Source organism: Salvia hispanica, chromosome 4 (assembly GCF_023119035.1).
Source record: "Salvia hispanica cultivar TCC Black 2014 chromosome 4, UniMelb_Shisp_WGS_1.0, whole genome shotgun sequence".
NCBI classification, from domain to species: domain Eukaryota; kingdom Viridiplantae; phylum Streptophyta; class Magnoliopsida; order Lamiales; family Lamiaceae; genus Salvia; species Salvia hispanica.
Genome location: NC_062968.1, coordinates 13,526,397 through 13,590,484, shown reverse-complemented (window position 1 = coordinate 13,590,484; position 64,088 = coordinate 13,526,397). Strand labels below are relative to the sequence as shown.

Sequence of the window (64,088 nt, the reverse complement as noted above, 5' to 3'; positions counted from 1 at the left end):
CTTAATCTACATATGTTAGCATTGAGCATACGGTATTGATTATGCACTACTTTGACTTATCAAATGGTGCGGGTTTTTCGCAACCCAATAATCCTGATATATTGGGTAGTGGTGATTAATATCTAGCGGTGCTAGGATTGCTATTATGTTGAAACGTGCGCGAGGTGAGTCTCGTTTGATAATGTCCTCAAGAGGAGCTCGAACAAGGTTTTATTATTCGGAAAACTGGCCAGTTGGAGTTTTATTACTCTATGAATAATAAATAAATGTTTCTTGCTAAGTCCACTCTTGGAATTAATAAGATATTAATTAATTAAGTCCATAGCGCAGACATTAATTAATTAATGGACATTTATATCTTAAGCGCGAGAAATAAATAATAAATAACGGAAACCCGGATTACTTGTAATTTCGGATTTGGATGGGGAGAGTTCAATATTACTTCTGTAGTGGATGCTCGTAATATTCCAATATAAGCTTGTATTAAATTGTGGGTTCAATTTAATTAGTAAAAGCTAATTGGGTGAGCCCATATCCAAAACCTTCCATAGATCTCTGTCTGGGCCCAAAAGGAACTTAATATAAATAGGAGAATAAAGGAGACATAAATTATTATTATTCATGATGAAATTTTCGATCCTTTCTCTCTATAGAAGGAGACGATTTTTTTCTTGTTATTTTCTCCTCCGTGAAAATTTCAGCTCCTCCTCCGTGAGGAATTTTCTGTCTTCTTTATTCGAGTCCTAGTATTTTGATAAGATCAGCCCCACCCCGATATCGAGATACAGTTCGGGAACCAGAGAGAAGATCCGTGGTCTAGTATTGAAGATCATCACGTGGAGAAGGCGCAAGCAATCGACGATTCTTTGGAGAATCAAAATCGGTAACTCTAAACCGTAGAATTCATGTTTAGGATTTACTTTCTTTGAGCATGAATTATTTGCGTTCTAGCTTGCAATTATCTGTTTAACATGTGAATTGATTAATATCATAATCGGTCAAATAGATCCGTGTCTGATTTATTTGTTTTGTACAAGTCTTTCGATGTGCAAGGGGCACCAAACCCTATCAATTGGTATCAGAGCCAATTTTTTGGCTCTGATTATGTGGATTAATTTCATGTTGTGTGTGAGTTGCTTGAATGCATGATTTTCTTCGTGGCTTGTTTGCAATGTGCTTTGTTGATGATGAACACGTAAAGAACGAAGAATAGAAAAGCATGCGTTGCATATTTAGGGAATTAAAATTCTTTTTTTTTTTAATTGCTTCACTCAATACATGTTATCATTGCAATATTCTTTTATAGTCACAAGGGCGTGATTATTAGTTTAAATATGTGATTACATGTATATATGCAATTTGAATCAACTGATTCCAATTGCCGCAAGAATTCATTACGTTTGGACTTACGTGAATTGGAGACTTGATGATTCAAATCGAGTCGGAGTTCTTCAACTACCGCGATGATGATTCAGCTGCACCAGCAGCGGCGCTGTTGGACGGGCAGCAGCGGTGGTCCGGCTCGGGGGCGATGACGCAGCAGCCGTGACAAGAACGACGCAGTGGCAGCAGCGACGTTGTCACATTTGCAGCAGCGGCAGGTGCGTCCTCACGAGCAGACGGACAGCAACGTGGAGGCTAGGTGTCTTCGCGGAGCAGTGCAGGCGAGGCACGGGCTGCTGGAAACGCGGCAGCGGCTGTGGATTTCAGTGGGAGCGACGTCACAACGCTTCATTCCGTGACTTCGCTTTCCAAAAATAATTAGGGTTCTTAACCCTGGGATTAATTTTGGAAAGAATTCAAGATTAATTTAGAATTAAGATTTGAATATATCTCGTGGATTTTATATATTATATAAGATTTGATTTTGTATTAAATCATGGATTAATTATAGATTTTATCCTTATTTTATGGATTTATAGGGATCTAATTCCTATATGAATCCTAGTTAAATTTGGATAATGACAATCTAATTTTTTTATCAATATCCTAGTTGGATTTAGATAATAATATTATTATTTTATTCTTATCTTGTGAGTTTATATAAATTTATTCATAGATAAATTCTAGAAGGATTTGGATAGTGATAATATAATATTTTATTCTTATCATATCGATTTATATGGATTTGTTCCTAAATAAATCTTGGATAGATTTGAATGATTATAATATAATATTATCTTATTCTATGGATTTGTATGGATTTGTTCCAAGATAAATCCTAGATGAATTAGGATAAACATTTATATTAATTTGTTTTATCCTATAGATTTGAATATATTTAATTCTATTAAGACAAATCCTAGATGGATTAAAATAAGTATTAATCCAATTTATTCTTATCTTTTGGATTTATATCCTATATCCTAAATAGATTAGGATAAAGATGATATATAAGAAATCCTTATTTAATTTGATTTAGAAAAATTCATTTATCTAAGAAATCCTAAGAAATGTTTGTTATATTCTGGATGTCTATTCTAAATAGAATTAAGATTTGTATAAATCTTGGTTGATAGAATTTTATTTTTATCTTATGGATAATGGTGGAATTGTTTCTATCTAGTAATATCCTAGTACGATTTAAATAATGATAATCATAGATCAAGGTTATTTTGAATTGTAGGATTTGATTTTATCGAAATAAAATCTAGAATAATCCTAAATGGGTTTAGATAGTCAATACTATCTTGATAAATCCTAAATGAATTGGATAAACATTATCCAAGATAAAACTTAATTATTTAATTGATTCTCCCTTGACTATATTAAATAATTGTAGTTAATTATCCTGTGCGTTTAAATCACCGACTGGCTCCTTTCTACTAAGCTTCTTTTACTATTTGGAGAACCAGAGAATTTTTGAAAACTTTTGAAAACAAATAAACTGAAAGCAGTAAATCACTATTGCAACAAGACTAGAGAGAAAATATATGAGATAAGAGAATTCCGGGGAGGGTAGTGATAAAATGCAAACTTATATATTGTACAAACTCAAAACTTCTCAACACAGCTTCAACACAGTTTCAATACAATATCAACACAGTGTAAAATTTCAAGATTTTAATGTCAACACAAGTATCAACACAATATCAACACAAACATCAATCATTGACTACCGTTGAAATTCTGTTGACATTTTTCTGTTGATGTTTTTTTGTGATCTGTTGACATTTTTCAATGGTCCAGATCATAATTTTGAGTTTGTAGAATATTTAGAGTTTTCATTTAATCACATCCCATTCCGGGGATGTGCGTTCACAGTTATGGTTATACAAATTCCAACTACAATACCCTAGCACAGTTTATACTTCGATAGAACGAGTCACACTAGTTATGCCCATGCGGTACAACCGTAGATTACTAGGGGTGTCAATCCTAGATTCGTAACTCCTAAAATCTCCTAAGACCCTTGAAAAGTCCTCACTCTCAATTAACAATGCGGTTTAAAGGAAAGCTAATTGTACTGTCTATTAAGTGATCTAACTCGCCAACCTCCTCTCACGATTATGTAGCAAGTTATATTAAATCTGCATCGGATGTGTCACTCAAACATGCAGTATTACGGAACAACTTAAGGAAGAAACGAAGTAAAAACAAAATGGATATTAAATAGAAAAAGGAATTGTATAAACCAATAAAAGTTACTAACACATCCCTAAAATCCTATGAATTTAGTTACACATTATAGAATAATCTAAAAACATAGTTTGAAGGGAAATCACCGTAAAAATAAGAACTAAAGCGATAAAACCCAAAGGTAGAATCCTGTAGCCTTGATCTTCACTTGAATCCGTATTCAACCTCTTGCACAGCGAAGATCTCTCAAATATTATGCTCTAGAATTGTGAGGCAAAGAGTGTGTAAAAGTGTCTCTGAATGAAGAGGTTTGAGGGGGTATATATAGGGAGAAATTCGAATCCTATGGATATAAGGAAAAGGTTGGCTAATTTTTGGTAAAATCTGGAGAAAATCTAGGTCAAAATGTGCGCCGCTTTTTCGCAGCAAACCGCTGCACCTTGGCCAGCGGTCGCTGTGCGTTGCCTGTAGCTTCTGCCCATTTGTGTAGCGGTCACTGCATGAGTTGTAGCGGTCGCTGCAAATTAGTTTAGTGGCTTCGAGACCTTCTCGAGCGGTCGCTGCGCACTCCCCAGCGGTTGCTGGGCGTCTTCAGATTCTTAGCACAACTTTATCCGGAGTGGACCGCTACAGACGTAGCGGTCGCTATGGGCCATCGGCCCGCTGGGCGTCTTGAACGCTCCAGACTTCCATCTTCGACTCTTCCTATCTTTTTAGCTTAAATATGCACAATTCTCACAAAACATGTCAAAATACCAAAATAGATAAAACATGTAAAAGACGGACATGAATTGCGATCTAAACATTAAAAACAGACCAAATAAGGACCCTAAAATCCGAGCGTATCAGGCATGCACGTGAACCGCTACAACTCATGCGATACAAACGTTGATTACAAGATTAGGGTTGTCAATCCTAACACGTAACTCCAAAAAGCTCCTAAGACCCTTGAAAAGTCCTCACTCTCAATTAACGGTGCCGTTTTAAGGGAAGCTAACTGTAGCGTCTACTAAGTGAACCTAACTTGCTAGAACTATCTCACAGTTATGAAGCAGGTTATATTAAATCATACAAGATTGTGTCACTCAATCATGCAGCATCAGAATTACTTAGGGAAGAAACAAAGTAAAAACAAAACCGATATTAAATAGAAAACTGGAATTGTATAACCTAAGTCGTTACTAACACATCCCTAGAATCCTATGAATTTAGTTACACATAATGGAATAAGCTAAATACATAGATTGAATGGAAGACAATTTGAACATAAAACTAAAGCAAATAGAACCCGTAGGTTGAATCCTTGTAGTTCTTGATGTTCTTGAAATCCTTCTAAAACTCCTTGCGCGATTGAAGTAATCTAGATTTTGATCTCTATGAATTATTTTGCAAAAAGAAGCTCTAGGATTAGGGTTGGAGGAGGAGTCTTGGGGACTCCCCTTTTGGGGGCTAAGGAAGGGTTGGATTCTATGAATGAGGTTATGGGGTATATATAGGCTTGAGAAGGATTTAAATTTGAAAATAAGTTTCCTCCAAGCATTAGGAAAGATATAATTTTCGTTCCTCATAGTAGAAGGAAAAGATTTGGCTTCACAAGGTAATATCTTCCTTCCTTCTTTAAATTTCCGCCTAGACTGCAGCTGGCAGCTTTGCGCGACTTTGGTAGAACGACCATAACTCTATCCACAAAACCCCGACTGAGGTAATCTTGTTACCAACTTGAAGCTCTTTTCAAGAAGAAGAGAATGGTGTGTAGAACGCTCCGATCGGAATTCAGGATCGCCGAAAAATTGAGTTTGAAGACAGCTGTCGCGCGCCTCGTTTTTGTGGCGGACCGCCGCACCTTGGCCGGCGGTCGCCGCGCATTGTCCAGAAGCTTTTGACTCCTTGTGGCGGTCGCCACGCACTTCCCGGCAGTCGCCGGGCGTGTCTTTGTCTTCTCTAAGCACCGGCGGTCGCCGGACGCTACCTGAAGCTCTCTAGATTTCCTGCTTCGCGTTTTAACTCTCTTTTTAGGCTCAAATATGCACATTTATCACAAAACATGTCAAAAATACCAAAATAGATAAAATATGCAAATCATGGACATGTAATGCAACTTTGACATTAAAAATGGACCAAATAATGGCCTTAAAACAGTGCAAAATCCGAGCGTATCAATCCCGCGCGGGAATGTCTGCCCTGACGAAGGTCCTGTCCGGTAACTTGATGCTTAGGCAACGAGGTCTGTGGACGTTTGACCAACGAGACCAACCCGAGGATCAGGCGGACGTGGGGCTCTCATAAATCAGATGAAGGGCCAGCTGGGGTTGCCCATCTCTGATGACGAGGCCGATTCTGTTGGGATGCAAGTGTTGCGGCGGATTCTGGGGATGACACCGAGTGAGCCGCCGATGTTTTTTATGTCATTCTCGTTGTATAATTTTCCAAAATTTATAATAGAACGAAGTTTTGGTTTAATTTTTTATGAATTATGTTTTTTTATTTGTTTTTGTACAATTAATTTTGTTCTAGTCCAATTAAAATATACCAACAATTAAAAAAATGTGAGGCGTGGCTGCACAAGTTTTATGTGACTAATGCATGGCTGTGACGGACAATTTGTTTTGTGTGGCTAAAGCGTGGCTGTTCCACTATAGTGGACACTCTAATTAAGGTAGTTATATCGTCCCAAGCTATTTCTTTTTTTGGATTGTTCAAAGGTAGTTCTGTTGTTTTTTTCTGGCAAAAACATTTATCATCTCTCATATTTTATTTTCTTTTCATCTATCTTACTTTATTATCACCACTTTAATCTTTAAAACATCAATTTCTTAAATTTTGTGCTTAAAAAATGTCACAACTAGCTTAAAATGGATAGAATCCACGAGAGAGCGAGAGAAAATAGGGGTAAAAGTGAAATAAAATGTAAAAATAAAAATATTTGTAAATATAAAAAAGTGATAAAAAGGTAAATTTGTTGAAAAAGTATCTCGAATTAGGGTTTACTCCAGGTATTTTTTGTAGCTCAGTCTATCGCAATATGTATTTTTCTCCCAAAATGATAGCAATTAAATTACCAACCACTGTAGTAGGAGTATTATTTAATACAGTCTGACTTAAAAAATAAAGAAAGAAAGAAAAAAACATAGAACGAAATCAGCTTAGCTATTGCATGTCAAGGAGTAACACAGAATCCATGGATATTTTCTGAAATGGGGTGCAGTGGCTCGAAGACGGACGATCTGCCGCTTGTGTCCCGCTGCCGCGAGCGCCGGGATCTCATACGCGCCGCCGCCAACCATCGCTACGCCCTCGCCGCCGCCCACGTTTCCTATTTTCGCTCACTCAAACACGTCGGCGATGCTCTGCGGAGTTTCATCGACGACGAATTGGTAGCCACGTCACCTTCTCCTTCCCCGTCTCCGTTGTCAAAGCTCGATAGTGAGAGTCATGGTTGTGAATCAGTGCATTTGCATGATTATGACGATGACGAAGAGGAGGAGGGCTCGCATTTGTGTATAACGGATTCTTCTACCGACGACGGTAGCGATCCAGAAGATCACCGCCATCACGATAATCATGTGGAGAAATCACCGTCTAATTATTCAGGCAATGTTTACTACATGAAGAAGTCATCTCCGCCGCCTCTGCCTACGAAAACTCCGGTTGCACCACAACCGCACTGTGGCTTGTCAGATCCATACTGGAATCCCACATCTGGTTATGTAGGCGATGGTGCGTCTTTCACCACCATCCCTCCGGCGAAAAAGACTCCGCCTCCGCCGTCACCAAATTCGTCGGCAATGGAGTTTCTAAACCGGTTTGATGCCTTTGATGTGTTTGGTGGTGAATATGTAGGCTTAATTTCGACTGGAGATCATGAAAATACTTTGAATTCAATTAGCCCTAATTCGATCAAGGTGAGGGAGAAAGGGGGCATTTCTAAATTGGGGGGAGAAACAGAGCATATAGCGTGTAGAGAGCCTTTCAAGGGAAAGAGAGGCACTAAATGTATTTCAAAATCTGTGCCATTGCGCAACGGTGAAGGTAGTTCTAGATCAGTGCTTTTACGGGGTAGGGAGAAGAGAAAGAAATCACCACTGGCACTGCAGCGTAGTGTAGAGTATGTAAATCAATCCAGTTCAATGAAGAAGAAGAAGAAAGGGGCATGTTGTGAGCTGGAGAGGAAGTCTAGTGGAAATGCTGGTTCTTCAAGGCTGAGTAGTGAAACTGTGTTGCCAACTGGTGAGGCAAGAGACTTGAGGGATGTGGTGGCTGAAATTAGAGACAGCTTTGAGATTGCGTCTGGCTATGGAAAAGAAGTAGCCATGATGCTGGAGGCAGGAAAGGTGCCGTATCGGCCTAGCTTCCTCAAAGGTGTGGCTCTTGCTCTTTACATTTCTAGTTTGTTCAGTTTGTGTTGGAAGTTGTTTTCTTATGCTGTTTCCCATTTTCAGTTGATGAATATCGCATTAATGAATGGATTCTACTTACTTTCTAGACAAGGAGTAGAATGGCCAAGTTAATAGAATGCGATTTCAGGATATCTGTAACTGTAAGAGGCTAATGGTTCTGAATTCATAGTTGATATGATGGCATTCAATCATTTTACTTGTTTGATTGCACTAAAAAAAACAGTACATTTGATTATGGACATGAATTCATAGATTTCTATAGCTTTTGTTCTGCTTGTAGTTCATTCATTCTTTCCATAGTTGTCATTAAATATTTTGTGAGGCTTGGTTTCATTCATTTCTTTATATTTCAAACTGGTTTGCATTAAGAGTCGTACCTACTATTTTCCTTCTAATTTCCATTTTGTATATATATTTTGTGCTGGAATGCTGACTAGTCCTTCGGCAGTGATTCTGTCACGGATATTGTACCTTACAGTACCATGGCTGACGTTTGTGGATTCTTCGTCAATATCGTCCTTGACATTTGCTTCTAGATCGGTGAAGATGGCAAAGTTGTACTTTGAAAACGTTGGAAAGGAATTTGGTGCCAAGTTCGGTAGCCTTTCTTCCACTCTGGACAAGATATATGCTTGGGAGAAGAAGCTTTACAAAAAAGTAAAGGCAAGTTGATACAGCTTATGCAATTTTGTTTATTCTGTTTCATTGCAATTAGATCAGACTCGCACAAAATCAAAAAGACAAAAATCAAGAAAAAGGGTCATGAATGTATTTTGTTGATGTTTGCGGGATATTTGCGTTAGTTTGCTGTTCAAACTTTACATGCTATGGATATAAACAGATACCCACTTGTGTATTTACTGAAAGACTGACTCAAATCGTTGTAATTTGTATAAAGATTTGTAATGTGTATGTTGCAATTCAGTCTTGCTCAGTTATTCTGGATATGTGACCCTTTGTTTAGGATGAAGAAAACCTTCGGATCATGTATGAGAAGCAAAGAATGAAGCTAAATGTCGATGATGAGGTTGGAGCTGAACCCACCAAGGATGATGCTGCTGAAGTTTCTGCTCTAAGATTACTAATGGAGCTCGATGTTTGTGTCAAAGAAATTGATGTCATATCAAGTAGGATACAGAAATTGAGGGATGAAGAATTACAACCAAAGACCATTGCATTGATTCGAGGGTATGCATATCTATTTCCTCATACCTAATAAAATTCACTACACAAACCTTTGTTTCACCCTCATTTCTTATTCTCAAAATTTGCTTATTTCTGTTGAACCTGTACAAATGCAGTGAAGAATTATTATGAATATTCTACAGTTCACTTTCTTATTGTGTGTATCAATATTCCATAGGATGACCGGAATGTGGAACACGATGCTCGGATGCCATCAAAAGCAGTGTGAAGCCATCTCGAAGAGTAAAATGCAAAATCTGAGAGTGAAAACTGGTTCCCAAAAGAGTACCATCACCAATCTTGAAAAGGAGCTTCGTGCATGGCGTCGCCATTTCAATGATTGGATTTTCTTCCAAAAGTTGTTTGTCGAATCCCTGAATGGATGGCTTCAGCAGTTTCATCAGCACGAACTAGAAGCAACTCCTTACATCCCCACTCCTTATTCACCGGGCCAGCTTGGAGCTCCTCCTGTTTTTGTGATCTGCAACGACTGGCACAAGGCAATGGAGGCCATCTCTGATAGAAGGATGTCAAATGCTATGAACGCCTTCACAGATGGCTTGCAGAAACTACGGGGAAAAAAGGATGAGGAGGTGCATCAACGGCTTAAAGCAGAACTTGTTTCGAAGAACTATCAGAAACTGATGAGAACTCATCGCATGGAGATGCAGAGAATGAAGCATGGCCTTGATGGGTCAAAGCTGGATGATGTGAAGTTGAATTTGGATTGTTTGAAGCAGAGATTGGCAGAGGAGAGAACGAAGCACAACAATGCGAAGAATTTGGCGCAGACTGCAGCTTGTGGTAGCTTACAAGGAGGACTAGTTCCTATTTTCAAAGAATTGGAGAACTTCACAATGAAAGCTCTGAAATCACATCAACATATTAGGCTGCAACATCCAATTTTGCAGCAGAGATGAGATGAGGACTCTGCAACATAATCTTAGTGTGACACTTGAATTCTCTCTCTATATATCTCAGTTGAGAGAAGTGAAGGATGAAAGACATATTTCATCTAAGTTTTGGCCTATCATGAAAAAAGTAGCGTGATTGGTAGAAGATGTTGCATCTAATTTTGCAAGATGTACGAAATATCCAAAGAACAGAGAAACATCCGAAGATGTTCCACAAACATGAAATATACATTTAAGATAGAAACACAAGTGATTGAAATATGTTCTACTACTTACTAACAAAACACTAGACACAAGAGTTGTTATTCAGACTTGGTATATAAACATTTAATCATCTTCTTCGTCGGTGACAAACTTTCCCGTTCCAGGGTTAATTGCAGCAACAAAGAAGAAGACTATGTTGAACAACAAAAGCGGTTCGAGTTCGCCAATAGGGACTCCAGTCTCAATGTTCAACTGTGCAAGAGCTCCTTTTCCAGTTATAATTTCTCCAATTAAAGAGAAAGCAATTCCAAGTTGAGCCAATCTTCCAACAAATAGTTCATTGGCCTTGGTGAATCCGAATAAAGGACCTGTTCTTTCACATATAAATCACATATACATATATAGGGAGAGAGAGAGAATAAAAGAGTGTATTGAAAAGTGGTAGTGACATTACCTTCTCCAAGTCCAAGAGCAGCCCTGAAGCCCTTGCCGGGGGCTATAATTGGACCAGGGGCAGGGACGTCGTCGTCGACGAACCGACCACGGTCTCCCAAGGCACCAATAGCTCCAAGAAGGGTGAAAAGGATGAAGAAAAGAAGAAGAGGCTCTGCCTCATAGATTGGAATCCCAGTTTCCAAGTTTAGTTGTTGAAGGATTCCTTTCCCAGTTATAGCCTCTCCCAATAGGGAAGCCTACATCACATCCAATTTCTCATTTAATACGCTATAAACATCGATATCGGTTTCATTCTGATACCATGATAGAAATCTATAGAATAATGCTTCCTAAAACCAATTCGAGATAGGAAAAGTGACCCATAAGACTTGTATAGTAGTTTCCATTTTTCTTTACTACAATGTGAGATATTATTATTTATTCTTCTTTAATTTGTCAACATTCTCAAAATGAGCATAGCAATATCCACAACTAGATGAATTAAGAGGGAAGAAACTCACAGCGAATCCAATCATAGCAACACGACCGACAAAAAGCTCATTTTGCTTAGTAAAACCAATTCCACCAGATGTCCCAAAAATCCCATCTTCAACCTTAGGCTTCTCCTTCACCACTACCTGCAAAAATCATCTAATTAAAATAACCAAACCAAAAAAAAGAGAAAAAGAATAAAGTGAGAAAACCTTCTTAGCAGGAGCAGCTTTGGCTTTGGATTTGAAGAGAGCAACAGTAGTAGTAGAGGAGGAGAGAGGAGAAGTATTGATCCTGGGAGAGAGGATAATCTCGGAAAATGACTGAGGTTTAAGCCTTTGGATCAGCAATGGCTGCTCACCTTTCAACAAAGGATTTGCAGTGAGCAGCATTGTTTGAGCCATGATACTAAAATAATGTGGTGTGTGTGTTTGCTGCTGCTCAGGAATGAGTTGTCTGTGGATTTTCTATTGCAAGAATGGTTAAGGTTTGTTTGCTTTATTTATTACACAAAATCTAGTTAGGATTTGTGAATCACACAATGGGTGGTGATGTGGATAGGGTATGAGAAAGAGTGATGGTGGTTAAGGTATCCACGATTCCACCTTCATTTCTAACTTAGCCAATTTGTTGGTGAGAGAGAGTGAAGTTTGTATCAACGATCAAGTATATTCTCTAGTTTACTGAGGAATCAGAATGATCTAGAAAACACTAGATGATATTTCAATTAAGAATGCTTAGATTTATTTACTTAGGTTGATTTACTCTATTTTATCAGAATTTCAAATAATTAAATGTTAAAATCAACGCGATTACATTATTATATAAATATTGGTTGGTATTAAATTTATACTACCTCCGTTTCTTTAAAAAATCAAGTATTTGTGTTTTGATGTGTTTCTTAAATTCATGCAACTAATTTATAGAACTTTCAAATCTATAGTATTAGTATTTTCATATGTCATTTTATTTACAATTTATATTATTAGCAAGAATTTAATCACAAAAAATTTTAATGGATTAACATTCGATATCTTCAAGAAATAACTAACTAAGAGTAGTAGTCAGGTTATTCATAATTTGACATTGAGATATGAGAGAGCATTATTAATATCGTATAAGTTACTAGTAGTATTTTGTTGAGCCTAAGTTAGTGATGCAAACAAGATTGGCGTTTTCAGTGAAAGACCCCAACCTGGTTGGCATTTTTACAAACCCTTAATCCCACAACTGTTATGAATCTGTGTTGAATGTATGGTGATTTGGGGACTCTCTAAACATCCTTTGATCTTTTGATGATTTGAAGTTTTGAACTATGCTTTGGATGAGGTATTTAAATCGCCATCTTGAATTAGATAAGCATCGGACTTCAAAGGATAAGATAGCTTTAAATCCTGATCGGTTTCAAAAGACTCGATCCATCTCAGTGGAACGCCTTGCAGCACTTGAATCGGCTTTTGGAGAAGCTTCATTGGATAAGCCATTAATACATGAGCTTGATTAAATGACTCAGAGAGTAGCTTACATGGAAAATATCAGAACTTCAGAATGCTTTAGACGAAACTGTAGATGCTCTGAAGGCAGCGCAAAACGAGCTTACTGAGTCGCTTGAATATCAACTCAGCACCATGGAAGAAGAACCTGAACACGTCTTCAGGTGACGATTCCTTAAAGACAGAAATAGTAGACTTAAGAAAAATATTAGCTGAAATAAAGAAAAAGTATTAGGAATTGGAGAACGAACTAACCAGAATGATCCGGGAGTTCGAGCTCCAGCAAAGTATGCACTCAAACAGTGAACTAAAAGTTGAGCAGGTAGGTCAGTCACTTAAACATTCCAACACTCATGCTTGTTCATTACTCTTATGGAATTATTAACAGTATCAACAAACATTTCATTTGCAGGAGGATCTGGCTATTGCTGCTGATAACCGTAACGAGTGCCAGAAAACAACTGCTGATCTCGTATGGCAGCTTCAGTTTCTTGCAACATTAGAAGATTTCTTTCATAGAAACTTCAAGCATACAAGGGTTCTTGAGAGATCAGTTAAGTTCAGACATAGGAGAGCTGTGGAGGTTACCTTCAAATGGGACGTTTCTGCCAAACTATGATGCAGGTCGTCCAGGAACATCAGTGGAGAACTATAGCCATCTTGTAAATGGGAACAAGGATTCGTCACGATCCTCATCTTCATCATCATCATCATCATCATCACCAACTCTATGTAAAAGCTGCCAAGAACTGGAACAGTATCTGGAAATTTTTCTCTCTAAGCGAGAGTGTGGCAGAACATGAAAACAGCCAGGAAATAGTGTAGAATAGATATGAGAAGGATGGACACACTGCACTTTATACACCAAACACAGAATTTTTCAGCTTTTCATTTCTTCATATGATGATGTGATTTACAAGAGAGTACACTCATATTACAGCAGGAACACACTCTTCGATACTGATACTGATACTGAAAGAATTAACAAATATATTACTCCTGATGATTATTGTTATGATCCTTCTGAACCCTGATCTCTTTTGTGTAAGCATTGAAGAGATCGATACCAAGGAGAACATTTAGCAAATTCATTCCTGCCATTCCAGAGAGAGCAAGTGGGAGCTCCACGCCCTTATCAAACTTGGAAGCATCTATGATCAGCTTGACTGTGATAAGAATGTGAGACACGCATCTTGCAAAAACAAATGCCCACCAATTGAAAACCCATTCTGCCTTCACAATCTTGCTCCCAGCATTACGGATGCCAGCCATACGGCGAACTTTCCGAACATGCAAAAAGATTGAATGTAGCTGCATTGAGGAAGTACTACACCATCAAGATAAGGATACATTTGTCATCATTTCTTCATTATCATATTTGTGATATTAAGAGTTATGATTCCGATGCTTTACCCTAGTTTTAGATAACCAACTATAATATGCAGAACATAACAAAGCAATCACAAACATGCTCTTTCGACATTCCAAAAGTAAATTCATGTCACTCTGATAGTATAGTATATTAAGAAAAAGACAAAGACATGCAAACACATAAGCATCTAGTGCAGATACTTATACAACATTCAAGAAGCAGATTTGAGTGGTGATCTATAAGCTTGGTAGAATTAGCATCATGTCACTACAATATTTTGTAATCCTTCAGCGCTAAAGTTATTGTGGAAATGAGATAAAGTATGATGATAATGCTCTCGTCCATAACTATGACTAGTTTCATTGCATCATTCTACAAATTGAATGCCTCAACAATATAACCCAGTTCCATAACTCCATGAAGTCTCTCAACTTCCAATGTTAAAGTCGGATTATAAGTGACGAAAAAGTGCAACTCGTGATCAAAATACAAGTAGGAGTGATACGTGCATTAGAACGACACAGTCACACAGTTTTTTACCTCACAAATGAGAGTCAGGATAAGATAGTTGATGGTGATATTCCGATACAACGCCAGCGTGAAACAAACTAGGAGCACTAAGTGATGCACTAGGATTGCAGGGATCCAACCACTGTACAGCCGATAGAGCAACATATCCAACTGATCATATGCAAAGTAACCGCACGAAAAACACAGAGCTTGATATGCCCATCGCCAAGTATCCTCAACCAATTGTGAGTGTTCAAACATCTTATCTACACCAATCTCCATTGACTGATTCAGCAAGATTAGTACCACTGCGACCAACATGAAAACTCAGCTTCAGAAACAACCAAACAGGTTTTTTGCTCGCTGCAACTCTAGAAAACAAGCATTTTTTGGTAATTGCAACAATAATGCGAGCTAGAACGTGAAACCTTTAGCCTTGGGAATTACCACTAGTCCAACACACACATCCACAAACATTTCTGGCTTCCTAAATAGCTTGATAAATCATTGGAAACAAGAAAATTCTAAACAGACATCTAAACGTGGATAACTAAAATTGTATACAGTTAGTTAACAAATCAACGATTTTTCACAATCAGTAACAATAATCGCAAATTTCTTATAATTTAAACTTCACTTGTATAGCAGCAGAGAAAAGAAAAGGAACGTATAACTAAATTAGTATTATAAATCCCTAATTGAGAAGCTGACCAGAGGCGGAGGTGATTGATGAATGGAGGAGGGAAACGCAGGTGTTGACGAAGAGCGGATCAGGTGAGACGAAGTTCCGAATAACGGCGTTGGCGAGCTGGAAAAAAGCGAAGCCGATGATGATAGGAAGTAGCTCCGAGCGCTGATTGAAGAGGATTTCGAAGAAAACTGAGACGCTCCACATCACTAGAGTAGCCATGAAAAACGCTCCGGCTTCGCTTTCTTTCCGACTCTTGTTCGCACCGCCTTCCCTCGCCATATTTCGTTCGGTAAATTTTGCCGGTGGTTGAGCTGAATGGTTCGCAGCTCTCACAAAGTCAGACAAAAAGGCGAATAACGAGCCGTTAAATGCAGCTCTGGACCAGAGGAAGATGTAACTAGCGTTTTTGCATTTCCTATTATCGCGATGTCATCTAATACCTTCTCCAATTTTAGGAGTCCCATTTTAGTTTTGTACAAATTTTAAGAAATATAAACTAATCGGTGAAAAATAGTGGAATGTGAGCCCTATTTTTATATATTAATTTTATGATAAGATATGAGTAAAAAAAAGTTAGTGAAATATAAGATCTATTATCATTTATGAATATTCATCTTATCCGGAACTCTAAACTGGGTACACAAAAGTGATAAATAGAATTCCTACAATGAGACGGATGAAGTAATTTTTTTAATGATATGATAGATTGATAAAAATAATTTAAAATATCTTCTCTTTGATAATGTGTTGGTCTACTCAACGGGCTTGATTCCATCCTTTTCCGCTTCGTCTTTCTCTTCTTTTTTTTTCTCTATTCTCTAGCGTCGAACCCACTCATTAAATATGTATAAAACTCCCCACATTGCAGTTGAGCGCAACACCACTTTGGTCAAGTGGCTATAGTCACAACTCCACTCGGTCGAGTGGAACTCTCTAACTTGGAGAAGTGGTTATCCACTCTGGTCAAGTGGATTCTCGTCACACCACTCGTTTGAGTGAAACTCTCTGACTTGGTGATGTGATTATCCGCTCCAGTTGAGTGATTCTCGCCACACTACTCGTTCGTGTGGAACTCTCTGACTTGGAGATGTGGATATCCACTCCGGTCGAGTGGATTCTTGCTATAATTCCACTTGGCCGAGTGGAACTTTCTGACTTGGAGATGTGATCATCCACTATGCTCAAGTGAATTCTCGCTACAATTCCACTCGGTCGAGTGGAACTCTCTAGCAGCTTCCAAAGTTCTACATTATCTCGACTTCGTTCCAACTTCATTTTATGTCTCGTTTCATGTCCTATAATGAAAATAGTATTATTTTGGGTCCAAATATTTATACCACCAATAAAATTTGACGGGATAAAAGATGAATATTTGATTCGAATCACCTATACTAAGTGGAGTATTTATTTTCATATAAAATTCAATTTCATACTAACATATTTGTAAATTTTCATACTTCATCTGTCTCCAAAGAGCATGAACAATGGGTTCGGCACGGGTTTAATTAGGGATATCAATCGGGCCAGCCCACCGGGTTTCAGGCCAACCCTTTTCGGGTTGCGGGCTAATATTTATAAAAGTTGAGTAGTAAATATCGGGCCAGCCCACCGGGTCTCAATCGGGTGCGGGCTAATCGGGTTGTGATTTTTTTGGGTTATAAAAGTTCAACCCTAACTCTGAAAGCTCGGGTTTCGGGCTAGCCCAACGGGTTAATCGGGTTGCTACTGATAAAATTAACATGCGATCAATCCAATAAATAATAATGAAAATTATTATATTTATAAAATATAAAATATTTAATTATGATAAATTTGAGATATATGCTTAAATTCAAACGTAAACATGATCAAATACTAATATTTGTGCTTTATGCAAAATAAAACATTAACATCAAGAAATTTTAAAGCATGTTTTAGAAACTTAAATATATTTTTTAGTCAATTTGAAGTTTCTAATTTATTTATCTATTATTATGTTAATAAAAATTTAATAATATAATTAATATATTTAATATATAAAGTTGAAAGTTATTTTTTTAGTAATTAATATTATAAAATAACCAATAAAGTGTCGAATTAGAGTCAAACAAGTTGAACGATATAAATTTTATCGGGTTTCTGGGCCAGTCCATCGGGTTTTCGGGTCTGGCCCTAACGGGTTGCGGGTTAATCGGGTGCGGGCTAATCAGATTGTAATTTTATCGGGTTAGAAATTTTCAGCCTTAACATTATAAATTTGGCGGGCTATTCGGTCCGGTCCACGGGTTGCGGGCTACATTGACATCCCTAGATTTAATAAATAGGAGGAAAAGTAAGAGAGAGAGAGAGAGAAAGGATAGTGGAAATAATGTTAGTGAAGAGTGAGGTTCATATTTTTGTAATGATATTAGCGTTAATAGTAATTGTATAAGTTGTAAATAAAATGATGTACAGGTGTAGTATGTTGTTTGATTTTTTCAAAATTTGAAAGTCCATACTCTTTAATGACGGACGAAATAAAAAATAGTTCATGCTCTTTCAGAGTGAGTAGTAAATATCGACACTGCGATTCTTTTAGTTTGACAAGATGCCTCTAGAAAGATAACTTAATAGTAACTCAGTTACTTTTCAATTTCACTGTCGATTTTTGGATTCCAGACAAATTTGCTAAAAACTTAGTATACCATATAAAGTTAGTACTAAAATCATGTAAGTTTCCAATTTCCTTATACTCTGTTGAGCCAGTTTAGGGCCATGCCCATTCCAAAAGGCTTCGTTAAATAGTACCCTCTCCGTCTCCCATAATTTGTCATCATTTGACCCAACACGGATTTTAAGAAATGTAGTAAAAAGTAGGTTGAAAAAGTTAGTGACATGTAGATCCTACTTATATATATTAATTTTATAATAAAATGTGAGTGAGAATGAATTGGTGGAATATGGGATCCACTACCAGAAATGGAAAAAGTGAAAGGTGACAAATTTTCAAGGACGGACGAAAATGGAAATAAGTGACAAATTTTCAAGGATGGAGGAGTACATAGTTATCTCGAGAAAATTATTTTTAAAAAGTAACAGTTCTGGAAATTCTAGAGCATGATCATCCTTATTTATGATACAAGCTGCAATAACCTAAACCAATGCACTTACTAATTGGCCCAAGTTACACAGAATAAGATTTTGATCCTACACGGTACAGCAATTATTTATAGATGCACTCTGTATAGCTCTAATTGATGTTACAACAAATCTAGTTGATGTAATAACAGCTTGTGGTAATAATGTGATAGGAAGGCAGCTGCTTAAGCTGGTTTCCAAACTGCAAGAAGGTCTTGGAATATCTCCACCACAAGCTCCCTATCAGCCTTTCTGAAGAATTCGTTCATCTCTTCCCTAACATCGTATATCTTCCCAAAATCAAGCAAATACGTGAGACATCCTTTCTTCAGTTTGTCAAGCTGGTAGAGCCACGCCTCCTGCAGCCTCTCGAGGACGTTCCCCAAGTTGATGTCTTCGAGAAGACTCTCCTCGCACGATTCCTTCAAGTCCGTGATGTCGTACTTGTTGGCCGCACCCAACAGTGTGAGGCGGTGCTTCCAGAAGTCCTCCTGGTTTATAGTTCCGTATATGTAGCTGAGGAGGGCAGTGCACGACTCGGACGTCATATCTTCAATTTCGATAGTTGAAGACTCTTTCTCCTTTAGGTCATGAAGGAACATGCTGTGGAAGACAGGGGAGCTCGCGGAGAGCATCGCCCTGTGAGCGTGTAGCTTCCCGTCTGCTGTGTTGATGGTGATGTCGGCGAGAAGGGAGTCGTTGAGCATGCGGGAGAGGGATTTGAGAGTGCTCTGGGTTGCCAGATTCCGCATCGTTTCTTCACTAGGCCATATTGAACTGCCTTCTCCACCCTGGGACTTGGAAGCAAATGAAGAATGAGACGTCTAATTATTGCTATACGTAGGGTGAACTGAATTCAGAAAAACAACATATTCTGATGCAAAACACAGGTACGAAATCTCACATTCAGTGGGCAGATCTTAAGGTCCAAGAACTCGACATCAATAACAAAACGACCTTGGATGTTTATATCGATGAGGCATGCAAAATCATCGCTTGTGCGAAGTAGTCTCTCATGAACTGCACAGAAAGCATCAAAATCAACCAAACTGCATTTTAATACAATCATACTATCCGAGTAAGCTGCAATCACTCCCAAATTTGGATACAGCTACGTATGAGTATGCTCGGAGACCAGGCAGAAGCATATCGCAATCACATTTATAACGCAAAGCTGCTTATAAACTAATACTCTATTAGTTGTTCACTTGTGAAGGTAAACATAACAACTACAACAAAGTGGATAGCAAGGAAAAATACATTGTTAATAAGACAAAATTCGCTCAAAAACAAAGATACCAACACATCTCCATCAAAAGCCCTCATTTTTGTTCTAACAAGATTTGAACAGAATTGAGATTTTTGATCACCAGTTTGAGATCCATATGACAATCTTTCACAATATATTGTAATCCAAGAAGTCTTTGATGAATTGGATTTCAAATCCTTACCACAAATCATACTAGAAAAAAATAAATATCCAATAACTAATAGCATAAACATACTAAAAACGCATGAATCAATAAGTAGAAACACAAACCGGGGGAGATATAGGGTCGACGGGCGGCGTTGGTGACACGGACGACGAAGCGAGCAATTGGCGGCTGATCCTTGGCAACACGAGACGGTTCGGGGAAGAGGCGGACGTAGATGGCGCGGCTCTTCTCCACTGATAAATGCCTGAAGATTTCAAGGAAACAATATTGAATACAGCAGCAAATTGCATAGGTCGATCAGTAGAGAGGCGAACAATTACCAGTTCCATATGCCGATTTTAAAGGGATCGGATCTTCTGTAGGGAACGGTAGGGCCGAAACTCTCGATTTTCCACTGCGCGAGTCGTGCTATAGTTTCTACCTTGGTATCCACCATTTCAGATTTAGGGATTTTGACTTGGATCAAATCGCTATCCTATTTTTAAACCGGTTTGAGGATTTACACTGAATTAAGATTTCTAGAGCTAACTTATCTCAGACATTAATTAATCCAATACTCTTCTTTATGTTGATGTATTCGATCAATTTATGTGTTTTTAAACAATATAGATATAAATATAGATATTTTTATGACTAGCTCATATGATCTCGGACTAACTAATATATATGTTCTTCAGTTTCAGAACAAATCGAGTAGTTTGCGAGCCTTAACAGTAATTTCAATTGCGATACAATTTTTCTTGTCAAGCAAGAATGTGCTCGATGATTATCGTTAATATTTTACTTGGAAGACTGGCGAACGCACGAATTTGACACTGGAGTGAGTGTCCAAATTACTACTCCATCTTATCTTTTCATTTGTGTCTGTTCAAAAACAATAGTCTCATATTTTCATTTTCATTGTCCACCAAAATAGTTTCATCTTTTCATTTTCTTTCATCTAAGAGGCACCCCAAAAATGAAGTACATAATAGATAATGATGTATATACTACCTTCGTCTTATTTTTCCGTTTCCATTCATCCGTCTATCTGCAAAAAATAGTCTCATCTTTTCATTTTGATCCGTCCACCAAAATAATTTCATCTTTCCATTTCCATTCGTCCAAAAATAAAAAGTCACCCGTAAATGAGTAGCAATAGATAATGAACTAGATATGAAAATCCAAACAAAAATTATCATTATGATAAAATCCAAAATTTAGGACTAGAGGGTTTCAATCCCGTGTTCTCCTGGTTTCAAGTCACGCTAAACTCAAATGTCTAGGGGTCCCAAGGATCCTCCATCCTATAATGTAGGTCCGCCTTTGACCGAGACGATAAAACACCACATAATTTTTCTTTCAATCAATAGGTCAAGGTCAAATGTGAATCGTAGTTGCTAATCTTTTATAATAAGAAAACGTTCTCTTGCTCGGACATATTCACGTGAAAAAATTCTAGGAAGTTTGCGGAGAACCTAACAAGTACACTTGGCTCGGTAAATAAAGTTTAAAGAGAATTATATTTTTGGTACGTGGACATTGCGCTCCATATTTTTTTAGAGTAAGTTGCAATAATGATCACTAGATTTTATCATAGACTTTGATATTTGCACATTTTTTTGTCCTTTTGTACTTTTTTCATTAACTTTTGAACTTTAATACTCGCAAGTCATGAAGATTATTTGTGTACTTATCTTTACCCCACCCACCACAACCACAAGCACCTATTGCATTCCAATTAGCAATGTGGAGTATAGTTTGATAATTAAGATTGTGAGTGTATAGTTGCATTGAAATAATAATTAATTTTCAGTAATAACCGTTGGAAGAAGATCGCATAGTATCGGGAGAATATTATGTAATTGATATAGGAGTATATTATGTCTAAATTAGAGTGGAACAATTATTGTAAATTTAGGTTTACCATATATATAGAATGCCTAGCCTATAAATATGTAATCTCTGTATCATATTATTCATTCAATAATACCGAAGAAAACTTCTCCCACCGTGTTTAAACATGGCCACAGAGCAGAAACGATTCTGGCTTTGAAAAAAATCATCATAGCCGATATACTAATACCCGACCTGCTTATCAGCCAAAACCAGCCCAGAAAAACAAATCCTATACCAGAAACATGTCAGATTCTAAACCAGCCCAGAAAAACAAATCCTATACCAGAAACATGTCAGATTCAGAGGAAGATACAAAACCCAACCAAGAACAGACGAAAAGCTTAAGGAACAACAAGGGCATCACATAGCATTCAAATTAAATGGAAAGAACTACCCCTTATGGTCGAGACTGATCAAGGTGAAGATCGAAAGCCAAGGGGCGTACCCCTACATCAAGAACGAACCTCCAGAACCGGGAAGCAAAGGATTCGAAGAATGGGAGGAGATCAAGAACGAACCTCCAGAACCGGGAAGCAAAGGATTCGAAGAATGGGAGGAGAACGACCTAGTGGTGTTCTCTTGGATTGTCGACATCATCGAGAACGACATCATCTCAGATTTTGCCCGCCGCCAAACATCAAAGGCGTTGTGGGATAGCCTCGTTGTGACTTTCGAAAGCAAGGCGGATAAATACCTTATCTACGATCTGGAAGAAAAGGTAATCACAATTAGACAAGGAAACCTCAATTTGGAGACGTATTACCGAAAACTCCACGGGTTGTGGGTGGATATTGATCGCTGCCAAAAGCAGCCTGTGACTTGTTGTGACAAAGGAGTCGGTCAATATAGGGTGCACTTGAACGATAAGCGATTAATCAAGTTCCTAACAGTACTGAACCAGGAGTATGATTCAGTCCGGGGGGAGATCTTGAAAGAAGAACCATACCCATCAGTAGCAGCAGCCTACAGGTTGGTGAAGACGGAGGCGGCTCGACGTCAATCATGCCACCGGCATCACCGTCACCCACCGGAGAAGCCAACGACAATGCCGATTCATCATTTGGGAGTGAAATCGGACACGAATTCGCAGCTATCGGACAAAGCTCAGTCGCCTAGAACCAGCGACCACCAAACTGCGGCGCACTACCGCTCCCCTCCGCCACTAGCCGATCGGGAAACCAGCGCCCCGACACCTCGAAGTTATGGTGTTCCCACTGTGGGAAACAGAAGCATGCGTGGGAGACGTGCTTCAAAAGGTTGGGATACCCAGAGTGGTGGGAAGAGCGACAAAAGGCGAGGGCCGCTCAGGCCAATTTAGCCGTCGGAGTGAACGGAGATGGAGCACTGCGATGTAATGACGCCGGAAATCATGGGGATCCGACTGGAACAAGGGTGGGACGCGTCAGGAGAGCCACCCGAACGGCAGCAATGTGAGGGGTGCCGGCAATTTCGCCGGAAGGGTGGAACCACCAGAGAAGTCGGCGCAAGGAGGTAATGGGTTTGGCACAAGGCCAAACCCTAATTTAATCTCTTTTGATTCTTGACTTTTACCACATAAGAATAGGAAATATCAAAATAAACCCCATTCCATTAAATTTCGGCCCCCTGATGCCCTGGAAATTAAAATTAGACCCCAGACAGTTCAGAAGTGTCATGCTTACCCTAATTTTGTGTCTAAAAATCGATTTGCATCCCTACTAGAAACTTCCGCTGCATTTCATGTACATAATATTGATACACACTCAAAGGGCTGGATATTTGATTGCGGGCAACTGATACCATGACGCCGGATAGACGTGATTTTATTATTTTTGATGAGGGCACGCAATCATATATTAAAAATGCAAGTGGGGAATTGATTACTGTTGAAGGATCGGACACAATTGAAATATCTCCTACACTTCGGCTTATGAATTGTTTATATGTTCCTACTCTATCTTAGCGACTGATGTCTATTAGTCATGTGACCAAGGAGTTAAAATAAACTTATTGAAATTGAAGTGTGAGAATGAGAGTAGAAAATAGAGATTGAGAAGAGAAATCATTATCAACACAAGAATGAGGTGAGTAGAAATGACGGGGAATGGGGTATTTATAGGAGAAAAAATGGAAAAAAATAGATTTAAAAAAAAATGAAATATGAAATTTCACCCGATTTACCACCAGAACTAGCGGTTTAAGGCTGAACCAGCAGTTCAGTCCACAGTTTCTGACCAAAACCGCCAGTTTCTAACGGAAAAATCACTTTTCTACAACACTACACCTGAAAAGCCCCTACCTAGCCGAAAATCCTACTTGAACCGGCGAACCGCCGGTTCCGATTTCTCAAATTCTTGAACCTGAACCGAACCGTCCCCCGGTTTGACTGCCACTTCCAGTTTCAGTTCCGGGTTATGAACCGATGGTTAACCACCGATTCGGTTCGGTTTGTGCATGCCTAGGGTCAGGGCTTACTCCAAGGAGACCACAAAAAATGTGATTTAGTGTATATAACGCTGTAGTCCTCAGCCGCGAGTATCATTGACAGACTTATACCCAAAGTGTCTGCACAAATAGTGACCATACTCAGTTGGTTGTTAATTAACGACCAATGCACAACCACTTTTTGGTTGTTAATATTAATTTTGTCTTCAATTAAGTTTGCTAATTTCTGTCACGCTCACTCTTTTTGCGACCACTGTATTTTGTCGTTAATTAAGTTATAGACCGATAGTTTAATTATAGCGACCAAATTTTTGGTTATTAGATGTCAGCTTTTTTGTGGTGAAAACTTGATTTTTTGCCGTTATTAAAAAAATTTGAAATCTAAAAGACATACACTGGTATCTTTAGTAACTACTTTTCCAGTTATAATATACTCCATTTGTCCCAACTAAGTTGAGTCGTATTCCTCTTTGGATGTCCCAACTAAGTTGAGTCATTTCATTTTTTTAACAAAAAATAAAATATCTAATCATTCTTACTTTATTCCACTATCTACTTTACTTTTCTTTATCTTTCCTGTTTTATTCCTTTCTCATACTTTTAAACACAATTTCTTAACCTCCATGCCCAAAAGTTATGTCTCAACTTAGTTGGGACGGGGGGAGTACTTATTTTCAAACTCATACTGCCACGTGGAAATGCAAAACTAAAACAGTATATAATGCAAAACTAAATTGTACTCCCTCTGTCTCAAGTTACTTGAGTCGTATTCCATTTTGGGTTATCCCAAGTTACTTGAGTCATTTCTCTTTTTGGCTGAAAACAAAACATCTAATCATAACTACTTTATTCTTTATTTTACTTTACTGTCTTTTCTTTCTCTTACTTTATTCTCATCTACTTTATTTTATATATTTATCTATCACTCTTTTATTTTTTACACTCTCTTTTATGGCTTTTTATTTCATTTAAATTTAAGTAAATTTATCTTTTATCTCCTAGCAATCATCTTTCCTTCAAAGGACAATTTATCAGGACAAGAAGCTTGGTTGAACACTTTATGCTTCAGCAAATCCCAACTCTGATCTTGATCCATCAAGTGCATATGATGGATGTGGCTGCAACTGTCCACATAGGAAGCCACATCTAGTAACCTCGTAGTTAGTATGATCCGACTTCCATTTCTGTCGTCTGGAAACATCAACCTCAACTCATCTCACGTCCCCTACTCCACACATCGTCCAGCACAATAAGGAATCTCCGGCACTTGAGCTTCTTAAACAGGTGGTGCTGCTTCATCGAGTCTCTCTGCGCCTTAAGTTCGGGTGCTTCCATCGATGCTAAAAGGCCCGAGGAAATTTCTTGGACGCTGTAATCTTGCGAAACTGTGACCCAAGCACGAATTTGGAAACTCTCCATTGTTAACGGATCGTCATACGCGTTTAGTGCGAGTGTATTCTTGCCTATGCCTCCCATGCCGACAATTGGGATGATCTCCAGCGGAGACGACGACTCTCCACACAGCCGACTCTTTATCTTCATCAACTCGCAGTCGAAGCCCACCATGGCGTCTTTGTGGGTCGGTGCAACCGTGGAAGAAGAACTAGCTAAGCTAGAGCCGCCGCCGAGAAGCCCGTGCTCAGCTGGGATGATGCTATTCTTGATCACCATCAACTGTTCAGAAACCGACTCGATTTCTTTACCTACCTTTTTCAGCTCGACAAGATCGTGACGGCGGCGGATTTGGTCGTAATCATTGGCTTGTTCCGATTTCGACGAAGATGATCCAACTTTGGACTTGATCGATGCGTAGCGTGATTGGATCTGCTCCCATCTTCCTCGCAGCTGGTGTTTAGCTTCGATCGGGCGGTCGAGTACTTGAGTAATGCATCGGACTGGAGGAACTCGATTGTGTCTTCCGCAAGTCTTGGTCAAAAAGTCACATTTCGGACAAAACACCCGACCGGGTGATTCACATGGCTCATTTCACCCGCCCGGGTGAAGTTTCTGGACAACAACTGATTTCTCAGCAAAATAACCCGACTGGGTGTTTTCGGGTTGGCAAAACACCCGCCCGCGTGTTTCTTTCTGCATTGTGCGACTTTCTTAAAACGATCATAACTCTCTCATCCGGGCTCCGATTGAGACATGTAAGGTACTCACGCGAAGCTCCTTTGAAGATGAAGACAATGATGGTCTTAGAAGAGCATTTGGAAACCATCTTGATAGGTATATTGATGTTTGAAATGGACTCCAGCTCTGGTGTGGTTCATTGGATGCCTTCGTTCCTTCTATTGGTTTGGCACTTCCCGGATTCACATCATCCTCTCCTTCTTTTTGAAAGGATTTGTCCTCAAATCCAGTTTTTAGATTCGTCTTTCGAACACCCGGATTCACATCATTCCCTCCTTCTTTTGAAGTATTTGTCCTCAAATCCGGATCAAGCATACCTACAAAACCAAGTAAGTCCAAATCAAGTATCATAGTTCTAGAAGATGGACTAGGCTTACCTAGGGTGTAGAGAGCTATATAGCCAATATTGCAAATCTCCATGTGGAGTATATTTAATGCATATATGGCCTCATCAATCATACCGTCATCATGATCATAAAGTAATAATAATATTGGAAAAATTCGGCCACTAGGGATTAGGAAGCTATGATCAAACAATGAAGCTTGCATCAAGTAAGAAGCATATGATTTACAACCTAACCATACTACACATGTATACTCAATTTCATAAGCAATGGTATGGTTACCAAGTTTTCTCCTAACACAAATGTGCATCCCATCAAGACATTTTCCTTGATCATACTCTAACGAGCCCAAAATATAAGCACATGATATGGAGGCACAAAAGTCTAACAATTCATTCACAAGGCACCTCAAAACAAAACCATTTGTTGTAAGATCTTTGACAAAATACCAACTCCATTAAAAGGTTTGATTGTCTTGCAATAATAGAGCCTATCATGCCAAGACACACATGCATCAAACACTTTGTACCTCTTGGTCCCAAACTCACCCACTCTACCAATCCACATATCTAATATTACCTTCATAAAAGAATTTACATTCTTAGAAGGGCTAGGGACACACAAGAAAGGATCTTCATAGCTTGTAAGACTAAACTTAACAAGTAATGATTCAAGATTATCATGCCACATATTAAACAAACCATAGGCGATATGAGTATCAACACAAATGGGCATTGGAAAACCAATCACATTCACTTGTTTCATTAAATCATTATCACAAGTTAAGGTGAGAATACTTGAGCCTTGAGAAAGAGGTGATTCATTGGATGCCTTCGTTCCTTCTATTGGTTTGGCACTTCCCGGATTCACATCATAACTACACTAGTATATTACTTACTATCACAATCATTGTTGTTAACGATTTTAACTGATAAGTAAAATATGTCAATTTTGGTGTCAAGTTTGTTTGATAATTCATCATCACATAACCCAAGTAGAGCCCCTGACTGAATGCCGAAAAAATAATAGGCGGCATCTTTAGTCTAAGACTAGTATCATATGCGGTGCCTATTCTTTTTCTCTTTTTGGTTATATAGAGAGGAAAGACTAACTCTAGTATCCTAATAGAGGCATAAGGGCATCCACAATGGGGGCCGATCGCAAGGGCCTAGCGATCGGCCCCCTATCGCCTCTCACAGGTCACCATTGTGGGGAGGGAGTCCATCTCCACCCCCCACCGCCTCCACCCCTGCGCCGATCGCAAGCCTCAGCTGATGGCAATATCGGCTCCGCATCGACCTGCGATGGGCCTCCATTGCGGGGGCTCGGGCCGATGATGGAGCCGATATCCTCTGTTTTATTTTTTTTTATTTAATATAATTTTTAATCCATTATACCCCATTATTCATCAATTCACATTCATCCCTTTCCAATTCCAATTTCAATTTTATTACTCTCTCCACAGTAATATGAGCTTCAGCAACTAGGTGCCCGACATGAAGGGGAAGAAGAAGGTGACAGTCGGGGAAGCGTCTGAAGCTGGGCGGACGATGAGTACCTACTCCATAGAGGAGTTGATTGCTCTTGCTCATTGTTGGACACAAATATCCGAGGACCCGATTTTAGCCAACAAGTGTGAGGGCGGTTTCTGGGGGTGTATCGCAAAAGGATAAGAACAAGTAAAGCCTGCAGGGGCCCCGACACACCAGCCCGACGATCTACGCAGGCATTGGAAACACCTGGTTTATGAGTGTGCTAAATTTCACGAGTTCTACGATAGCAATGCGAGAGGGTTCAAGTATTGGGAAATATATTTGCAGCTGAAGGATTGCCCAAAATTCATAGGGTTAATGGGTCGTGTCGGGGAGGACGAGCTGGAACCCGAGTGCTTTTGAGGGTGTGCTTCCGTTGTTTTTTTTATTATGTTTTATATCTGTATCTCTCTTTTTTTTTTTGGTTTCTTTAATGCAGGATGTTTTATTATGTTTTTAAATGATTTTTTTTTACCGTATATATTTACTTTGTCTTTTAATTACACAAATAATTAAAAGTGAAATATTAAAAATAATGATGATGTTGAATTGAGATGGGCTCTGAGATAGGCTTTGGGATGAGTCTATTGACGTGGCAGGAAAAAATGTAGATAGGCTCTGAGATGGGCTCCGAAGATAGGCCACCACTGTGAGTGCTCTAACAGAGCCTTTTCATAGCTTATCTTGTAAGAATGTTTAGTATAATCTCACAACTCAAATCCTAAATTATATCTTGATATTATTTTATCTATGAAACAGAACACCATCTAGGAGGATAACAAAAATATGCAGCGTGGATGGCATTCAGTGAGCAAGAAATCAACAGCAATATCAGATTTCATAAATTTTCTTCATGTTCATCTCCCATTGGTGGTCCATGAATGCCCACATGTGACTCACTAAACTGTAAGAGTGTCCACAGTGGGAGGGCCGCAGCCCTTGGCCCGGAGTTCGCCCAGCCGCGGCCCCCCACTACTGAGCCGAGAGAAGGAGACGGCCCTTGGGGATGGACGAGAGAGAGACGAGCTCTCGACTAGGCCGAGGCCCTTGGGCGCAAGGCGCGGCTCGCCACTGCAGGGGCCGAGAGCCGCGGCCCAGGGCCTCCGAATTTTTTTTTTTTCAAATTTTTTTTATATATTCATCATTTTTCCTCCATATTTTTACTCCAAACCAAACTCCACTCTTTTCAATTTAGTTTCAAAACATGGATTCCGACGATGAAAGTTTTCAACGAGCGATCGATCAGGAGTTCGATGAACTCATTGCAGCAGTGCAAGCTGAAGCCGACGAGGAGGAGGCGGCGGCGGCGACCGTCCCTCGGCCGATCTATCGTCGCCGGTATATCAACCGTGACCACGCCGGAGCCGACCAGCGGTTGATGAAAGACTACTTCGGCGATAACCCCCGTTATCCGCCGGAGATTTTTCATCGGCGATTCAGAATGTCGCAACGACTCTTCATCCATATTGCGACGTGTTTGTCTCAACGGTACAAGTGCTTCACCTTGCGTCATGATGCCACCGGTCGACCCGCATTGTCGACATATCAGAAGTGCACCGTGGCAATTATGCAGCTTGCCTATGTCGGGCCTGCTGACATGTTCAATGAATATCTACAGATGGGCGAAACGCCTGCCCTTAAGACACTGAGACAGTTTTGCAAGGGTATAAAAGAAATCTTCAAAGGGGAATACCTATGGAAACCAACGACCGAAGAATGCCAGAGACTGATAACTATGCACGGGACTGTGCATCATTTTCCGGGGATGAAGGGCAGCATCGATTGCGTGCAGTGGGAGTGGAGGAACTGCCTGGTGGCTTGGAAGGGGCAGTTCACTTCTTGGTTTCAAAGGGCGATATCCCACGATGATCCTTGAAGCCGTTGCTGACTACCGCTTGCGAATCTGGCATGCGTATTTTGGTGTCGTTGGGTCGAACAACGACATCAACGTTCTACAATCATCGCATCTCTTCAATGATGAGTCACGGGGTGAGGGTCCGCAGGTCAGATTCGTGGCCAACGGCACGCAGTACAACAGGGCATACTATTTGGCCGATGGAATATACCCTCGCTGGCCCGTGTTTGCCAAGACGATCCAACAGCCAGTTGGGCCGAAGCAGACCTATTTTGCAAAAAAACAAGAAGGTGCTAGGAAGGATGTTGAGCGGGCTTTTGGAGTCCTCCAAGCGCGATGGGCCATTATACGGTGTGCGGTCCGACTATGACACGAAAATGATATCGCAAACATCATGACTGCGTGTATCATATTGCACAATATGATAATAGATGATGAAGGCTTTGCTGTAGAGCGCTGGGCACCGGAAGATGGTGCTACCACAAGTCACGGTATTGCAACCCCTCCCCCATAGATGGGTGTACCACGCAGAAATGAATGCTTGATTCAGCGCTTCACCGATATGCGGAGTGAAATATCACATTCAATACTGCAGGCTTATTTGGTTGAAGAGGTCTGGAATCGTAGAGGAGGGGGCGCAGCGTGATATAGGTTCTCTGTGTTGTTCGTGTTGTATCGAAAATTTTCGTTGTATAATTTTCCCTTTTACAATAATAAGAAAATTTTGTTATAATTTTTTTTATTTTAATTATTCATTATGTGTTTTAATAATTATAGGCATATAATTTTTGTTATAGCTAAAATTAAAATTTAACAAAAAATGTTAGAAAATAATTTTAATTGGTGGCCCGGAAGGCCACCATTGTAGTGGCCAAGTTTTCAAGGGCAGAGCCAACTTTGTTGGGCATGCCCAAGAAATGGTGACTTGGGCATGGCCTTCAACCCAAGAAATTATTACTATTTAGACTTAGACGAATACTCACACTTGATACGAATGTTCTTAGATTTACACAAGATATTGCTCCCTTCGTTCTTCATTAATTAGCACCGATTGACTTGACACAAATTTTAAAAAATATAGTGTAAAGTAGATATAAAAAGTTAATGGAATATGGGTCCTACTTTTATATTACCTCCATCCATTAAAAATAGACTACATTGTAAATAGCATAGGTTTTAATGCATAATAGGTAAAGAAAGAGAGAAGGGAAGAAAAGATGGTAGAAGTAGGGCTAGTGGATTGTGGGGTACATATTAATATTTAATTAGTTTAAAATTTCTATATTTAGAAATCGGTCTAATTTTGGTGGACGGTCCAAAATGATAAAACTAGTCTATTTTTGTGGACGGAGGTAGTATATCAATTTTATACTCCCCCGTCCCATAATAGATGTCCTGCTTTTCTTTTTAGTTTGTCCCACAAGAGATATCACGTTTCCTTTTTTTAGAAAAACCTCTCTCACACACTAATATAAGTACTATTTTCTCTCTCCACCTAACACACAAAACAACATCTCCTAAAACCTCGTGTCAATCCCCAAGTATGCCATCTATTGTGGGACGGAGGGAGTACTTAATAAAATGTGAGTGAAATGAGTTAGTGGAATATGAGATCTATTACCAAAAATAGCAAACCCCCCACCCCCGTTCTATGTTAATAGAATCATTTTTCTATTTTGGGAAGTTACAAGTTAATTGAGTCATTTTTGGCAAAAAGTTATTCTCCCTTTTACTTTATTCTCTCTTCGTCTCTCTTACTTTATTCTATCTTACTCCCTCCGTCCCTGAAAATTTGTCACTTATTTCCATTTATGTCCGTCCCTAAAAATTTGTCACATTTTACTTTTACTATTTTTGGTAGTGGACCACATATTCCACTAACTCATTCCACTCACATTTTATTGTAAAACTAATATATAAAAGTAGGACCCACATGCAACTAACTTTTTCAACCCACTTTCCATTACAGTTCTTAAAACCCGTGCCATGGTCAAATGGTGACAAATTATGGGGGACGGAGGGAGTACTTTTTTCCACCATCCATTTAACAAACTATTCTTAAACCCCGTGCCGAAAAGAAATGCATCTATTAACAAAAAACGGAAGGAGTAATTGGGAACAAACGAAAAAGAAAATTGGTGTCAATTAATGAGCCCCAAAGGGAGTATGAAGAATTCATTTTTAACTTGTGTAAAATGTGTTAATCTTTATTAAAATTCAACTTTTTACTTATTGGTGAGAACTTCAATTATTGAAAAAAAAAGGACATTATGCATCCTTATATTTTCCATATAATTTATTTCTTTATATTTTACATATTAATAGTTTTCAGTTATTCTATATGATTTTCAGATAATAATTCAAAGTACAGGTTATTTCAATTTTGTAAAATTTTAAAAAACAAAGTCATAAAAGAGTTAGAGAAGGGTGTAAAAACATAAGAGTAAAAGATAAATTTACTTAAATTTAAATGAAATAAAAGGCCATAAAAGAGAGTGTAAAAAATAAAAGAGTGATAGATAAATATATAAAATGGATAAAATTCCCAAGCCGTGTACAGGCGGTACTCTAACTATTACAATCGAAGGAAGATAACAACAATAAGTGGAATGAAAATTACAACGGAAATAATAAAACAAACCGAACTATAAGTCGAGTCGAGGGAAGCCCTCTTTCCGCAAGACAAATTACGCCCCGGCTAGTGCTCACGGAATGGCGTATTGCCCCCAAAGATAAAACGACTTCCTCCTAGCGTGTAGAAGCACCTCAAACCCGCTAGGCACCGGCGAACTTGATGGAGTTCCGAGAATCGAGCTATGCAATGCTCCTAAGATGCACACTATGATGTAGAGAGCTAGAGAGAAGAGAGAATGCTTTTTGTTGGTGTATTTTCCCTCTTCCAAACTCCACCTATTTATAGGATAGGGGAGGCCACCTCAAAGGTCTTAGCATTAAGGGACATCATAAACCAAATGGAGGTTACAAGAACATGAAAGGCCAAAGGACTTAGCCACATGACCAAAAGCCTCTTATTTATCACACGTTTTCAACAATCCCCCACATTGGTTAGAGCACTGCCAGCTCAAACCAACACAAGACGTGTATGCATGCATGCAGACTCTTCGCTCAATCCTCGAGAAACAATATTGCATTTGGAATAGTAGCTTGGGGCTTTGAACTTTCCATAGTCAACACTATCGGGCATACCGGCGGCCTGGTGGACGTGATGCCTTGAACCATTCCTCCTTGGTGTATACCGAGACAATAATATTGACACAATACTATTTACAAACTCATCAGTTCTCACGTTTGTGTCCTTTACTGGCCATGGAACACCACTTTGGATTCATAAGTGATTCACATGTTGAAGCGGCCCACACTTCTTCACTTACATAGGTGATTCTTTTCCAGGTATCCTGCAATACCCACCTCCTCGAGGCTTCTAAGAATCATTAAAAGTCAAAACTTAGCCTCTTACCACATGCAGGTTACAACACTCAATGCTTTCTAAAGAATGGGCGAAGATAAAATATCTTCCGAGTGTTACAACTAGAGTCATATAGCTTTGTTTTCCCATTGAACCAAGCCCATGGGATCTCCAATCGTATGGTTGGGTTACCACTATAATCATCTTTTAAAATGTGGTTTTCAGTCCCATTCCTTTTAGCAATTTATGCATTTGATCACGGTTTAAACTTTTCGTTAACGGATCCGCTAAGTTATCCACTGACCTTACATAGTCAACTGCGATAACACCACTTGTGATCAACTGCCTCACGGTATTATGTCGCCGACGAATATGTCGAGACTTACCATTGTATAAGCCACTATGTGCTCTCCCTATAGCCGCTTGGCTATCACAGTGTATCACTACTGTCGGCACTGGCTTCTTCCAACATGGAATATCTTCTAGGAAGTTTCTAAGCCACTCAGCTTCTTCCCCTGCTTTGTCTAAAGCGATAAACTCAGATTCCATGGTGGATCGAGCTATACACGTCTGCTTCGTTGACTTCCACGAAACAGCTCCACCCCCCACAGTGAACACATACCCACTCGTCGAAAACGAGTCTTTTGAATCAGAGATCCAATTTGCATCACAGTACCCTTCAAGTACTTGGGGATAGTTTGTGTACTGCAGCTCAAAGTTAAGAGTATACTTCAAGTATCTCAAAACCCTACGCAGAGCTTTCCAATGTTCCTTGCTTGGGTTGCTCGTAAATCGGCTCAGCTTATTCACCGTACACGCAAGATCTGGTCGGGTGCAGTTTGTGATAAACATCAAACTCCCTATGATCCTTGCATATTCTTCTTGAGCTACAGGCTCACCCGTGTGCTTACTCAAATGCACGTTGGGTTCCAATGGAGTCTTAGCTGGCTCACAGTCAAAGGAGTGAAACTTTTTAAGCACTTTCTCAATGTAATGAGATTGTGTCAAAGCTATTCCCTCAGGATTCCTTTTAATCTTGATTCCGAGAATCACATCAGCTAGACCCATATCTTTCATGTCGAAATTTCTATTCAACATATTTTTGGTCTCGTTGATAATGGCACTATTGCTGCCCATAATCAACATATCATCCACATAAAGACACACAATAACGAAGCCATTATTTGTGTTCTTAATGTAAACACACTTATCACACTCGTTGATAGTGAACCCATTTGACAACATCACATTGTCAAACTTCAAGTGCCATTGCAAAGGCGCTTGTTTTAATCCATATAGAGACCTCACTAGTTTGCATACCTTCCTTTCTTGGCCAGGTACTACAAACCCTTCAGGTTGCTCCATATAAATTTCTTCCTCCAATTCACCATTCAGAAATGCAGTTTTCACATCCATTTGGTGAATTTCAAGATTGTGCAAAGCAGCAATCGCAAGAAGCACCCGAATGGAAGTGATTCTCGTAACGGGTGAATACGTGTCGAAGAAGTCATATCCTTCTTGCTGCTTAAAGCCTTTTACAACTAGGCGAGCTTTGTACTTTTCAATAGTACCATCAGTTTTATATTTCCTTCTCAGGATCCACTTGCACCCTAAGGTCTTACAACCTTCTGGCAAGTCTACTAACACCCATGTGTTATTTCTCATAATTGATTCAATTTCACTATTGATTGCTTCTTGCCAGAATGGCGCATCTGGGCCAGACAGCGCTTCCGCCAACGACTTTGGTTCATCATCCAACATAAAGGTTATGAAGTCGGGACCAAAAGTCTTAGCAATTTTAACTCTTTCACCACGTCTTGGTTCTACATCCTCAGGACTTAACCTCGTCCTTTTTGGAGGATTAGAACTAGTGGATTCATCCATCATTCTTTCACTAGAAAGATCCTCCTGCCTCTTGCAAGGGTAAACATTCTCAAAGAATATAGCATTCCTTGACTCTATCGTTGATCCTTCAGCCACGCCAGGCACAACTGACTTATGGACTAGGAAACGATATGCACTACTATTAAGTGCATGGCCAATAAAGATGCAATCGACTGTTTTAGGGCCAATAGCAACTTGTTTCGGAGGCGGCACTTCTACCTTTGCTAAACACCCCCACACTTTGAGGTATGAATACGAAGGTTTCTTGCCTTTCCACAACTCATAGGGAGTCACATCCCTACTTTTTAGTGGAATCTTATTCAGGATATAATTTGCCGTTAACACAGCCTCCCCCCACATGTTCTGGGGTAAACCTGAATTAATCAACAGAGCATTCATCATCTCTTTCAGTGTTCGATTTTTGCGTTCAGCAACACCATTCGATTGAGGAGAATATGGAGCCGTGGTTTGGTGAATTATACCACTTGCATGACATAATTCTGCAAACGGCGCCACATATTCACCACCTCTATCACTTCGAACACACTTAATTCGACAATTAAGTTGATTTTCGGCTTCATTTTTGAAGTCTTTAAACGCTTCAATTGCCTCATCTTTACTTCTTAATAAGTAAAGGTAACAATACCTTGTGCAATCATCTATAAATGTGATGAAATACTTTTTACCACCTCTTGTTTGCACAAATTTCAAATCACATACGTCTGTATGGATCAACTCAAGAGGTTTTGTGCTCCGCTCTACCGAATGGAACGGCAGCTTAGCCATTTTGGCTTCAACACACACTTCACATCTTTCTTGTGAGTTAAACTTATCAACTTTTAGTAAATTAAGATTTACTAATCTTTTTATAGCATTTAGATTTACATGTCCCAATCTATTATGCCATAAATCAGAGCTCTCAAGCAAATAAGAGGATGTGTCATCTTCCTTATTGCATTTTCCTTTTCCACGGTGAATGACCGTAACATTCAGCTCAAAAAGCCCATTCACTAGGTGGCCTTCACCTATGAATTTTCCATTCTTGGTCAATATAACCTTTTCACACTCAAATTCTAGTGAAAATCCATGATTTACTAGAAGTGAGCCTGACACCAAATTATTTCGGATGTCTGGGACATGCAGCACATCCTTAAGGGTAAGAACCTTTCCAGATCCTAGTTTTAGGAACACATTACCCACACCAACTACCTCAGAAGAGGCTTGGTTTCCCATGCGTACTTTTCTACCTCCAACAGATCTGTAAGTAGAAAAAATGCTTCTCTCGGAGCACACATGACATGTGGCACCCGTATCAATAAACCATTCATTTGGATTATTACCATGGTCCACGTCGGAGACCATTGCGACCACCTCGTGATCTTTGTTGTTTATAACAACACGTTCAAATAATTTGCACAATATTGTCTCCATCAATAAGTACACAATTATATTGAACCATATGTGCATTGGTATATTCAACACCACATGCATCCCAATTATTACTACCAAGTCAAAATTGGTCTTGCTTGTCAAATGACAAACGATAAACACAATTCTCAAGAGAATAGCTCTCAAGGAATTAACCACTTCATTGCACATCGACATTGCGACTGTTCGTTTCTTCATTCCAGCTTTGGAGCTCATGTTTCCTCCAACTTCGATTGGTATAATCCTGTCTTAGAAGAGTACACTAATTTGTCTTGCGATTGTTAGAAATAATGGGATAAAATTCCCAAGCCGTTACAGGCGGTACTCTAACTATTACAATCGAAGGAAGATAATAACAATAAGTGGAATGAAAATTACAACGGAAATAATAAAACAAACCGAACTATAAGTCGAGTCGAGGGAAGCCCTCTTTCCGCAAGACAAATTACGCCCCGGCTAGTGCTCACGGAATGGCGTATTGCCCCCAAAGATAAAACGACTTCCTCCTAGCGTGTAGAAGCACCTCAAACCCGCTAGGCACCGGCGAACTTGATGGAGTTCCGAGAATCGAGCTATGCAATGCTCCTAAGATGCGAATAGCCAGAGGGGAAGAAAATGCTCTGTACGATATTTTCGACTGCTGAGGATTCTTGATTTGATCAATGCTTATGAATGCTTCCACAAGAATGATAACTCATATCTCTATTCTCTACCGGAGGAGCTATTTGAGCTGTTCCATTTGAGATACCTTGCTTTGACTACGCCTTCAAGATTCCGGCAATCATATCTAACCTTCAGAATCTCCAGACATTGATAATTGGTCCGAGTAAATACAAGGGAAATTTTGTGGAGATATGGAGGATGCCGCAGCAGCTGCCTGCTGAGATTTGGGGCATGCCACAGTTAAGGCATCTCGTGTTCTGTTCCGGTCTTCGGCTGTTTCAAAAGGGAGCGACGTCGGCTTTGCAAAATCTACAAACGCTTTCGCTAGCAATAAATTTCAGCTGCAGACCGGAGATTCTGCAGATGATTCCGAATTTGAAGAAATTAAGCCTTTATTACACTCGGGAGGAATATCTCCACGCAGAGATTAGAAATGAGGAGCAGTCTCGTGTTTACAGTGTAACATATGTGGAGCAGCTGAAAAACATTGGTTGCCTTAAATTGTTGGAGAATCTGAAGCTGAAGATGCACCACAGTGACTTTGAAGAAGTTGACTTTGAGCGGTCTGAAGCTTCCTTGGAGACACATGAAGATTGTGGGTTCGTTGCCTAATCTCCAAGTGCTTAAACTGAGGGACTTCGCCTGCAATGGCGTGGAATGGGAGACGAGTGAAGGCGGATTCTGTGAGCTGAGGTTTTTGCTGATTAGCCAATCCAATTTGAAGGTTTGGGTGACGGAGAGTAGTCATTTTCCTAGGCTCAATTGCTTGGTACTTCTTCGATGTCCGAATCTAAGTGAGATTCCTCAAGAAATTGGAGAGATTGCAACGCTTCAACTGATTGAGATGGATAACTGGAACAAGCATTTAGTGGAGTCGGCTAAACAGATACAAGATGATCAAGAGAGTTGAGGGAACGATCCCGTTCGCCTTCATTTCATTTGAGATTAGAATAATTAATTTATACTCATAGATGTGTGGTTCAATCTTAAAATGAGAACTTAGTTGACTGCACGAAATAAGCTCTTTCAACTAATAAGTTCTCATTTTATGTTAGTTCTCAATTGAACCACTCTCTCAGTAAAATAACATATTGTTTGGACGAACGGAGCAGACTTGTGTGTTTTCAAGATAGAGATGGATTTGATGAACACATCAAGATGTTGATACCGAGTGAAAGGCGGTGGATCGTATTCTCTCGATAACATATCCGCATAAGAAGCATAAAGAACAACAACTATGAAAACATAAAGGTGGGTTCGGTTGCCATGACTAATTATCATGAGACTATCCATCTAGGATTAAGTTGTGGGATTATTTTAGTTGGAGGGGGAGACTATGACTAATAATTATGAGACTATCCATCTATGATTAAGTTGTGGGGGTCAATCTTATGAACCAAACATGATACATATTTAATCATGAGATTTAGTCTTGTCAACCGAACACTCCGATATATAAACTGAAATGAACGATGATGATCCTATTCGAGGCCAATCCTCGAACAAGGGCATGCGGTAAAACTACCCACTACTTTAATCATCAAGCAACCATAACAGATGTTAATACAAAACATTGCTCAAATTGAATGTTACAAAATATTAAACTACACTTTAACATGAATACTCCAGACTCTGAAAACTCAAACAAATAACAAGACTCACCCAAGAAGACAAAACCATGCCATCAAATAGCTTAAGGTATGCCTAGCCTGTTACGAAGCGGACTAGGACCATGCCATCTCCATACGTATCATCCAGATAACTTTTCATCATTTTAGCTGACTCTTTTAGGCAGGCATTGCAGTCATCGACCTCAATGAGCTCAAGCGCTGAAAAATCCCCAACATCCTCAGGAATCCCCACTAGACTCCAACAATGATGAAGCACCAGGAATTTGAGCCTTGGAAAGTGACTACTTTCAGTTATCCAATTCTCAAAATGTGACTGGTCAATCAGCAGAAATTCAAGCTGAGAAAATCCTCCATCAGTTGTTTCCCATGTTTCTCCAATGCAAGCGTTGTCTCTTAGTTTAAGCACTTGAAGATTGGACAACGAGCTCACAATTTTGAAATCCTCCCAAGGAAGTCCCACACCACTCAAAGTAAGATTTTTCAATTTCTTTGGAAAATCAGGGCCAAGCCTCGGCTTTTCCTTGGGAAAATTGCACATCTCAATCTTCAAATCTTCAAGTGTTTGAAGAGTTGCAAGATTTTGGAGTTCATAGTCTTTCTCGTAAGTTTTTTCATCATCTCCCTTGTACAAGATCCCCAGTTTTTTCAGGTTTGGGATCTTCACGAGGATCTCCTCCGAACAAACAAAATTTACTGCTTTAAATAGTGTTTGCAGATTCTCTAGTGCAATCGTCGCTCCTTGTTCACTTGGAAAGACACAAGAAGCAATTAGGATATGCCTCAACTGTGGCAACCTCCAAATTTCCACCGGCAACTCAACAGGCTTAAGATGGTGGTTGTCTAAAGCTATGATTAAAGTTTGAAGATTCCGAAGATTGGATATGGCTGCAGGAATACTAAAGGGATAGTCCAAAGCAAGATATCTCAGATGAAACAGCTCAAACAAATGATCAGGCAAAGAATTAGACGAGCTATCACTCTTGTAGAAGTATTCTTGAGCATCTATCAAATCCAGTATCCTAAGAAGTCTACAGTTATCAAAAGAGCATTTTTTACCTTGTTTCCTGTCACATAAACATATCACGGTATGTATGGCCGAGCCATAGAGAAAATCCATATCAGAATGAGCCACACTCACACGGCGCAGAATCTTGGTGCCTTGATCAAGAGAGCCGCGAACGTGTAGGAAAAAGTTGTGCTCTTGCGCTTTTCTTATGCACATTTCCCTCATCAAATCATGGAGGCCGAACCTCTTGATCCTCCCATTAGGCTTCCTCTTGGCAGCGGATACAAGATTTCTCTTGATGAGATCCTCAAGATAGTCCTCTGCAATCTCTTCGAGGCTTTTATTAGATCCACTCTGCTTCAAAAAGCCCTCAGCCACCCACAGTTTGACGAGCTTTGAGACAGGCATCTCATAATCCTGTGGAAAGCCTCCCAGATACAGAAAAAGAGGCCTCAGATGATGAGGCAAGTGCGTGTAACTTAGCGAGAGTATCTTATCGAACTGGCTATCGTTTTCAGAGATAGCAGACTTGACATCTTGAGCAACTTTCTCCCAAACAGCAACTGTTTTCTGATCAACAGCAAGCAGCCCTGAAATGACCACAATAGCAAGCGGAAGGCCGCTGCAGCAGGCTGCAACCATTCTCCCCAGAGGCTCCAATTCAGAAGGGCAGGGCTTGTCTCCGAAAATCCTGTTTCGAAGCAGCTCCCAGCTAGAGATTTCGTTCAACAACTGCATATGATGGATCCAGATACCATCAGAGGCAATGCTCGTAGCCAAATCTAATAGCCTTGTGGTGAACATGATTCGGCTTTTGTTACCGTTATCGGGAAACATCCTCTGTAACTCATCCCAAGCCTCCACACTCCATATATCATCCAACACAATCAGATAACGCCTGTCAACCAATTTTCTGAACACATCATCCATTTCGATTTTGGCATTCGACAATCCAATGGAAGCTCCGAGGCTTGAAACGATTTGGTCGAAATTGTAGTGCTGTGAGACCCTGATCCAACCCCTAACATCAAAATGTTTCTCGAACAAGGCATCTTCATACGTGTATTTGGCAAGTGTAGTTTTCCCGATCCCTGGCATGCCGACGATTGGGACGAATTCCAAATTAGATTGGTCGCGAAGAAGCTTTTCCTTCACTTCGATTAACTCCTTGTCGAAACCAACCACGACTTCCTTGTGCCGTTCCCTGACTTCTTTCACGATCGCTTCAACCTCCTTTGTTACTTTTTCCAGATCGGGGAAGTCGTAACAGAGGTTTTCGTGATTCTGGTTTGGTTGTTTGAGCTTGGATTTCGAAGAATCGCGAACCTTGTCCGACCATACGATTTCGACAACGTCTTCTGCTTTGTATGCGAGGTCTCTGATTCTGTGTTCCAAACTGCTTGGCGTCTTTGGAAAATCTGGAAGAACTGCTTGCAGGAAGGAGACATTTTTGTGGATTGATTTAATCTGATTTCTGAATGGAGTGGGGATGGAGGTTTGATGATAATTGAGGATGAGATAGATGGTTTTTGCTAGTGAAACAAGTGCTGCGAAGGCCATTTCTGATCTTAGAGAGAGAAATGATATGCAGAAACAGAAGTAGAAGCTGATCGAAGTGCCCTGTAGCTCAGTATGAATTGACCAATAACGCTCGCTCACCTAGTCAAAGTCAAGTGCGCTATTTAATTTAATCTACGCGGTTGTTTCATTAGTAGTGTTGGTAATTGGTCGACAAGAGGAGTAATAATGAAAGCATTTCCATTATTAGAGATTTACAGATAACTATCCAACTTCTGTTCTCCATGTCCCAATTGTTTGTCTCACTTTCTTTTTCTAAGCTTGTTTCGCAAAAATAATACTCCATCCGTCCTATTAAATATGCAATATTTGGAAATTAACATGAGTTTTTATGTAATGTTGTTTTGTGAGTTAATGAAGAGAGAGTAAAGTAAGAGAGATATAAAAATAGAGATAGAGATGTTTCCATTTTAGAAAACGTTTCATTTTTAATAGGACAAACTAAAAAAGAAAACGTTTCATTTATAATGGGACAGATAGAGTAATAAATTAGTAAAATTAAGAGAAAGTAAAATAATAAAAAGAATAATGTAAGTAAAACTTTCTCTACATTATTCTCTATTTTACTTTATTTTCTCTCCACTTTAACTATTTATTATATTCCCGCTGTCTCATAATAGATGACACACTTGGGGATTGTCACGAGATTTTAGGTGATGTTGTTTTGTGTGTTAGGTGGAAAGAGAAAATAATATATTTATATTAATGTGAGAGCTTTTTCCAAAAAAGAAAGTGTGACATCTTTTATGGGACAAATTAAAAAGAAAAGTGTGACATCTATTATGGGACAGATGGAATATTATTTTTGCAAAATGAGTGCGAAAAAGGAAGTGAGACAAACTATATGGAACTATTTTCTATTGTGTTGATTTAACACTACTAAAATTATGTTAGTCAACCAAAATGACCACTCTACCCTTAGTAGTATACATTGATTGTTCCAATTTATGGCTGCCAGCTGGGTGTGCGATATAGTTAGTATTTGGGTCATTTCCAACCATTTATACCAAAAAATAGTTTACTCCAATCGTTTACACTAAACTCAAAATTTACACCATTTTTGAATTTTTGTCTCACAAACTTTTTACAGTAACACCATATTTGGTATTGTTTCACAAAAAGTTTGGTGTATGATTGGAGAAGATTTGTACACCGAAACTTATTTTTAGGGTATAGTTGGAGATGGTCTTAGCCGAATAAATGGGATTAAAACGGATTTGGACCCTTATTGAGGCTGATAGCACAGTGAGGGATGCTGTTACACCCAATCTAATACTCCCTCCGTCCCCAAAGAATATGCAATTTAGATTTTACACGGGTTTTAATATAAAATTGGTAAAATAAGAGAGAAATAAAGAAAAAAAGTAATTAAAAAGTATTGTTAGTGGAGAATAGGTCTCACCCCATTAGAGAGAAAAGACTTTCCAGTATTAGAAAATGCATATTCTTTTGGGACGGACTAAAAAAAGAAAGAGTGCATATTTTTATGGGACGGGGGAATATTATATTTCTATTATAATATTAAAATATTAATTTATTTTATTATAAAATAATTTATTGTACGTGTATATTTTGGCTCAGCCCCTGCTGTGCACAGCAGATGATCCTTGCCCAATTAAAATATAGTAAAAAATTAGGTTACTAAAGCTATCGCTTAAACTCAAACACACGATCAAAGCAAGGGGAAAGACTGGATTTGTAAATGAATTTTGTAAATGAAACGAGCCCCTTATATTTTGTATATGAATTTGTATTTATGTTATAATTACTCCATCCGTTCCACTATAGGTGATTGATTTCTCTTTTTGACAAAAAACAACACCTCTATTTCTCTTATTTTATTCCTTCTCTCTTACTTTATTCTCTTTTTTTTTACTTGATTTTCTATTTATCTCCCTTACTTTTTCCTTTCTCATACTTTATGCTCTCCACTCAATTCAATAAATATCATTTTCTTAAAGAGTGAACTATAAAAAAAACCCCTACGTATGAATATTCGAACGCTGGAGGTACCTATGTTACAAAAAATACAACAGACCCCTCTATGTATGGGTATCATATCATATCATTTGGAGTCCCTTTTCACTGTTTCCAGTTTTTCATGCCTTTCTGACCCTTTGATACGTGTTCTGGAACGGGTTTGTGCAGGCTCTTGTGTTCAACTAATCAGAAGGTGACTCCTAACCTAGCCGTGTCGCTGGCACAAAGACCTAAAACCTGGTATCAAGAAATTCCTCAACCCACTTCTACTGGTTAGTATAGTGAGAGCAATGGTCGAATCCCACGAGGAACGATGGATGCAGCTCTAGACTATGGCTCTAGACTATGGTGACACTCTGGAATGGTTGGTTAGCTACTACGCTTGGGTTGAGGTTTACCTAGACGAAACTAAAGGTGGACTTGGACTCTACTGACTAGTAAGATTATCTGATATCTGGATGAGGTGGTACATATGAGAGAGAAAAGATATTCTACTGGAGTGCATGTGAAAAGTGAAAGTTTACTAAAATTGGTTAAACAAAAGTTGGGGTGAATATCCTAACGAACTGGCTGATGCGCTGACATATATGCAGAAAATCTGACAAAAGTAGAAGGACAAAAGGTAAAGGTGGCTGAAAAGTAAAGTGGTCTAAGAAAAGATGGATTATGATGTTGTCTTCTTCAACAAGTATGCATAAACTTCAGATAAACACAAACTCCATGGATAAACTCAGATTAACAACTTCATACATCATATCCATAAATTAACAAGCTTAAACTCAAAGATTAACAACTAATAAATCCAAATTACTCCTACTGACTAACATGTAAGGTGACGACAGTAACGTAAAGTGAAAAACTCATGCATTAAACCTTAGATCGAAACAAAGAAAGCTCGAAATTCTAGCTAACAAACCCAGATCTAGCTAACTCAAACGAAAACATGCTTCAACACTTAGAAAATAAACGTAAATAACAGAAATCTAAACTAGGCAGAATGAAATGCAACAACGATCAAAAGACAAAGAAAATGTTTGGATTTCAACAAAAGACTTCAAAAGCAATTGAAGATTTAAGTTCTAACAAGATCCAACAAGCTAAAAACGAAATGTGAAATTAAACTAAGAAAGCAAGTAAAGATTGTTTTTGCCACTTGGTCGATGAAACAGTTCTGGCAACTAAACGGCTGGAAGAGTAGACGGTGGATGACTTCCGGTGGAACTCGAACGGCTTCAAGTGATCAAGACTGGTGGCGAGGAACGAGAGTTGAGGAGCTAGCCTCCGCCTCGAAGCTAAGACTTCCGAGAGCGGTTTCTAAGTGAGCTTGTGTGTTGGTAGGTAGATTGTAGATTATGGAGCATGGATACTTCTCTATTCATGTGGCCTATTTATAGGGAGGTTTGCCCTAAAAAGTAGGGTTGTTCTTCCTTGCAAACTGTCGCTTTTGCCCTCGTCAAATAGTTGGCCGTCTACTAGCAATCTTCTTCTCTCCATCTCGAGCCTTTGGGCATGCATCCTGGTTAGTATTGCACCCTTCTGGCGTTTTTTTTCATTTGAACTTTCCGATTCCTTTCCTGCTGACTTGCACCTTTTTCCTGCACACTTACGCACTTTTCTTGCAAAATATGCACGTTAAGCTCATCATATTGACCAATAACCAAGGCTTAGTATACGACTTATCACCCTCCTTTTTTTTCCAAAATGGCACCCAAGGTATTTCAGTCTTTCCATTTATTCATCATTCATTTTAGTTGTAAAATTTGGTAAAATTGATGAATCGTAGGAGACATCTCTATTTTTCCACGGGGAATCTTTAGAATTCCCACTGCATAGGTTTCGATTCGCCTCTGACCATCAAATGAAGTGTGAATAACCCATCCTCCTCTCTTAGAAAGAAGGGGCGCTTATGGTTTTCTCGGTGTTTGAAACAATTTTGTCTTCTCCATATTACTATATTTCTAGAGTCAATAATTTTATATGAGAAACTATACTCAATCACTTGTTGCTGTTACTCTTTTGTTTTCTGTTGAGGTTTATCTTGTAGAGGTACTCAAATTGCATCAGTGATCGATTTCTAGGTTTCGTCGTTAACCTAATTGGTTACTTCCAATTATGTAAATCAATAATTCACACTACACTCAAAGGAAGGGCATTTCCCATTTTTATCGGAACTTCTGAACCAGAAACAATGGTATCTCCAATTACAGCCCCTCTGGGATGTAAAATATACTCCCTCCGTCCCACCGAAGATGACCCACTTTCCTTTTTTGTCCATCCCAACCAAGATGACTCCTTTCTTATTTAGGAAATAATTAATATACTCAATTATCTTTTCCCTTTCTTACTTTATTCATATCTCCTACCTTTAAATACCCAACAACCTTTTCTCTCTCTTACTTTTTCATCTTTCCTACTTTTAAATGATCAACATTCATTTATCTCTCTTACTTTATTAATTTCTCCTACTTTTAAACACTCAACAACTTTCTCTCTCCCTTCTTTAACAGTTTAAAATTAGTATGCATAAAATCTCGTGTCGTCTCAGGAAGAGGTCATCTACCATGGGACGAGGGAGTATCTCTTCTCACCATCCCATAGTGTATGAGACTAATGTATGCATTTCGTTTAGGGTCGTATTCTATGGTTATGATTCTACCATATATGTCTTTTTCATTCCGTCGAAAATCAATTTTACGTATTGACGCTTATGACCTCCCCCTCTAAAGAGATTGTATCTTCGTCCACACGCGGACGGTGTTGCAACTGCGAAACTTCTAAAGAAAATAACCCTTCGTAACCCGACTACCTCAGATCTTCCATTCCCAAGTGTGTGTTATGTGTGTGAGCTAAAAGAGAGTGAAAAAGTGATCTGATGTGCGTTGCATGCTCTTCTATATATAGGCGTTGGAGTGGGCCCAGCGAGGTATAGATAGACTTTGTTGCCCTCAGCTATTGACTCCCTCTGTCACGCCTTCTTTTCTTTTAAATCCTGCTCACTTCACTTCATTCCTTTGCTAGACCATCTCCTTCAGCATTTCCTCGATCTAGCGATATTTTTCACACACCTGGCTTAGGAAACGTGTTAGACCCAGCAAATTATAACGCTTTTCACCATATAACCGATGCATGAAATTAGCCTTATCAAACTGCTCACACTTAAACCATACTTGTCCTCAAGTACAAAGACAAGAAAAGAAAAAGTATAAGGCGAATTTCAAGCAAGGTTATCTCTTGACCGATTCCTAGACCTAGACACAATTAAAAACTTAAAAAGTTTTAAAAACATACAAACACATAAAACACATATACATGAGCTAGCTTCAACCTTTAGGCATCCGTCCCCACAAGATTAAGGTCAATTCAATAGGTTGCACTCCTCCACATAGGCCCTTTCCCTTCCTTTACCTAGCCAATCTGTCAGCTTGTCAAGATAGCCTTTTACTTACCCGATTGTTGGATTCACTCGATCACTCATTCCTCACCAGGGATGTTAGGATCGATTCTCTCTTAAGTTAATGCTACACCACTGAAGCGTCGGGTTATGAGAGTTCCTCCTTTCCCGGGTTTGAAGTATTAAAATGTGTGGCTGGGATTTATTCTCTAGTTATGGACTTAAAATTAGTTAAACATTGATCACTTCTCTATATATATATATATATATATATATATAGGGGAGCATTAGGGTCCTTTTGCCCCCTAAGTGTCTATTTTCTTCTAAATTTCATCCACTAGATTGAGGGAATGGATGGACTAGATTAAATTGGGTAAACTGATCCCGTGTTGCATTATTTGTACTAATATGTGCATTATAAGGGTATAAGAGTAAAAGCATATTGGCTGTAACACGTTTCAAAATGGAAGGTTCTATAATTAAGCGTTATTTTCTGAAACCTTTCATCTACCCCCTCTCTCTCTCATTCTATCCCATCAACCCCATTCTCCACCATTTCTAAACTGGCGAAAACCCTAGCCGCCGCTCTAACCCCCGATTTTCACCCTTTCTCGCCGCAAAAAACATCGTAGGTCGTCGATTCAGAGGTTTGAAGTACCGATTTCTAGTTTCATGCACGACAATTGATTGTCTGACCGATTTTTGTTTCTAAAGGTGGGTTTTTAAAGTTCCGATTTTTGGGTAAAAACACTTGTTAGCGTCGGTTTTTAACAATTTCTGGACCGTAGTCATCGATTGACTTCGTTCTTCGAATAATGCACGAATTTTATGGATCAAATTTTCTGGAAAAAAAATGAAATCGTATGCGTGTGAACTAGGGTTCGTTCAATTAGTTAATTTTATAGTTTATTGCTGAGTTGTTTGTGGTAAATGCCCGATTATGTTTGTTTTGGTTTCTGGATATTGTCGAGTTTGTTCGGTTGTTTTTGGTTTCTGGCAGTTTTTGAATTTTTGTTCAGTGTGTGGTCGATTCTTTCCATTATTGACGATTTGGTTGATTATTGTGTAATATCTCAGATTTTGGTCTAACTGGATGTAGGAATTCAACTGATTTCGTTGTTGTGCACTACAAAATATCGATATTAATGCAAGGCTATTAGTCGATAATGCACATTAACAAAGTAATAGAATAATGGTATACATAAATGGATTAATGCACAGAATATCATTATTAATGCAAGACTATTAATTGATAATACACATTAACAAAGTAATGGAATAATGGTATAAATAAAGAGAGTAATGCACAAAATATCATTATTAATGCAATGCTATTATTTGAAAATGCACAATAACAAAGTAATGGATTAATGGAGTAAATAAATGGAGTAATGCACAGAATATCAGTATTACTGCAATGCTATAATTCGATAATGCACATTAACAAAGTAATGGAATAATGGTATAAATAAAGGGAGTAATGCACAAAATATCATTATTAATGCAATGCTATTATTCGAAAATGCACATTAATAAAGTAATGGATTAATGGAGTAAATAAATGGAGTAATGCACAGAATATCAGTATTACTGCAATGCTATAATTCGATAATGCACATTAACAAAGTAATGGAATAATGGTATAAATAAAGGGAGTAATGCACAGATCCGTCGAATTAATCTACAGACAGTTAAGTCATGCTGTGGAGTAATGTACATATTCATTCCATATAATGTACGTTTACAGATTAGTAATGCAAGGCTATTATTCGATAATGCACATTAACTATCGAAAAATGCAAATTTATTATGCATAAAATGTTCACGGCGCTAGAAATAATAAAACTAGGACAACGAAACATATAATAAGACTGAATACAAGACGAAAACTAATTTTTTAGGTACAAAACATTTTATGCATAATAAATTTATCGTGCATTCACATCGTCTTCCTCGTTCGACCACTTGCTACCCTCCCTATTGCATACGACAGAATACCAAGTAGTAACACTGTCCGCCGCCTTTCTCATTCCTTGTTTGCGCGTATCAAAACCAACATCGCGGGCATACACATCATAAAACGCAAAAGCAAAATCTAGGGATTGGAACTTCTGACCAACCACAGGCTTCAATTGTGGAGAACATTCAGGTATAACAAACACTATAAACAAAACCAAAGAAAAAAGCATATCAGAATTTATTTCCATTATATGATATCAACCATACATTAAATATAAGAAAGAATACATTATACATTACTACGCTATCATTATTTACATCCAGAAATACAACACAACAGCCTAAGCAAAAAACGTGTATTAGGGTTGTCCACCAATGATTGCTAAAACCTAGAGGATTAAAATAAACTAATACGTATTCAAACAAAGTATACGAACTAATTGAATAGTATCATTTGGTTTATACCGAGAACGAACACTACACATAAAACCAAAACAAAAAGTATATCATAATTTATTTTCATTATATGATATCAACCATACATTACATATAAGAAAAAATGCAGTACACATTATTATTCGTACATTATATAAGTCCAGAATTACAACACAGCAGCCGAGAAAACAAAATAAACACTAAACCCTAATACATGAGACTTGTCGCCTAAGCAACATACTAAACCACATCCACCACTGACTGCGAAAGCCTACTCGATTTCTACATTACTAACTGCAAATCACAAAATAGGTAGTTCATGAAATTAAGTGAAACAACTAAACAATGCATATTGCCAAATTCTTCAACGATCAATTACTCCAACAAATCGGTATTTCAATTAACAACTGGGATTAGTAATCCCAGTTGGGCTTAAGCCCAAAAATTATTTTGGGTAGGGGCTTAAGCCCTCCCCTCTCCTTTACTGGGTCCGCCCGTGGCTGTGGTCCAACATTATCATACATCTTTTCATGAAGAGTAAAGGCCAAAACTGGTCCAGAACATATGTCCATTTTACGATTTTGGTCATAAACTTTATCTTTTGAATTTTTTGGTCCTGTACATTTCAAATTGGATCACAATTGGTCCTCCGTTAACAATTCCGTTAAATTTATAACGGTCAACGAGTTTAACCCAATTTTGACCGATTAAAACTCCTAATTATGATTTTTAACTCACTAATTATATCATTAATTATTGCTCTAATATATGATTTCGGATCATAAATTATGATTTTTGGGATTTCGGATCATAAATTATGATTTCTGGTCGAAATCATAATTTAGAGCAAGCATTGCTCGATTTCTGGACAGCGACAAGCAAGCATTGCTCGATTTCGCAGACAATATCCATCTCTCCCGCCGCCCTTTGAACTGGGATGTTCAGAGCTCAATCTGCAAGAATTGGACTGGAATTGGCTGCAGCGAAGACGGAAACAGAGTGATATAACTGCGGCTGCCGGGAATCAGCATTCACGACCCTATTCCGGCGAACACCCTCTCGGCGCTGCAGATCTTGAGCCTCCGGTCAAATGGGATAAATGGGACTATCCCTCTCAATTTGGGTAATCTAAAGAACTTATCTTTTTTGTATCTTCAGCACAACAATTTCTGGGGGCTTTTGCCTTTGGAGTTCTCTCTTTGGAGGAACTTTACCATTGTGAATTTCTGATAATGGGTTTAATGGTAGCATCCCTAGCTCTATATCTGGTTTGAGTCGTTTCGTGGCCTTGAATCTTGCTAACAATTCGCTTTCCGGTGAGGTTCCTGAATTGGATTTGCCGAATTTGCAGTTGTTTAACTTGTCATACTATGATCTTAGAGGTTTCCAAAGTCTGTGATTTTAGGCAAAAGTGAATCACTGTTAGATTACAATGCTAGTGTTGTTCTATGATCATAAATTAACGAAATCATAAATTAGAATAATAATTAATGATAATATTAGTGAGTTAAAAATCATAATTAAAAGCTTTAATCGGTCAAAATTGGGTTAAACCCGTTGACTGTTATAAATTTAACATAATTGTTAACGGAGGACCAATTGTGATCCGATTTGAAATGTACTCGACCAAAAAATTCAAAAGATAAAGTTTAGGACCAAAATCGTAAAATGAGCATATGTTCAGGACCAGTTTCGGCTTTTAGTCTTTCACGAATCAATCAAAATCTACAAGAACAATAAACATTTATTAAAAGTTACCTGAGGCATATCCATAAACAAAGAAGAAAAAAAAAATAAACATCAATGCAGCAACGAGTATCTAACAAAGCAATGGCAATCCCCCCATTCAGATCGAGATTCGAGAGACTCACCCCAACCTCTTCTTAAATTACAAAGCAAGCTCCAAGGAAGTTTGATATCTTAGCATAATTCAATTTGAATACAGTTGTCATTGATATCCAAACACGATTGCTTCTCTTTTCCAGATAGTCAACATAAATCAACAACGCCAACTTGTGTTAGCTAAAATGCTAGTTTAATCCATTATAATGGGAAGTTAAGAAGAAACGAATAGAGTCAACACAACTAAAGCACTAAAAGCATCTCCACTGGAGGATATCCCGACGGACGTCGGCGAGGCGTCGGGGAAGTCCGCGCGGGACATCCGCCATTAGGCAAGGGAGGGGCGGACACGGATGTCGGCTGCGGACACCGCACATCCGCGGCATTCCGACGATGTCCGTCGGGACATCCGTCTTGATGTCCGCCATTGCGGTGCCACGACAGACGTCCCGAATTTTTTTTTTTTTAAATTCTATATATATGGCTCGTTTAATTTTCCCCGTATTATTGTCGAAATTTTAATTCCGTACATTGTTTAATTCCGTAAATTGTTTAATTTGGTGACTTTGTGAATTTTTTTTTTATTGCGGGAAGTCCGCGCGGGAAGTGCGAGGGATGTCCGTCACTGTGCAGTGGGAAGTCCTTATGACATGACATCGCTGTGGAAGGTCTTTATGACGTGGCAGGAGATGCTCTTGCCTTCATAGTCTCCTAGTTACACTAAATAGCTCAAAATTTCACAAGCAAAGCTCAGTTGTGGAAAAAGCCAGATCAAAGTCAATCTAACCCTAAAAAGTGATTTGCCCCTTCAAATCAACAGTCACAAATACATCAAATTTCACATCCACGCACATAGAATGGTAAAAACAATCGAAAAACACACAGCTCTATCACAAATTGAACAAAAATTAAAGCAGTAACTAAACGGAAACCCCACATCACAGCGGAATCCTGCATCCGACCCCGGACCGGCCCGGAACAATTCGGATTTGGTTTAAGCACCGAATATTCAAGAGATAGGTCTATTTAGCAGAAATTAAAAGCGCAGAGAGTGAACGAAGCTTACCGGCAAGAATTCGTCGCCGATAGAGTTGAGAAATGGAAACGACTGAGTTTTAACCCGAAAATGGCACTGGGCTGATGCATCTCGTGTTTCGGGTTTACGTAATGGGCCCAATATTGGGTCATACAAGAGTGAATGAATATGGGTTTTCTTATTTCCCTTGCCAATCCATAAGATTTCAAGTCCAATTACAATTTTGAAAAAAAAAAAAAAGACAATACTCCCTCCACTTTAATTAAATTGAGGAATTTTTTGAGCTATGTTAAAGAAAGATAAAATAATAGAGTGAGAGCGAAAAAAAGAGAAGAAAAAAGAGAGTAAAGTAGAAGAAAGAATAAAATAATTGTGATTAAAAGTTTTGTTTTTAGCCAAGAAAGAAAATGACTGAACTTTAGGATCATCCCAATAAGGAATACGACTCAATCATCGGCGGATCCAGGTGGGGTCGAGTGGGGTCGGCCGACCCCACCACCCTTCCCGGAGTGTCGCCGGAAAGCTCTATTCATCGGCCTCCGACCCACAGCGTTCGCATCTTCGACCCCACCAACGTAGGGTGAGATGACGCTCGGAATCCAGCGGCGGCCTCGCAGCAGGGGAGACGACTTGTTTTTTGAGAGAGAGAGATGAAACTGGCCTGGTTTGGCGCTGTGGGGGAAGACGAGGAGAGAGAATGAAAATGCTGAATACGAAAAGTATTTCTATCGTCGTTCCTTTTCCCAATATTTGCAAAGTTAATAAAAATAATTTAAATAAAATTTAACTAAAGTTAATGGACTACTCCGTAGATTAAATATCTGGAGACTCGAATTATGGTGTATCTAACTGTAAAATGGGCTGTGAAAATTTCTCTCTTTTCTTTGTAATAATTATTAGAATTATGGTGTATCTAAATGTAAAAAGGTTGTGAAAATTTCTTTCTTTCTTTAAAATATATTTAACCTTATTAGAATTTCATTTCAAATAAATTCTCGTCAAATGATTTCAATTAAGGTTAAATATATTTCTTACTTATCAATAAATCAAACTTATTTAAAATAAACACATACTCTAGTACTTTAATGAATATAAAGTTAATATTTCCTAATTTCATATTTTTTAATTTTATAACGTAGATTTCAACCTTAGTCTTCATATTCAAATTAAATTTTCAAAATTTGGGATGTTACGGAAAAAATTATACTCCCTCCGTCCCAAGATGAACGAAGCACTTCTTTTGTACACGAGATTTAAGAAATTGATATTTAAATAATTAAAGTAGAGAGAGTAAAATATGAGAGACAGAAAAATACAGAAGTAAAGAGAGAATAAAGTAGGTGAAGAATAGAGTAAGAGTGAGAATTTTTTTGTTAAAAAGAGAAATGACCCACTTATAGTGGGACATCCCAAAAAGAAATATGACTCTGCATTAATTATTTATATTAATACTATATATATTTATAAAAATAATTAATTTTAATATTTATTTTCTAGTCCGACCCCACGATATTTAATTTCTGGATCCGCCATTGGACTCAATGTAGTTGGAACGATGAGTGTAGTTTTTTGCAGCCTTGAAACTTGGATGAGAGGGTATGGAATTTCCATTCTCGTCAAGACAAGTAATGGAAATTTTCAATTATGATACGATATTAGAATGTTGGCGAGGGAAACAAACTCACTTAGACGGTGACTATCTTGTTGATGGATTTTCTTGTTTCTTCTCTAATGTCATGTTTATTGTCTGCATTTCATCTTGGATGGCTCTTGGCTAGTGTTCCTAGACTTAGATGCTAGTCGTGTGTATTCTCTTGGTTAGTCTTTTTTATTTTTCCTTTTGAATGAAAATCAGAAGAACTCTCCAACCATTGACGACGTAGTGTTGTTATATACTCCCTCTGTTTGTTAAATTTATTTTCCATTTTGGTCATTTTCGTAAAAAAAAAAAATTTCTATTTTACGAAACTTTTTTTCTTTGTGAAATGAGATTCATTTTCCACTAACACTTTCTTTCAATTTATTTCCTACTTTATTAATTTTATATTATTAAAATTCATGATATTTCAAAAAAAATTATCTTTTGAAACTGAGGGAGTATATGAACTTACAAGTGGCACACAAGTCATACTAATGATTATCCATATTGGCTCACAATATTTAATCATTATTTATGGCAATCCATATTTAACTATAGGGGAACATTAAGGTCGTATTGCCCCCTTAGTGTTAAGTTCCAACTTAATATCAACCATTAGATTAAATGGATGGACGAACTAGATGATACTTTGATAAATGAATTCGTGTTGCATTATTAGGCATAATTTGTACATTATATGGGTATAATTGTAAAACAACACTAAATCGAACACGTTTCAAAACGAAAGGAGCGAGAATTAAGTAGAGTTTTCGTAGACCTTCCATCTACTCACTCTCTCTCTCTCACTCCAATCGTCTCACTCTCAACCCACGATCAAATTTCGTCTCCCCTATTTCACCCCCCATTTCCAAACCCTAGCCGCTACTCCAAGCCATCGGAAATCAACCCTAGCGTCGATTTTTGCCGTTCAATCAACCTTCCACCGCCGTTTCACAGTCGAAACCTCACTCCCTTCGCGCGCGACCATCAATTTCAAGTCGACAACGAGGTAGGGTTTAAATGGTTCAATTTTTGGTAATACCCAGTTTTAATCACTAATTTTCACCACCGAAACACCACCTAGTCGTCTATTCAATATTTTCTCCCAAACAATATCTCGGTTTTCACACACGTTTTGGTCGATATTTTCGTAAATCATGAAATTGTTTGCATTTTTGTTAGAGTTTTGTATATTATTGAAGTTTGTAGTTAATTACTGGTTTACAATTGTGTATTGGGCGATTCTGTAGAGGAAATCTTATCGGGATTTGATTTTTAGTTTGTCTCACAGATCCAGAATGACGAAAAGAGGCCGACCTTTCAAAAGCCAACTCACCCAGGTTGCAGGTGAGCAATATATTGCATTTGCCTTTATAATTCATGGAGTAGTTGTACATTATTGTAGGCAGTGGTGTGCATTATGTTTTTGTTTGAAGCTACATCAATCGGTTTAACAGAATGCATGTAAATGGGTGAATGTTATATTCATCTGTGCATTATTTGCTTGCTTTTGTACATACATTACCTACATCACTTCTTATTGGGTGAATGTCAATTTACATACATACTTACATGATACAATATGCAATAGTGTGTCTGCTGTAACAAATAAATTATATATGCAGATTGGTACATTAACCTTATTTGCTTCATTATCTAGTTATGTCAATCTTGTTGCAGCTATAATTTATGTATTATATGGACTTGTTGGTACATTACTGATTTGCGTGAAAAATGTAATAGCATTTGGTACATTATTGATATGTTTTCTAGAATCATTTGTTAAGTTTCAGTTGCAATAATCATTATTGTTGTTGATCTCTTGCATTATACCGCTAGTACACATGCATTATATACATATTTAGATGCATTATTGAACTGTTACATTATGTGGTTATTGTCAGTGTCCGTACGTGGACCGCGTGGTTCACTGCGGAGGCGAGTGATCCGTGTGTGGCCGACAATAAAAGGTTGGAGGGCGGAGACGCTCAAGCAAAGGGAGGATGCAGAGCGTGTCCAGTACTGACAAACACGGATTTTGCATATTTTTAAGGGCTAGATTTGACTCATTTTAAATGTCAATCATGCAAATTATGTTCTTAAATTGCATATGTTATACATTTGGTATTTTTAATGTGTTTGTTGATAAATGATAGAAAAAAGGTGCAAAAAGACCAAGGTGCAGCAGCCTCTGTTCGAGCCCATTCTGCCAGCGAGTTTGAAGTCCAATCAGTGCTTAATTCATATCATTCTCTTCGTCTTCCAAAGAGCTTCGCGTGGACATCTCGCACGTCTCAATCGGAGTTCTACGAAGAAAGTTATGACTATTCTACGAACATTGCGCAGTGCAGTCAAAGCTGACGGAAATTAGGCGGAAATTCAAGGAAGGAATAAATTATTGCTCATATCTCTCCTATTAATTGAAGAATTCGAAAATAATATCTTTTATATTTCTTGGAGGATAATTTTTACCATTCCTAAACCCTTTTTCTAGCCTATAAATACCCAAACCTAATTCACAATCTCTATCTCAGAACCTCCAATCCTTTCCCCTCTACACATTCTTCCATTTCATATTCCACACATCAATTCATCCATCTTCCATTGGAGCGGAGCTCTGCAGATCCAGGCAAGAGAGACTGGAGATTAAAGATTCAACCTTGGGTTTTATCTATTTCTTTCATGTCTAGTACTTTTATTGATTTTTACTACTTGTCTATGAGTAGTTAAATATCTTTTGTATGGTTTTTGGTGAAGACTATTATGAACATGTTTTGATTTATTGAATTGAATTTTTTCCTAGCTCTTGTGATTGTTTTGCTTGTTCTTGTGCTTTTATTGTTATTTTGTCTGGCCAACTTTAGAACTATGTCCGTTTAACTAGATTAATCGAGAGATAGCTAGTTTTACGTGGTAAAAGGAACGGGTACAACACATAGGTTTATCTGCACTCGAGAGAGGGGACCCTTTGTGAGGGCTTGAGTCTTAGGAACTTAAGGAGTTAGAATCTAATCTATTAGAAGGAGACTTTGATAGTTAGAGTCTAATCTACTGGATAGGTACACTCGAGAGGGGGCTTATCTGATAATCGCGACTTTCCTAATTATCGCGACTTTCCTAATAATCCTGGAGACACATAAAAGTTTCTATGAGATTAATCATCACTAGGTTATATTAGTTGGATCCTAAAACTCTACATTCTTTAGCCTATTTTGTATTATTTTATTTTATTTTATTTATTTATATTTATGTCTAGTTTATAAAACCAAAAACCAAAAATAATGTGTGTCTCTAGATAGTATATGACGCTTAGTATATGATAGACAGTTGCAATCTTATTCCCTGTGTTCGATATCCCGGTACTGACCTTTAGCTATACTAGATCTACCCTGTAAACTTGCAGGCATTTTTAGTGCTAATAAATAACAATAAAAGGTTGGAGGGCGGAGACGCTCAAGCAAAGGGAGGATGCAGAGCGTGTCCAGTACGGAATAGGGAGGTTGGAGGGCCGGATTGACAAGGAGAAGTTTCTTCAGGAGGAGGAAGTGAGGAGGTTGGAAGGGTTGTACAGGGGAGGGGAGAAGGAGGAGCGCCCCACATGTATAAAGCTAAGCGAATAAGAGATCAGTTTATCGCTTCAAGCTTGCACATGGCCCAGGCAATTTCGACGTGGGTAGATGAATTTAAAAGAATACCTGTTGAGTTGCTTGATGATGAGTGCTTCCGAGTGATCGTGTGGATGATGAGTGGATACGCTAGTTCTATTAGTTTGAACTCTCTCTTTTTTTTGATAACTCATGTTGGAAGGGGAAATAGCCGACTTGTAGCTTGGTCTGTTTTGAACAATATCTAGTGTGCTGAACTTCTTGCAATCAGAATCATATTTGGTATTAGTGTATTATGTCATTAACTCAAAACCTAAAATGGATGTAAATTACCGAAAATGTCACGTTACTGCTTAATAATGTAATATAGGAACAAAATAATGTAGAACAAGTTAGGTGAAATTTAATAATAACGTACAACTAATAGATATTGTATATAAATTTATGCGATCATGGACTCTCAAAATATAATGGATGTAATTAACTGAATAATGTACAAAATGTGCTTACTAATGAACTGTACTGGAATAATTGTGTATAGTAAGTTAAGTGCTTGTGAACAATAATGTACAACTTCATGAATAATAAGGAACATTAACAGATTAATAATGTATAATGTACAGAATATGTCTAATAATGAACTGTACTCTAATAATAGTGTACAGTAAGTTAAGTGCTTGTAAAAAATAATGTACAACTTCATGAATAATAATGAACATTAACTGATTAATAATGTATAATGTACATAATGTGTCTAATAATGAACTGTACTCTAATACATGTGTACAATAAGTTAAGTGCTTGTAAACAATAATGTAACTTCATGAATAATAATGTACATTAACAGATTAATAATGTAATATTATTATGTATAAACTGTGTTGGCAGTGGTAAGACTAATGAGACTAAGACAACGATAAATCATAAAACCGTCCGTCTTCCTTTTGTTTGCGTGTATCAAAAGAGTGTCTAAGACTAATGAGACTAAGACAACAAGTTCATGGGTCTAAGAGTGTCTTAAGACTCAGTCTTAGATTAACTTGAACATAATCCCTTTAACTACAATGTAGTATTGTTAATTTGGATAATCATCCTTGAAATGGTGATAGATTCCATATTACAATCTAAGATAGACAACATGTTTTACAAGACTTGCAATACTACCTACATGATGTGTCAGTCAGTGGGAGCAAGTATCTTTGCAAGTGTAAATATGGATCTCAAATGGCTAGACAATGACAATGGGTTATGCCCAAAGAGAATTATCTTCTCGCTATCGTTGTGCCAGGATTTATTCGATCATATTGTCTATTAGAACTTACATAATTTAGAATGTATGTATTATGATTGTCAAGACAGCCTTTTATAAATAGAAGTCTTGAGGAAATCATCTACTAGAACATTTCTAATGGGATATGCAATTAAGGGCAAGAAACGCATGATTGGAAGCTTATATAAACCTTCGTGGTCTTAGGCAAGCATCTAAATCAGTGTTTTATTAAAATTGTCAAATATTTGGTATTTGACTTGTGTCCTTAACAGTGCTATAAGCACAAGGAAGTTGAAAGTGCATTACATATGGTATTATTGGTACTCTACGATGATGAAATCTACAAAAGTTGCAAACAACTAAGATTGGCATCTGGCGTAGGAAACTGGTTGTCTACCCAGTTTAAGATAAATGATCTAAGAGAAACTAATTACATTCTTAGCATCTAAGTCCTTTTAAGATGCTAGAAAGAATGTCGACATTCTCTTAAGAATCTTATATCTACACATTGCTTGGAACATTTAAGCATTAGAAATTCCATGAAAAGGTTTATACCTCTCAAGATGGAATTGTCTTGTCTCTAGTCAAGTGTCGTTTGACGCTTAGTGAGATTAAGAATTATGAGACTGGTTTCGGAGATAGTTGTCTCATGTATGCTATAATGTGTACTAAGTTTATATTTGTTGTGCTTATGCATAACAAGTATATATCATATTAACCATGGCAAAGGATTTTGATTGAGGTAATGAATATACCCTAGTGCTTGAGAAAGACTAGTAACTATATTCTAGTTTACCAGTCATTCAGTGAGTATACTCGAAAGCATGTTTTGAGTATATTAGTGGGATCATTGTTAGGTTTGGTATACTGAAAAGCATGTTTCGAGCAAGTTTCGCGCGAATAGAATCTTGCTTGTATACGTAAAACTCTACAATCCACTTTTAACCCGATTCAGTATTATTCGAGCAGTCTCGCACGAATAGAATCACTATTATTATTACATTGTGTTTGCTTGTGCATTTATAAGATGTTTTACAAACATTTAAATGCATAAGAAGTAAACAAAGTCTAAGTCTTTTGCTTAGTAGACCGGTTGTGGGCGTCGTCCACTTTAAGGTAACACGGTCAGATCTATGCAATGCTTTGCAAAAGAAAAAGAAGAATTTCACAACCTAGATAGGCTTTGGCTACCTATCGTGAAAGGTTGCAATGTCAGTCCGCATATTTCTAAGCCTTACTGAAATAAGATGACATTGGTGTGGTATAGCACTGAACGGATCTAACAGCAAGACGTGTCTTTATGCTATCTACTGAAAGACTAGGTCTTGATAAAATACTATTTCTTAATCTACATATGTTAGCATTGAGCATACGGTATTGATTATGCACTACTTTGACTTATCAAATGGTGCGGGTTTTTCGCAACCCAATAATCCTGATATATTGGGTAGTGGTGATTAATATCTAGCGGTGCTAGGATTGCTATTATGTTGAAACGTGCGCGAGGTGAGTCTCGTTTGATAATGTCCTCAAGAGGAGCTCGAACAAGGTTTTATTATTCGGAAAACTGGCCAGTTGGAGTTTTATTACTCTATGAATAATAAATAAATGTTTCTTGCTAAGTCCACTCTTGGAATTAATAAGATGTTAATTAATTAAGTCCATAGCAGACATTAATTAATTAATGGACATTTATATCTTAAGCGCGGGAAATAAATAATAAAAGTGGAAACCCGGATTACTTGTAATTTCGGATTTGGATGGGGAGAGTTCAATATTACTTCTGTAGTGGCTGCTCGTAATATTCCAATATAAGCTTGTATTAAATTGTGGGTTCAATTTAATTAGTAAAAAGCTAATTGGGTGAGCCCATATCCAAAACCTTCCATAGATCCCTGTCTGGGCCCAAAAGGAACTTAATATAAATAGGAGAATAAAGGAGACAGAAATCATTATTATTATTACTCATAATTTTCGTCCCCCTCTACCTAGAGGAGTTCGAATTTCTCTCCTAATTGGAGAAGGATTTCTTCTGTCTTCTTTATTCGAGTCCTAGTATTTTGATGAGATCAGCCCACCCTGATATCGAGATACAGTTCGGGAACCAGAGAGAAGATCCGTGGTCTAGTATTGAAGATCATCGTGGAGAAGGCGCGAGCAATCGACGATTCTTTGGAGAATCAAATCGGTAACTCTAAACCGTAGTATTCATGTTTAGGATTTACTTTCTATGAGCATGAATTATTTGCGTTCTAGCATGCAATTATCTGTTTAACATGTGAATTGATTAATCGCATAATCGGTCAAATAGATCCGTATCTGATTTATTTGTTTTGTACAAGTCTTCAAAGAGTCATTTTGCGAAAGAAGTCTACCATAAAAGTAAGGGCAAACCTCCCTATATAAGAAGCCACTTGGAGAGAATGAAGGAGTTCGGCCACTACACTTAGCTAGAATTCTCTCTCGGAAGATCAGTTCCTTCAGCATTGTCCACATCTTTTCGTTCCTCGCCACAGTCATGGTCACCTGAAGTTCCAACATCCACCGGAGAACCACCGTCCATCATTCCAGCCAGTCTGTTCCGTAGCAGTAGCAGTTTCATCGCCCGGAGTGGCAAAACAATCTTTACTTGCTTTCTTTCGTTGGATCTGTTGCAAACTTAACTCTTTGTTATCTTTTGAAATATTTCGTTGAGATCCAAACGTTTTTAGTAATGAAGTTTGTTTTATGCATCTCTTTTGGTTCAAATCTGTTTCATTCTGCCTAGGTAGCTTAGATCTAGTTATCGCGCTTATTTTCTAAGTATTTGAGCATGTCTTCATTTGAGTAAGCTAGATCTGGGTCTGTCAACTGGAATTGCGAGTTTCTTTGTTTCAGGTTAAGGTTTTTATGCATGAGTTTTTCATTCTACGTCACTATTGCCACCTTGCATGTTAGTCAGTAGGAGCAATCTGGAGTTATTCGTCGTTAATCTTTGAGTTTAAGATTTTTAATTTATGGATCTTATGTTTAAAGCTATGAATCTGAGTTCATCCACGGAGTTTGTGTTTATTTAATTTCTATGCATACTTGTTGAAGAAGAAAACATCACAATCCACTTTTTCTAGGACCACTGTTACTTTTTAGTTACTTTTTGCTTTTGTCCTTTGCTTTTAAGTTGGTACCCTACAACCTGTCAGAGTAGCCACCCACCCACCACATATCCTCCGTTATTCCAGATTTCCTTATTTAGTAACTGTTTTACTTTCCACATATCTCTGAAACACCCTGTCCCCTATTCTCACGTACACAACCACATGTCGATCACTTTCACGCCACCTAGTCAGTAGAGTACCACATTTAATTTCTTAGGTACAACCTCAACCCAAGCGTGGTAGCTAACCAAAACCTTCCAAATTATCACCGCAATTGTCCTAACGTGTCCATCTCTATGGAATTCGACCCTTACCTCCACTATACTAGCCATTAGAAGTGGGTTGAGGAATTTTATTGATACCAGGTTTAGGTTGTCTGCCAATGACTCAGCTAGGTTGGGATTTTCATCCTGATCAGTTGGATACGTATCCGCATATAACACAAGACCGAAAACGTACACTTTCAAAACCCTAGAGGAATGACTGTCACTCGTGGACTTTGGCGATGGTTGTGTTGCTTACTCCATACTACACCCTAAACCCTAGGATTGCTAAATCCTTGGGGAATAAATGAAACGTGCGCCAAACAATCAAACACTGCCAATCTTAAACTACTCATGAAATTGTATAACACAACCATACAAAACGGCTCAGTAAACATATGTTCACACATCGTCCATTACAGAGTCAATAACATCCATTACCCAGTAATATTTGTACATTATGTTTACCAGTTAAAACTTCTCCCTAACCGAGATGATATCTAAACCCTAACGGAATGCCTGAAACTCATGGACTATGGCGACGATTGTGTTATTTACCACACATACTACACCCTAGCCCCAAGGATTGCGCCGAAGAATCAAACACGGACAATCTTAAACTACTCATGAAATTGTATAACCAAACAAACAAAAAAATCATTTTATGCAATGAACAATTACTCTAACAAATCGGTTTTTAAGTGACCAAATCAGATTAATAATCAATAAAAGGAACAAATTAAATTACCTTCTTCCATTGTTGAAGAAAATGAAAAGGATGCACGACTGCTCCAACAAAAGCGATTTCGTATGAGGAAAAAAGCACGAGGAAATTTTAAAGAGAATGTGTAGAACAACGGTTGTCTTCTTCAATGGAGAATGTCTTCATTGGTAAAGAAACGATGAAAGAGAAGAAAGATTCGTGTAAAGTTGAACAATAACCGCTGCAATCTTTTGATGGATAAAATCAAGCAACTTATCATAACCAACTCAACTGTGTATACCAATAAGACCCTTTTCAATTTATTTAAACAATTTAATTAAATACATGAGGCATTATTTTCGGCCATCAGATCTTGAAATTGAAGGGCCGAGATTCAATTGAAAAATTGAAAAAAATAAATAATAAAAGGATATGAATACATCCCTTCAACTATATAGTTAAAGTTGTTAGAGTTTGTATACTAGAAATCACGTTTCGAGTGATTGAATACTGTAAAACTCTTATTTTATTTTCCAATAAATAAAACAGATTATTTTTGTCATAATGTTGTTATGTTTTACATTTAATGGATGTTAATGCATGTTTAAGTGTATAAGTTAACTTAACAAAGTCTATGTCTTTGTTTTAGTAAACCGGTTGTGGGCGTCGTCCACTTTAAGGTAATACGGTCAGTTCTAAAACAAAGAAAAAGATGAATTTCACAACCTAGATGGAATTTGACTATCCATCGAGAAAGGTTGCAATGTCAGTCCGCATATTTCTAAGCCTTACTGAAATAAGATGACATTGGTGTGGTATAGCACTGAACGGATCTAACAGCAAGACTTGCCTTAGGCTATCTACTGAAAGGCGAGGTCTTGATAAATATTTGTTTCTTAATCAATGTAGGTTAGCATTGAGCATACGGTATTGATTATGCACTACTTTGACTTATCAAATGGTGCGGGTTTTTCGTAACCCAATGATCCTGATATATTGGGTAGTGGTGATCGATATCTAGCGGTGCTAGGATTGCTATTATATTGAATCGTGCGCGAGCTGAGTCTCGCTTGATAATGTCCTCAAGAGGAGCGCGAAACAAGGTTTTATTATTCGGAACCTAGCTAGTTGGAGTGTGATTACTCTATGAATAATAAATAAGCGTTTCATGCTAAGTCCACTCTTGGAATTAATAAGAAGTTAATTAATTAAGTCAATAGCAGACATTAATTAATTAATGGACA

The 64,088-nt window shown here is 38.2% G+C and overlaps 7 protein-coding genes across 8 annotated transcripts; 2 read left to right on the top strand and 5 right to left on the bottom strand.

Annotated features, from left to right (window-relative positions):
* Nucleotides 1-6,764: 6,764 nt before the first annotated feature.
* LOC125220399 (protein ALTERED PHOSPHATE STARVATION RESPONSE 1-like) lies at nucleotides 6,765-10,121 on the top strand. The gene is made up of 4 exons (XM_048122572.1): nucleotides 6,765-7,938; nucleotides 8,425-8,639; nucleotides 8,941-9,164; nucleotides 9,340-10,121. The coding sequence occupies exons 1-4, from the start codon at nucleotides 6,774-6,776 to the stop codon at nucleotides 10,079-10,081; spliced, it is 2,346 nt and encodes a 781-aa protein (XP_047978529.1). The 5' UTR covers nucleotides 6,765-6,773; the 3' UTR covers nucleotides 10,082-10,121.
* A 132-nt stretch (nucleotides 10,122-10,253) lies between these two features.
* Nucleotides 10,254-11,688, bottom strand: LOC125223707 (photosystem II 22 kDa protein, chloroplastic-like). The gene is made up of 4 exons (XM_048126970.1): nucleotides 11,419-11,688; nucleotides 11,236-11,352; nucleotides 10,734-10,971; nucleotides 10,254-10,647 (listed from the first exon to the last, which is right to left on the bottom strand). Exons 1-4 carry the CDS (start codon nucleotides 11,608-11,610, stop codon nucleotides 10,403-10,405), a joined length of 792 nt encoding a protein of 263 aa, XP_047982927.1. The 5' UTR covers nucleotides 11,611-11,688; the 3' UTR covers nucleotides 10,254-10,402.
* Nucleotides 11,689-12,660: 972 nt separating this feature from the next.
* LOC125185481 lies at nucleotides 12,661-13,430 on the bottom strand. The gene is made up of 4 exons (XM_048082010.1): nucleotides 13,288-13,430; nucleotides 13,099-13,189; nucleotides 12,955-13,006; nucleotides 12,661-12,873 (listed from the first exon to the last, which is right to left on the bottom strand). The coding sequence occupies exons 1-4, from the start codon at nucleotides 13,417-13,419 to the stop codon at nucleotides 12,822-12,824; spliced, it is 327 nt and encodes a 108-aa protein (XP_047937967.1). The 5' UTR covers nucleotides 13,420-13,430; the 3' UTR covers nucleotides 12,661-12,821.
* A 125-nt stretch (nucleotides 13,431-13,555) lies between these two features.
* LOC125185480 (TLC domain-containing protein 2) lies at nucleotides 13,556-15,682 on the bottom strand. The gene is made up of 3 exons (XM_048082009.1): nucleotides 15,293-15,682; nucleotides 14,612-14,889; nucleotides 13,556-14,010 (listed from the first exon to the last, which is right to left on the bottom strand). The coding sequence occupies exons 1-3, from the start codon at nucleotides 15,549-15,551 to the stop codon at nucleotides 13,693-13,695; spliced, it is 855 nt and encodes a 284-aa protein (XP_047937966.1). The 5' UTR covers nucleotides 15,552-15,682; the 3' UTR covers nucleotides 13,556-13,692.
* A 2,613-nt stretch (nucleotides 15,683-18,295) lies between these two features.
* On the bottom strand, nucleotides 18,296-20,316 carry LOC125218439 (BTB/POZ domain-containing protein At1g21780-like). Of its 2 annotated transcripts, none has more exons than XM_048120107.1 (4): nucleotides 20,125-20,316; nucleotides 19,909-20,048; nucleotides 19,273-19,388; nucleotides 18,296-19,165 (listed from the first exon to the last, which is right to left on the bottom strand). In XM_048120107.1, the coding sequence occupies exons 1-4, from the start codon at nucleotides 20,238-20,240 to the stop codon at nucleotides 18,554-18,556; spliced, it is 984 nt and encodes a 327-aa protein (XP_047976064.1). In that variant the 5' UTR covers nucleotides 20,241-20,316; the 3' UTR covers nucleotides 18,296-18,553. The 2 variants fall into 2 exon arrangements, with proteins under 2 accessions (XP_047976064.1, XP_047976065.1); XM_048120108.1 differs by having other exon boundaries at nucleotides 18,296-19,159; nucleotides 20,125-20,313.
* Nucleotides 20,317-29,319: 9,003 nt separating this feature from the next.
* On the top strand, nucleotides 29,320-29,991 carry LOC125220398. The gene has a single exon (XM_048122571.1). The coding sequence runs from the start codon at nucleotides 29,320-29,322 to the stop codon at nucleotides 29,989-29,991; it is 672 nt and encodes a 223-aa protein (XP_047978528.1).
* Nucleotides 29,992-38,918: 8,927 nt separating this feature from the next.
* On the bottom strand, nucleotides 38,919-41,609 carry LOC125219007 (putative late blight resistance protein homolog R1A-10). Its single transcript, XM_048120844.1, has one exon. It carries the CDS (start codon nucleotides 41,567-41,569, stop codon nucleotides 39,077-39,079), a length of 2,493 nt encoding a protein of 830 aa, XP_047976801.1. The 5' UTR covers nucleotides 41,570-41,609; the 3' UTR covers nucleotides 38,919-39,076.
* Nucleotides 41,610-64,088: the final 22,479 nt, after the last annotated feature.

Excerpts from the sequence above, each read along its gene's own strand:
- LOC125220399 (XM_048122572.1), top strand. The coding sequence starts at position 6,774 with ATGGGGTGCAGTGGCTCGAAGACGGACGATCTGCCGCTTGTGTCCCGC. Across the intron at positions 8,640-8,940 it reads AGCTTTACAAAAAAGTAAAG|GATGAAGAAAACCTTCGGAT; the intron begins GCAAGTTGATAC and ends CCCTTTGTTTAG. Across the intron at positions 9,165-9,339 it reads ACCATTGCATTGATTCGAGG|GATGACCGGAATGTGGAACA; the intron begins GTATGCATATCT and ends AATATTCCATAG.
- LOC125223707 (XM_048126970.1), bottom strand. The coding sequence starts at position 11,610 with ATGGCTCAAACAATGCTGCTCACTGCAAATCCTTTGTTGAAAGGTGAG. Across the intron at positions 11,353-11,418 it reads AAGCTGCTCCTGCTAAGAAG|GTAGTGGTGAAGGAGAAGCC; the intron begins GTTTTCTCACTT and ends TGATTTTTGCAG. Across the intron at positions 10,972-11,235 it reads TTGCTATGATTGGATTCGCT|GCTTCCCTATTGGGAGAGGC; the intron begins GTGAGTTTCTTC and ends GATGTGATGTAG.
- LOC125185481 (XM_048082010.1), bottom strand. The coding sequence starts at position 13,419 with ATGATGATGATGATGATGATGAAGATGAGGATCGTGACGAATCCTTGT. Across the intron at positions 13,190-13,287 it reads CAGAAACGTCCCATTTGAAG|AAACTGAAGCTGCCATACGA; the intron begins GTAACCTCCACA and ends TAATGTTGCAAG. Across the intron at positions 12,874-12,954 it reads CGAACTCCCGGATCATTCTG|GAATCGTCACCTGAAGACGT; the intron begins GTTAGTTCGTTC and ends TCTGTCTTTAAG.
- LOC125185480 (XM_048082009.1), bottom strand. The coding sequence starts at position 15,551 with ATGGCGAGGGAAGGCGGTGCGAACAAGAGTCGGAAAGAAAGCGAAGCC. Across the intron at positions 14,890-15,292 it reads ATCAATCACCTCCGCCTCTG|TGGTACTAATCTTGCTGAAT; the intron begins GTCAGCTTCTCA and ends TGTTGGTCGCAG. Across the intron at positions 14,011-14,611 it reads TCCTGACTCTCATTTGTGAG|CTACATTCAATCTTTTTGCA; the intron begins GTAAAAAACTGT and ends TCCTCAATGCAG.
- LOC125218439 (XM_048120107.1), bottom strand. The coding sequence starts at position 20,240 with ATGGTGGATACCAAGGTAGAAACTATAGCACGACTCGCGCAGTGGAAA. Across the intron at positions 19,389-19,908 it reads TCGACCCTATATCTCCCCCG|TTCATGAGAGACTACTTCGC; the intron begins GTTTGTGTTTCT and ends CTTTCTGTGCAG. Across the intron at positions 19,166-19,272 it reads TTAAGATCTGCCCACTGAAT|TCCCAGGGTGGAGAAGGCAG; the intron begins GTGAGATTTCGT and ends TTTGCTTCCAAG.
- LOC125220398 (XM_048122571.1), top strand. The coding sequence starts at position 29,320 with ATGGATTCCGACGATGAAAGTTTTCAACGAGCGATCGATCAGGAGTTC.
- LOC125219007 (XM_048120844.1), bottom strand. The coding sequence starts at position 41,569 with ATGGCCTTCGCAGCACTTGTTTCACTAGCAAAAACCATCTATCTCATC.